This window comes from Coenobita brevimanus, chromosome 26 (genome assembly GCF_032717465.1).
Source record: "Coenobita brevimanus isolate Jiangsu-jjx chromosome 26, ASM3271746v2, whole genome shotgun sequence".
Lineage (NCBI taxonomy): Eukaryota > Metazoa > Arthropoda > Malacostraca > Decapoda > Coenobitidae > Coenobita > Coenobita brevimanus.
The window spans coordinates 714,002-786,090 of NC_136979.1; the positions used below are offsets into that span (position 1 = coordinate 714,002).

General features: G+C 40.5%; 1 protein-coding gene across 1 annotated transcript; it reads left to right on the forward strand.

Annotated features, from left to right (window-relative positions):
- The first annotated feature begins 3,161 nt into the window (after nt 1-3,161).
- Nucleotides 3,162-57,190, forward strand: LOC145394121 (obscurin-like). Its single transcript, XM_080268101.1, has 10 exons — nt 3,162-3,301; nt 4,116-4,218; nt 5,170-5,254; nt 43,164-43,285; nt 48,345-48,422; nt 49,573-49,705; nt 52,268-52,321; nt 53,058-53,230; nt 55,134-55,263; nt 56,756-57,190. Exons 1-10 carry the CDS (start codon nt 3,162-3,164, stop codon nt 56,896-56,898), a joined length of 1,161 nt encoding a protein of 386 aa, XP_080124227.1. The 3' UTR covers nt 56,899-57,190.
- Nucleotides 57,191-72,089: the final 14,899 nt, after the last annotated feature.

Sequence of the window (72,089 nt, forward strand, 5' to 3'; positions counted from 1 at the left end):
GTGTTTGTTTATATTTTATTAGATGGACGTCTTTAAGAAGACATGATAAGGAATCTGAGTAATTAAGAGATTACTGAACAAATTCTCCAGATATAAAGGTACTGCTTGGAACTACAGAAGGTGGGCTACTTATAAAATGTGAACCGTGCATGTAGGGGAGGATGTGCCAGCCTGTTCATAGTGTGAATCTACAACATATGAATTTTACACTTGCTCCTGCAGTATCCTATAATTCATGCTCCCCCTCCGGCTCAAACACACACACACACACACACACACACACACACACACACACACACACACACACACAATCTCTCATCTCTCATCCGTATCGAATTCTGTCGTTCGGATTTTGTGGAAATGTGTGCAGCAAAGTGTGCCGTGTTGGATCAGAGGATATTATTATTATTATTATTATTATTATTATTATTATTATTATTATTATGTGCTTTTAAAGACCTGTTTCATCCACATGTCTCGGTGATGTTGGATTAAAGTGAGGTTACACACATGGGTTCACTATTAGCCTGAGGAAAAAAAAAAAAAACATTCTTGGGTCTCTCCTGTCTCCTGGCTTCTCTAATGGACATAGTTTTGCGTCACAACATAATTATGGTCAATTAGCCTTTATCTATATATTTTTGGTACATGTTTTATAATGCCTATAACCCACTCAACTTACGCACCCCATATGCATTCCTTATTCATGTGTCTACCATACTTGCTCATGATTTTTTATTCTCACTGCATACCAATCTCACACCAGGAAGACTTGATTGACGATTACCATTCAGGGGCGTGGTGGGACAAAAGCTGCTTCAAATTTAGTACATATCGACCAAAAACTTTTCAAGGATATTAAAAAAAAAAAAAAAACACTCTGCTCTTGCCAAACCTGATGCGAATGTCTGGATACATAAAACTGAAGTGCCACGTTCATATGTCTAATTCAGAATGTGTTAATCCCTTCAATGCAAAGACGTATATTTTTTTCCAGTTCTGTCTTCATACTTAGGCGTTTTTAATAAACTTTGGGTATATTTATGGTGAAGAGGTAAAGGAATGCTACATCTGATCTATCCAGTTCAAAAAGCCTCTCCTAAAATCAAATCATCAAGTAATAACAAAATTAGTATTAAAAATAACAAGAATGAAGACATTTAGTTATCGGAAGTCACAGAAAAAACAATATCTAGTGTATCACAGGTCAAGCTCTCTCTCAGCTGTATATTATGTGGTCGGGGAGGCGCTGTTTATCACTTCCTGGCAACTCCTGGCTCGCAAAGTTTATCCCTCTCCCTCCCCCATCTTCCCCTCCCTTCACCTCCTCTTCCCCTCCCTCCATCCCGCCTGGCAGTTTCTCATAACTTGGACTTTTATCGCCTCGCTCCCTCAACTTTACTCTTCCCTTTATTGAGCACATTATATCGCCCCCTCACATGATTGCCTCCTGTCCCCCTGCTTTACTGCCTGATAACACGACCCACCCTGTAATTCAGTGATGCGATTACAATATCAAAACAGCTTTAAAATTCAAGGTAATTACTTATCCTGGGAGGCATACCTGCCTAATACACTTAAAACGCACGATTTGTACCAGTATTTCAACGTTTTCAACTACCATAGACTCTTATTACCAGTAAACAAAATATGCACTAAGGGTGATACACGTTACAGCACCAAGGGTAAAATTCACTTAGCTGGCTTCCTTCTATTACAACAAATATTTAGACTTAAGAACATTACCTTATTATCAAACATATTTTTTAAAGGCAAAATGGAAGATCCAATGGCTGACAGCCTGTAAATGTTGTAATTTCCAGAAAGAACTTTATCAAACGAGCTAAACTCGATACCAATTCATTTCGAGAAAACTGGACACACTATAGTTAAGAGACCGTGGTCGTAGGCAGGCGGAGATACCTGAGGAACACATATCGAGAGCTGACCAGCTAAGGGCATGAAAGAGCAAAAATATCAATTAACTCTTGCACTAGGAAAGCTGAATGAAAATGGGTGTGTGGCTACACGTGTATCTCATGCCCTGTGTAACTGGAGGGGGAAACAAACAGTTAGTTCCAAAGAGTAATGGCCGCCAAAAGGTCTGACCTCTCTAATATGACTGTGCCTTTAATATTTTAATATTTTGTGCATGCTAACAAAAGACTATCTTACTTAGCCTACGGAGACCACTGGTAGTAAACGGGGTGTAAACAAGTTGCATTAACTGCGGTACCTATTAATGCTGAAGAAGGAACTTCTTCACTTGGTGGCATCAAAATAATCAGACGGCTCAACTGTGAGGCTGTACAACATCCCATGAACTACTTTCCTGTTCCCCAAAAGGAGGATGGTGGACTGCAGGGGAATGGCAACTTAAGCCTGCACTCCACTGGGTTCACGTTTCAGATGAGCCTGGGGCCACTATGATAGGCCTCTCCTATAATAAATAAAACTGCATAGGCTACCAAAAAGCAACTGTAAGATATAAAAATGTAATCATACTGAGGGATTTTAAAAAGCTGAAAATGCCAGTAACTGCGAAGCCATATTGTCACTAAACATGTAATATATTGGTCCCTTGGTATATTAGGTCTTACAAAAGTTCTGCACCTGAGTGTGCGAGTTGGTAAGAAACTTAGTGCCTTTAGAGACCGCTTCTCAGGTAACTCAATCTCGTAATCTTCTCCGCCAGCTAAAAGTGTGTATCTCAAATAGGCTGTGCACGGAGTAATGTTACCCAACCGTGATTATCTTAACTAGTAAAATGTAATCTCTCTCTCTCTCTCTCTCACTATCAGCAAGGATTTTTCAAGTCTCCAACACATCGCCTAAAGCTGTAATCAAGAAAGCAAGTTAACGCTTACAGAAACAGAGAGTAAGGTGTGTGTGTGTGTGTGTGTGTGTGTGTGTGTGTGTGTGTGTGTGTGTGTGTGTGTGTGTGTGTGTGTGTGTGTGTGTGTGTGTGTGTGTGTGTGTGTGTGTGTGTGTGTGTGCAGTTCACTAAATAATAGAAAAAACATTCACAACTGTTCCTGGAAAGATTAAAAAAAAAACGCACACAAAAATGTATACTTGAAAAAGGTTGGAAATGCTAAAAAAAATGCTATTAAAGGAAAAGGATATATGGATTACAAGGAAAGAAAAGAACACAGAGTACAATGAATAAGAATGACAAGAAAAGAGAGGAGGCAAACATGATTGGATCTGGTGCTACACAAAAGGAGTGCTGTGCTCGAGGATGTGGCAATGGCGACAGTGAAGAGACCTGTGAAGAGACTAAAGACAGGAGAGACAGCAGGTACTGATGAGGTCTCTGCATCATAATACAAGCAATTGAAAGGTGCAGTGAAGTCTTAATGTGCCAAACCTTGAGTAAGTAAAGCTGTGCTGATTGCCAGACGGCTACTGTTATAATCCAGTAGTCATAAAGGTGAGACTGAGGGAAGAAAGTTTGATGTATCTATAGAAAAGCGACAGAGTTCATTTAATCTGAGACGGATGTCACAGCCTGGACATGAGCATCGCGTCTATGAGCCGGTTAGCGAAGGGTAGTACGCTGACCTGTGGATTACCATGCCCTGTAAATTCAAGGCGTACAAAGCTACCCTGGCAGAGGACGGAATGGTTATACTCCAAACGTGTTCCGAGAGAGACTTAATCAGATGAAATACATTAATGTGGATGGCTTTTGCATGTAAGTGAAGCCGTGAATTTCGTAGAACTTGGTGAAAAGCGAATGTAAGTTTGATAATTTTTATAGAGTGCTGAGTTGAAAGCTCTTCTAGTCTCGTGGATTCCTTTTTCTGTTACTGATCCACTTAGTCATCTCATATTAGTGAAACGTAAGGTTGGGATTAAAACTATTACTACTACTACTACTGATAGTAAGAAATAATAGCAATAATAATATCAACGCCACCACCACCATCATCATCCTTCTTCTTCTTCATTATTATTATTATTATTATTATTATTATCATTATTATTATTATTATTATTATCATCAATATCATCATCATCATTATTAGCTCAGCTGATGATCTTGTTGATAAAGGTGGCGAGGCTGCTGCTGCTGCTGATTAGACTAAACAACTTATATTATACAACCCAAGCCTTCAAGGCATTGTATATTTCCACTACAAGATCACTGCTGCACTGGGAGAGAGGGAGATGCAACTGCTTAAAGAAGATGAGGGAGAGGAGGACCAAGTTGGGGTAAGGAGGACAGACTTATGCAGCAACTCACTCACCAGGGATGGGTTGGTTAGCATACTTGGGTTCGCATTCGTGTGTCCCCTTCCTCGGCGATTTGTTTTCCGTATTTAGACCTGCTTTATCTCCTTGCAGTCTATGTGGCATCTGCATCTTCGTGTTTCCTCTTCCTCGCCGATTTACTTTGCGTATTTAGACCTCATTTATCCTTTACGTAATCACATCTAGGCTAGCATTCTAAGTAGTCTAAGGGGATTCGTGTTTCCTCTTCCTCGGCAATTTATTTCACATATATTTTTTTATCTTCTTGCACGAAATTACACTTAGCTATCCTAAATGGCATCTTGGATTTCGTGTTTTCTTTTTCTCGGCGATTAATTTTTCATATTACACCTTCATCGTCTTCGACGTTTCTGAGGTAAACTGTGCTGGTACCAAAAGTGTGTATACTAAAGAGACTGAGAAGGTGCAATATCCACAATAAATCGCCAAGAAAAAGTTGCTACGAAGCCTCCAGTGTCCAAGAAAGTGTGACTTAATTCTGCAAATATTTTAGAAAAGTGAATACAACACCTTCCCTTCAATCGGATGTCGTATTTTTGTTTTAGGCATGTCTTATTCGAATTATTTATATTTTTTTGGAGAGACTTTTCGAAATGAACAGGTTGAATATAGCCATCATATTAGCCGTCCACCTCGAGATGTTTTCCTAAATAAAAAAAAATAAAAAATCTATCAGTGGAAGGAGAAAAGTACAAAAAAAAAAAAAAAAAAAAAAAGTCCTTGGATTGACGGAAATAATTCAGTGTTTTGTCTTTAATAAAATTTTCTTGCTAACTCTAGACAGGTATATTCAGCTTCAGGAGGCCCTCTCGTATTGAAGGGGTTATTAGCTGTACCAGTCTCTTAATCACTTCAGCATATGGTGTCTTTGTAATAATATTATTCCTTCAGCCAGACGATTTACTGAACTCCGCGGAAACTTCTGGCAGAGCTAAGGACTTCCCTCTGACTTACAAGCGACACCTCCAGCCAGGAAGTAGGAGACAAACTACCAAATACGTCTAGTTTCCCCACGCCCTTCCCCTGATAAAGGGACAAATTTCGTGGCTGTTATGAGGCTTATTATACGTCATTTCCGCAGAGGCTCAAGTCGTCATTATCATCATCATCACCAACTTGTGTCAGTTCCCTGTAGAATAAAGGGCTCTCCGACTCTTCTAATTACTTCTTGGCTATATAGTTTTCCAGCCCAGAGCACAGAGTCACAGACTTGCGATCATTTCACTGAACTTAAAAGTTCTCTGACGGTGAAAGAGTTAAAGAAGGCTGTACATAAACTCCCTGGAGAAGTTTATCCTAAGTTTTTCTTTACATATTCAATTATTTTATCAGGTGTGTCCGACTGTGGGCATAGGCTTACCCCGTTCTCTTAGGCCCGGGAGTCCTAAGTCTCAGCAAGCTGCACATATCACCACTTCGGCACGAACACCCACCGTCCATACTGAATACATTCTAGGGCTGCCTCAGAACATAAGCCTCTGGAAACAGCAAAAATGTAAGACAAATGACGTGCCAGTACTAAAGAGATTAAACATTACTTTGGTCTTATTTACATTCTTCTTTACTGTTTACTTTTAATCTTCATGTTTAACATACTTCCCCTTTGTTTTGGTTCCTCCTTTGTTTCATCAGCAAACCGACGATTATTGAATTGCTCATTATTTATGCTAATTCCATTGTCGTCCTTTGTCCTTCATTTGTCAGTCAAGCATTTTTATCTAACTCTAGGAAAATATTTAGGTCAGTCTCTCCTGCGCTAAAGGTAATAAAATCGTCTGAAGGTAGTAGTAGTAGTAGTAGTAGTAGTAGTAGTAGTAGCAGTAGTAGTAGTAGTAGTGGTAGTAGTGGTTGTTGTTGTTGTTGGTGTTGTTGTAGTGGTAGTTTTGTTGTTGTTGTTTACCTGAATGTGAACCCAGCAAAAAAAACAGGCTGAAACTGCCCCTCTCCGGCAACCCACCATCGTCCTTTTGGGGGACAGGGAGGGAACTGAGGGATGTATAACCAGGCAGCTCCACCACCCAGTTATAACGGTGCCACCACATGAAGGCATCCTTCTCCAACACCTGTGAACTGTATTTTTTTTTTCTACTTTCACAGAGAAACGTCACATATTAGAGAACTTCGTCTTCATATTATTACTGTCAGGCCTCTAGTCTAAAGGGATGTTGGTACACAAATTTTGTTCCTTAAAACCTCAAGAGGTGACAGTTGTTTGGCCATGGTTCACATCCAGGAGTGGAATTCTCCAACATATTAACGACCGGTTTCCTGACGTAACCACGATATGTTTTTGCAGGAAAGACAAGGATTGGAAAGCGCAGAGTCTTACAATGTTTCCTGTTCCTACTATTTTAAACAAATCTTAATTACGAGAGGAAAATTATCATAGTTCTTAGCAGTTTTCTGCAGGAAGAATACGGAAAGTAGAATGCAGAATCTTCCCGTGTGTCTGGCACTTACTGGAACCAAATCTAACTTACGACAGGAGATTGAGCGTAAATATTTCTTTTGAGAACCCTTCACCAGGCAGACCCCCTTGGTAGGAAGGCACCCTGGTCAGTTTCTGGATTGGTTACATGTGCCTGTCTCAGTGGCATATGACACAGCGACGGTCCCCTCCCTATTGTGGTGGTTGTCAGGTCCCCAGCCACCCACTGACTGAATATACCAGGCTCTGAGACGCTCGCCATCGACATCTCTCCAAATATTGGCAGGAGACGGATCTTACTCTGCTTATCGAGGCAGTGTGTGTGTCAGGGAGGGTGACATCTCCTTTGTTGAGCACGCTCGCTCCTTCAATCACGTGTGGCTTTTTATGCGTGTGTGACTTTTCGTTGTCTTTAAAATTTATTGCTCCTCAGTGACAGTGATATTTGCTGTTACATCATGATCTTTTTCTCCAGTCAGTCAATTAACCTGTGTATCAGTGGCCACAGGAAAGAAGGCGTTAAATGAGTACGCGTATCATTTTCTGTCACCAAAACTCCGATATAGGAAGTGTAGTTCATCTGACCTGCCTATGTCATACAAGGTGGTGTGATGTGTTCCAGTGTGATGATGATGATGATGATGATGATGACGATGATGATGATAATGAGGAGGAGAAGTGGCTCATGTTGTGTACTGGTGACAATGCTAATGAGATAACAAGGTGCATTCCTTCCCATTCCAGTAATCCATTCACTGTGTGTGTGTGTGTGTGTGTGTGTGTGTGTGTGTGTGTGACGCTGCAATGATAAAGCTGCCCCGCTCTTGTGTCCTGCCTCCGTCCACTACTATACTCGATTCGTTTTTACTTGATGGAATTGCGTCACTCTGAATACAAAATCTTCGTAGCAGAAAATTCAGTGAGCCTTGGTTATGAGATACGAATGCGTCTCCTTGGTTACTAGACAAATCCATCCTCTAGTCTGATTACAAATTATACATAAGCGCTCTACAATACCTCCTCTACTTTCACCAAATATGCTTCTTTTTTTCACTCCTTTAATTTAGTGATATGGATCTTACTTTTATTCTTGCTGGTAATGCTAGACTATTTTTTTTTTTCAGGCGAGGGTGAGTATTAAAATCCCCTAGTATTATCTTCATCATCAATAATCAAAACTACAACCACCTTCATGTATTGTCTCCTGCCATCATCACCAGCATCATCACCATCATTAATCACGACTGCACCTAACATTCATCTACTTCCTGGCGTCGCATCCCATCATCATCACCATTACTACCATCATTTTCATCATCATCACCATCATCATCACTACCATCATCATCATCATCATCATCATCATCACTACCATCATTATCACCATCACTTACAACTGCATTTACCATTCTCCTATTGCCTGACGCCGCCTCCCACCATCCAGGTCATGCCATTATCCTCATGATCATCCGGCCACAATCACCATGCACCCACCTTGCCCATAACAACTTCACCATTACTACCCCAGCGCCACACCACCATCATAACAGTCCCGCCAGATGAGTTCTCAGTGTGCCACGAAAACAAAAATGTATTTGTTCATGAATTTACATCAGCCTATAGGAATAATCTATGGAAGAAGGGAGTTTTAAATGTAATTCAGGTGTTATTCAGTAAAAGGTATAAAAGAGAGTTTTAGTGTAATATTATTTTTAGGTCTTCTAGTATCTCTTTCTGAACGACTTGTTTTGCATATTAAAACATTATTTTCGTTGTTTATCTATCTACCTATCTATTAATCTATATATCTGTCTGTCTGTCTGTCTGTCTACCTGTTTATTTTTAATCATTTATATATTTATTTTTCGGCATAGCGTGCATACATGACATACTTCGTACAAAAAAATATAAACGTGCCATAAGCCGAGAAATGCCAGCTGAATGGTGTTTGGAAGTCTTTTTAACCGCCGAGAATCCGACTTTACGATGATTTTATGGGAACTGCCAGCACGAAGTCATGTATAGTCTCTTGCATCTGAAAATACTATAGTAACGACTAGTGATATCCCTGTAAGTGTGGAAAAGAGACAAGGAGGAAGAAAGTAAGAGGAAGACAGTGGCACAAGTTTATGGACAGTTTGTTGTGGGACGCTGAAGATGGATGGAGGACGTGTGATTTACTCAGACTGGCTGCTGACGTCAAGAGAGGCACTGCGGTGAGGTGAGGTGACGTGAGAGGCGAGGGAGGTTGCGGACAATTAACCTAACAATGTCTCGTTACGTTATGGCACATTTTATAGGCAAAATACGGATGCCCGGACAAGATTTATACTTTCCTCCGCGCCAACTAACATGTCCACAGAACCTCATGATCTCTCTCCGCCATCATGTGAGACTCTCGGATGGTTAATGTGAAAACTGAGGAGTATATGCGAACATACCGCGTAACTGATCAGAATTTTACCAACGGGAAGAAAATTACCTTAGTCAATTAGAGGCGACTGTTAGGTGGGAATTCACAGACAGGTTGGCAGGTGCGGAGTATAGTGTTAAGGGCTTGTACTTGTATTCTCGTAGGCTAAGGACCCTAACATCTTTTTTTTAGGCGAATTATTTAGCTTATTACGTCTTACTGCCCTCGCCTGTTATATAAATCCTTCTGATGTCGCTATGCTTGCCTAAATAACGCACAAAACCAAAGAAAGCAGCCATAGCCAAAAATAAATCGCTAAGGACGAAGTGCTAGGGAGCGTCCTTACCCGAACACACTACGGACTAAGGTGTGGAGGGCAAGATGGGGTTAAGTCTGTATTCCCAGCTATGATACCGGGTGTGAGACCATTCAACTTTATGTTCCTATGACTCACTCTCAGCTGAATATATAAAGTCTGATGTAAGTCTGATTAGTGGTGACAGTATTACTACTCTCAGTTTCCTCAGATTCTTAGGCATTTTCATATCGCGTGACGTTACCTGGAATGGAAGACTAGAGTTATCCAGATCATGAAAAGGTGAATGTATGTGTGCGAGAATAAGATGTTGTGGGGCTGTCTTTCCAACTACAATACTAGGGTTCATATTCGCGACGGGAAGCTCCCTGACACCTCTTTCTTACCGATTTATTTTTGGATATGGCTAGCTAGTATCGCTTTGTACGTTATTTATGCAGCGTATGGTGATATTAGAATGATTTAAGTAACACAGAAGAGGACGGCAAGGTGTAATAAGCAAAATATATCGCTGAGAAAAAGGTGGTAGGGAGCTTCCTTATAAGCGAATACAAGCCTTGGTGCTAAGCCTTACTGATGGCCGGACATCCTGTATTACGATATGTGACTCTATATTATGTGCTTATCTCACACGAAAGCATAAGCTGGTAAAATTCTGGGTACCTCCATGTAAAGCTTTATTATGGCGTGCGACACCAAGTAGAGACAGGGGAAAACTTCGTCTAATATTTCACCACTTCTGCTTTTTATTTTCCTCTCCTGGCTAACATTTCTAAGCTGAGAATCCGTCTATCTATCTCCCTGTCCATCTATCTATCTATCTATCCATCTAACAATCTATCTACTATCTATCTGTGTCCATCTGTCTATCTAGCTACGGTAACAAAACAGCAACACTCTTTCAGGAATTTAATAACAAAGATCCACACACAAAAGAACTCCCCATATTTTATACAGACTTTTTACAGCTTCAATCGAGCGAGAAGGTACGTCATCCCATTTTTTCATCATATTCAAAGCCTTTCTGAATGAACAATTGCTTATTCGTTACATCCCACGTACCGACACATATAATTGGCCTGCTCGTTCACTTGGCCTCTCCCGACTTGTATTTTTCTTTCGGGAGTTCATAAAAATATAATAATAAAAATGATTCTTTGTTCATGCACTGCACTAACTTTTAAACCTTTCAGGATACTATCATGTGAAGTTGTGGGAAAATTTCAGTTTGATATGCTTGAAAAAGGAATGAGGATGTACTGGTGAGTGTGTATTATTATTATTATTATTAGTAGTAGTAGTAGTAGTAGTAATAGTAGTAGCAGTAGTAATAGTAGTAGTAGTAGTAGTAGTAGTAGTAATAGTAGTAGTAGTAGTAGTGGTAGTAGTAGCTGTAGTAGTAGTAGTAGTAGCAGTAGCAGTAGTAGCAGTAGTAGTAGTAGTAGTGGTAGTCGTCGTAGTAGTAGTAGTAGTAGTGGTATACTATGTTCACTTTAATTACGCGAAAAATTGCCGTCTCTCCATTTTGAATACTAAGCTATAGCAAAAAATTAACACTAGATTATGGTACTACTCAAGATGAAGTGCCATGGGATGGCTGTAGGGTTGTAGTGTTGTCGTGTTCTGCCACTGCTCTACATGAAATATGCTACATAAAGGACGAAATCTGAGTCAGTTTAAACGAATTATAGTAGCTGCAACCCCAGGCTCATCTGAACCCACTGGACTGCAGGCTGTAGTTCACCATGTTTCTTTTGGGGGACAGGGAGGGATATGAGGGAAGTTTGTACAACCAGGCAGTGCAGTCATCGGGTCATATCGGCGCCACCACGTGAAGGCGCCCCTCTCCAGCATTGGGGTGAAGCGTGATTTGGTGTAATTCCAACACTGTCATGTCCTTCCACACCGCGGCAGTCCACTCAGCCCTCATTCACACTAATGATGTGGGGGCGGCGGCTGGGTGTGGAGGAAATGTACAGAGGAAGGTGCCCTGCTTTACTCGGCCTGTGTACTCTTCTCTTGGTTTTCATGTAGCGCTGTACGGAGCTCGATGGATGTGCATGGCAAGGATACAAACCCGCTGACACTTCCCTACAGCTTAGTATGCTCATCTGTCGGCAGCCGGGGTTAGATAGGCTGCTTCGGGCGTCCTGTGAATCGAACTGTGTTTTTTCCAGAAAAGTTCTCTGTCCTGTAAGATCTGAGGGTAATCTACACTAAGTGTTATCGTCTGGCTGTAATCACGCTAAACTACAAACATACATGCATACATACTACTGTAAGTATTTTAACCCCTGCATTTATCCATTTCTAATTCAATCCAGGTTTCCGCCAAAAAAAAAAAAAAAAAAAAAAAAAAAAAAGATTGTAGATGACTAATAAACAAACAAACAAACAAAAGCACCTGCTGGGAGTGAAGGTGTTAACTGTGAGCGGCGGGCGGCGCCATGATTTACGGTGGGGTCTATTTCTGGGTTAGGGGGAGGAAAAAGTACTATCCTCTTATTTGCGCGGGTGGTGGTGGCAGGGGAGCCGCCAGTACCTCATTCGCGTGGAAATTGCAGAATAAGGAAGCAGGGAATTGTGGACACCACGCAGGAAGATGAGTGTAGTTTGTAAATCATCCATATTAACTTTCTCATGACAGGGACAGCTCTGGTGTTACATAAGGAATTCTGGGCTGGACGTAGGAAGAAAAGATTAGTTTGTACACCTTTCATAAAAACTTTCTCACACGGATAGCTCTAGCATTACATTAAAGCTAACGCCAGGCGAATGTATTATGCTCTGGGTGAATTATAGGAGCCTGAGTGTTACTGCAGTCACTATAACTCACTTCAGGTCGGGACAACTCTAGTATTCTATTCCTGGTAACAACAGGAGATTTTACCCAGCTGAGAGTGAGTTTTTTAGTTCTAGTGCTAAATAATGTTGTCCAAGTTTTCGTCAAATTAGTAACAAAACAATAAAATGAATACACAGGGATATCTTTTAACTTCACAGAGAGAGAGAGAGAGAGAGAGAGAGAGAGAGAGAGAGAAGACCTATTAGGGTACACCCAGTAGTGTAGATTGCATAGGGGATAAAGTAAGGTAAATTATCAGGTAAGGGGAAGTTAGTAGAGCCGAGAACAAGCTTTAACTCTACTCCTTCAACACACGCACACACCCTCACCCTGCTGTTTTCTGCCACACACACATTTTTAGCAACAAAACTCATACCGTTGCACGCGCGTTTCTTGCCTCCGTGAGAAATGGTCTGGACTCATTCTACTTTCCGTGTATCTTACCCGGAGCAATACTCGTGCGGTGGATATTCCTCCTGTCGACAATGACCCTTCCTGTCTCATAACTCGTCGGAAATGACGTGAATGATATTTGTATTATTTTTTCTGCCACAACGGACACGATGCTGTTAAATTAAGAGAAATGTAACTGAAAAATCATTGGTTCTTTTCTGTAGCGTATACACTTTTTAAAATGTGTGACTTCAAATCGGAAAATCACTTGAATGGCTTTATATTATCATCCCTCTCCATATGAGCAAATCTGAATATAGTGGAGGTAACGGAGCTCTACATGGAGAATTCAGTCCTAATTTTCCGCAGTATACATCCAGTCCTAAAACAAAAAAAGTTATGTCAGGTAATTTTCTCTCCAAGTGGACAGTATATAGCAAAGTCTTGTACAGAAATGACGATAACAATCTTTTTTTCCTTTCTAGACAGACGGGATTTATCAAAGTTAATATCACTAAAAGAAAATTAAATCCTCAGTAATTTTTGATAGTAAATGCATATCCTTCTGCCTAAAAAGGAAAAGAAAATAATGTTTCACAAATATAATGTCAGAACTCTTGGGATTTTTTTTTTATAATTTTTCTCTCCAAATGGGCAGGATTTATAAAAGGCTATATTCTCGCCGGATTAGAAGATTTTGTAACATTTATTCCACACCTAATGAGCTTGTAATTTATATCTTACGTTCTTTTTGTATACTATTTATATCTTTCCATTATGGCCACAGCTTATGCCTGTAATATTTTAAAGGATAATAGAGACTAAACCGCAAAACAGGTCGATGAGAAAGAGGTGTTGGGATATCTAAAGGAAACGAGAACGCAGAGCAGTCAGGGGCAATATAAATATATAAACAAATAAGAATCTACAAAAGTACTATTCTGAGTTCTGTGTAACCAACCTACTCTCCTCTGCTGACGGGGTTCTGCCATTTAATCAAAGGCGCGACAACGTGAACCACTGCCACCAGCTCAGTACTTTTCCCACTTGTGTCGCTAATACCACCTATATCACTATGTTTACCTTTTACCCTTGTATTTACCCTCAGTGTAGTACATTCGTGGCACTATTACTAAAACCGCCATAATTCTTATAAACTCTATGGATAAAATACTTCCACGACCATCATTCCAGTGATACAGGGTTGCCAGTAATTCCACCACGCTTTCTCCTTTATTACTCTCACCACAACTCCTACATTTATCTTCCTGACGCAATAGCTAGAACCAAAACTACTATACGTTATATAAAAATCAAAGCATGAAATATTTGCCCCTGCTATTGTTGCCAGCATTATGGAGTTGCCAATAATTGTAGCGCCATAACACTGATATTACCCCCACCAGGACCCCGCCAGATACACCAATATGTCCAAATCTTTTCCTGCCTCGCTGCTACTACCGCTGCTATTGTCCAAGGATGACCACGTTATTGTATCCCCCTCCCTGTTCATTCCCTCTCCTCATATCTCTTTCTTCCTCTATGTATCTTTGTCTCCGTCTGTCTGTCCGTCTGTCTATCTGTCTGTCTCCTCTCTCTCTCTCTCTCTCTCTCTCCATGAAGCATATCTAGACTCGAGATGACACTCCTATGCATCCCTGAATACAAACTAGATGAAACACGCCCAGATAACACAACAACTTGGTGGACGAACTCTGACCCTGACCCTTGACCTTGACCTCAGTCTGATCTACACCAGTACCACATTACTTCTTCCAGTTCCCATTCTCAATGTGTGTATGAGTTTTCATCCTGGTCGGGGCAGATATTCATGAAATTTTTTTGTTAACAGTCACATACATATATAAATATATACATATATACATAAGTACATAAATACATACATAAATAAAGACATACATACAAATAAACATATACATTTAATTATACATACATAAAATATCCTTACATACATACATACATAAATACATACATAAAATATACTTACATACATACATACATATATATATACATACATACATAAAATATACTTACATACATACATACATATATAAATACATACATACACATATAAATACATACATAATTACATACGTACATACATACATGAAAAGGATTCGTTCCCAATGGCTACGCTGCTGGTCTGGCTAATGAATGGTAGTGTCCAACTGAGATACTAATTGTGCCAAGTGCTGTATTTTGCTGTTTTATTACTTGGCCATGTATTTTTAACCCCTTCACTACGATGGCACCTCAGCTAATTTATTGTTTTCTAATTTTCGAGGTAGGAAAACTTGATATATTCCAATTAACCCCTTCAGTATAAAAACCCTCCCGTTAAACTGAATTATATGGTCTAGCAGCAGCAAAAATAAATAAATAAATAAAGAAGGAATGAAAGAAAAAGTGAAAATAACGTTCTTAGGCTACAGGGATTAATAGACTCTTCTTATCATGCAAATTAAGTAGATAAACATAAATAAGGTTGAAGCAGCTGATGCAGGGGTAAGGATCAATCATACTTTGAGTTGGTGAGTTGGAGCATTTTGTAGCAGTGGTATTATAAAAAAAAAAAAAATCCATTTAATGCTGATAGGGTGACAGAGTCTTCCTTTCACCCTAATCAACTGAATAAACCAGCAGAAATTGACACAGCTGATGGAGGGACTAAAGGTTTATCCCCATTAGAGTTACACCCTACTACCACACCTCCAACAACAGCAACAGCCCTCTTTGTTGGCTCTACACCCATTAACACTTATCTATGACACGCATCTTCTCGCTCACAACCTACGTGACCAATTATCGTTGCCGTTTATCACAGGGATTATGTTTAACTATTCCCACATCGCATATTAAGCCGAGAGTAGCTGGTACGTATATCATCGTCATCATACCATTTTTCTTCACCAAAGGGTGACATGAGGCGGCCATAGGCTAAAAATTATATACTGTATATATATATATATATATATATATATATATATATATATATATATATATATATATATATATATATATATATATATTCAGAGACATCCAATATCTACAGTTTTTAACTGTGGAGGTCGGCAGAAAAATAAAAAAACTTACATGTCCAATGTGTGTGCTAATACAATGTGCAGTATGATATCACACTGTTCGCCCAATGATATAATTATGTGAATTAACTACAGTTCTTTATATTAGTTATCATTAGGGTGATTCGCCTCTGCCACCAACGCATTCAAGGTCCATAGTCAGTCTTGTGAAGTTCCTCGGAAGACAAACACACTGCTCTATATATGGTGTAAATTATCCAAGGAAAAAGCTATGACGAAGAAAAAAGAAGAAAAAAAATGACAGTATCAGGTCGCATGCTCACCACTCAAGCTAAATATAAAGGTTGGGGGAGTATTTATTCTTCCCACTTCAACATGAGTTGGGTACGGGGTCGTAAGGCAGGTAAAGAGGCGATGAAAGTTATATAGATCCGACCCGTGTGCCTGACCTGATCGCATTTGTCTCGTGTTCTGAATGGTGACAGGAAAGAATGAGTATTTTTAGCCCCGTCTAAGGATAGGGTAATATTAACAGGCGCGCAACACGGCGCTATTGATCTCTTGAGAGCCCAGGGGGGACCACACACACATACACACTGCTTCTGGCCACTACACACACACACACACACACACACACACACACACACACACACACACACACACAAGCTAGGGTTGGACCACATCCATACACACACATTCTCATTCTCTCCTCTACAGACACACACACACACACACACACACACACACACACACTGCTTTTTTTCTCTAAACACACACATACACACACACACACACACACACACACACACACACACACACACACACACACACACACACACACAATGCACTGACTAATCACACGCACAGCAAGAGATGGAATGAGGAAAGTGTAAGTCATATATAATTGCAATTTACGTCAGCGCTCATGCACTAAAAGCAGCACAAAAATACCCTTACCTCCTGGAGAGAGAGAGAGAGAGAGAGAGAGAGAGAGAGAGAGAGAGAGAGAGAGAGATGAGAGCGGGTGGGAAGGAAATGGTACCCAAGAATGAGATGAAAAGAATAAACGGTGGCAGGTAGTGGGTTACTGTGTGTGTGTGTGTGTGTGTGTGTGTGTGTGTGTGTGTGTGTGTGTGAGAGAGAGAGAGAGAGAGAGAGAGAGAGAGAGAGAGAGAGACCCGACTGCATGAAGGGGGAAAGGAAATTTCATTTAAAGCTGCAGATAGTAGTACTGATCCAATTTTTGGCTGGGCACTTCAGAAACTTATAATGCAAAAATTTGACAAGTCTGTTGGCTTCAAAAGTAAGCGCTCACTGTCTTGTAATCAATCATAATAATGTTAACTAGTATTTATGCAAGTAACTATAGGCTACTGCACATATGCTCAAAATGTAGTGTACCTTCAGTTTTTCCGTCTCAGCATTGTAAATCAGTCGACAAGATCCACTCATTTATTTGTATGCTTAGTATTATCAATATAGTGTAGACTAGAAACTTCACATAACTAAACAATATCTAATCCATTCATAAATACTGTATATTACAGTCTGAGAAACAATATCTTTCCAGTTCCGTTCTAAAGAAAAAATTCAGCTTGCAATATACAATAAAAACCATGTCTATACTAGTGAGTGTTTCAGATATATAGATTTTTCCGCAATGTATTCGTTAAACTCTGAGAAGATTTTTTTCTCTCTGTAACTGACGGTCATCAGTTAGTTTACATCATTACACTATCACGAAACAGTGTCAAGACCTCGTGAAGATCTTGCTATATTATCCGTTAGCGGTCACGCGAGTTGGAAAGATCGAATTTTCGCTTAGCCAGTTCGAAGCCTTAGACGTGTAAAGGAAGTGCTGTTGACAACCTAAGTGAACTGAATGCTATTGGATAGGAAGGCAAGAAACAGCGTCCTCCTTGTCCAAAGCCAGCGAGAATAGGCACAAAGTAAAGGAATCATAGACTATAAACTGAACACAGATAGAGGTGTTCTTTGAGCATTTACGCCTGAGAGAGCAGATGGGTGGCAGAGTGTAAAGAAAAGAGTAGGAACTGATTGATGTTAAATGAAGCACGGCTGAAAGTTAGGGGGAGTCAGAGACGGGGAGACTGAACTACCTAAGTAAGTCATCTTTATCTTTCCCATACCAATTTATTCAGTTGAAGGCAGATCCATCTTACTGATGAGGATGGCGACTATCTACATTAAATTTTCAGTATGATGACGGGCTGTATAATACATCCTTGCTAACTCCAGTTTTTTTCGGTGCTAGGTTAGGTTTGGTTAGATTAGCCAAGATCAGGTTCGGTTGAGTTATACCAGGTTGGGTTAGGTTAAGTTAGGAATGAGTCAGAAAATAAGGGTGCTTGATTAGGTAATGTTAGGTTGGGTCGGCTAAGGTTTGGTTAGGTTAGATTAGGCTGAGCTGGGTTGTGCTGGGAAAGGAGGCAAGAAGGGTACACCTGGGAGGGAGAAAGGGTTCCGGGGAGGTAAGAATGGAGAAAGGGAGGGGTCAGACTGAAAGGGGGAGCGGCAGATCGGGAAAAATAGATAAAGCAAGGCAGAAGGGGGGAAAGCCAGGCAAGGAGGGAGTTGAAGCAGAGATATGGAAAGGATGGGGCCAAGGAAGCAGTGAGGGGGTGCTCTGGCAGGGAGGGAGAGGGACCATGTAGGAGTGGATTAGGCTTGAAGGAGGTCCACGCTGGGAGGGTGTGAGTCAGGAAGGAAGGAAGCAAGATGTGGAGGAAGCCTGGTAGGGTGAGGAGGGGAGTGAGGGAAGGGGGACTGGCACGCAGGAAAGGGGTCAGGAAGGAAGTGGGAGGGAGAGGGCTAAGTAGGACATAAAAGGAACAGACAGGGAAGGATGAAGGGAGACGCCTGACAGGGGGGAAGGACGTAAGGTGAGAAGAGCAAGACAGGGAAGGAGAGGACCAAACTGGCATGGAAACTTGTAGGCTTAAGGCAGGGAAGGATGAGGAAGGCAGGTAGGGGGCAACTTGGCAGGGAGAGGCCTGACAGGGAGGCAAGGAAAATGGTAGACAGGGAGGCAGGGGAGGCATGGAGGAAGGAAAGGGTTGAGGGGGCGAGACAGGGAGGCAGGGGGTGAGGTAGGGAGGAAGGCAGAGTGACTCAGTGCGGCACCAACCCTCTAACGCTGTGGACGCTGTGCCTGGCTCTAACTCTCTCGGCTGCCCGGCACAGCTGCGGCCACAACGCGATACACTTTCTCTGGAACCACTATCGCAGCACCGAGAGATAACTTGGGGTTGTTTTTTGTGAGATTACTAGTTGACTAACAACATAAACAAACTTTTTATGTGTTGTTAGGGAAGCACAAACGAATTGATAAAAGAGTTCAGTTTACGCAGAAAATGTACGGCCAATGTTCTTGTTATCCAGTTACCAATTCATTGACTACATACACAAAACTTGTGTGTGATTGTGTGTGCTGATAAGGAAGCACTGACGTACAGAATACAAAAATCATAATCCAGGCTGGAGAAAAAAAAAAGTTTGATTTACACTGTAATCGCTCGACCAGGTGGTATTCTTAGTGAATGTCTGTGACCCCGTATTTTGCACTGAAAAGAGGGCGTAAATGATAAGATTAAGCCATTAAAACTTTAAAAAAAAATCTCTTGCTTATCAAGAATATTGAATATTGGTAAATAGCCTCATAAACTGGGACATGAAACTTCTGACAAGTTTTCCCTTTTTAGCGGCTCTGTTGTTTTCAAGGGCAGTACCCCAGTGATGTGAGACCGTATCTGCTGCTCTTCTATATTTTGACACTTTATGCTGCCATGAAAAATTGCTCCCGCGTTCAATACTTTTCTTCTACTTGTTCCTAACGAGTCTGACAAAGAATATTAAAAAGCTGACGACTTATGGATGGAAAGTAAGAATTAGGGTGCCGACTGAAAGCGGCACAAGGCTTTTATTTCAAGACAGTAGTTTGTGTGGTCTGGTACCCAAACTAAGGAACTGCTACACTAATGCGCTTAGGCTTGGGTCAGCAAGGCACAAACTTCTGATGGCTGTGCTAGTGACGGAGAGACAGTAACTGGCACCTGGGTAGTTCGCTGAGTGGCAAGGAGTGACAGAGGCAGGATGTGGTCTACCATATACATCGCTCTCATCTTTACATTAATTTCCACGAGTAAGTATCATACAGGATTCTGGGGCTTGAATGGTGAGTAAATGGGAGTGCGACTCATTCAAGTGGGCAAACTTTGGTTAGTGTCCAAGTCAATTTTTTGCTGGCTCTCAGGACCCTACCTCTCCCCGCACTGGGTTAGGAAAAGAGGTATGGACCATGATGATGATGATGATGATGTAGACACTAAGATATATGTTTGTCGCAGATGGGGGTGCACATGACCCACTCATTTGATGTTGTGATACCTGCACTGAGTAACATGATCAGTGACTTCATGTGGCTCAAGGAATCATTTACTGCGTTGGGTGGTAGCCATATAACCAAGTGGATGCCTGGTGGTCTAGTGTTCTAAGGCTCTCCGAAGGCTGATAGGGGTTTACTGATTACATGATTAAATAATGCCACTAACGGAAGGCTGACGGTTAATGTAATGAATATGCGGATAAAGTACTCGTAGTTATAATTGGTTTGTTTTCATCTGGCAAAGATTCGTAACTTCATTTTTCGGCTTAGATGATTGTTAGGTGTAGTCATAAAGGAGGATACATTTTTCTAGTAACCAAACAGAGTCGTTCCTACCCCATAACTAAGAAGAGTCGAATTCCACGCAATCACGACTTATTATTCAAGTTATGAGTGGCCCAATTCCGTCAGATAAAAACAAACTAGTCAGAGTACCTGGTTCCTACGTTTATACTGGGAAAATAAATAACTAGACGACAGATATATTCATGACATACAACCCCATCTGCTGCATTACTATATTTCTTTCACCTTAACTTGGCCCAGATATTCGCTCTTTTGCAGCTATTTCATGTAACTCACTGTCAGGAAAAGACATTGCTACGACTCTACATACTCTCCATAGCATTTTTCGTGACTTGCAACACATTCTAGTGCTAATCTCTTGTTACATCTTGGCACTCATGAAAAGAAGACAATTTTTGGTCAAGTTAAAGAGAGTGGGCTACTATAAAGAAAGAATTATGCGGACTTAAGGCGATATCGTTCACTCGGAGGATATAAACGTTTTGGCATTAGATATAAAGTTTTGGCTCGATATAAATGATTTGACTCAAGAAATAAACGTTTTGGCACAAGATATAAAATTCTGGCACAAGATGAAAACGTTCTGGCACAAGGAACAAACGTTTTGGCACGACTGGTTGGCACTTGAACAGGATACGAAGTAAGGCCATAACGTTACACTCGCGCCTGAATGGTATTACCGGTATGTGGGCAATAAACCCCAACCACCCGTCAGATGGATGCCCTTACAGACTCCATCAGGTTGCAGCGCCGTAACCCACTAGACCACCAAGCGTCAGTAAGTTATATAGTTACTAGCGTTGTAGATGGTTTCCTGAATTACATGAAACTATCTGGCTAGTCATTCAGTGTAGGGTCATTGGAAGTCAGCACTAAATCGAGTGAGTAGATGATGGGCATGCCACCCCCTACCACAAAACTGGCATACCATTCCAATGGACAACGTTTCCTCATGTGGGTACAATTCTTGCATTCGAACAGTTATCAAGGTACATCACAGACATCACGAAGCCCTGCATTATCAATCATGAAAATGTTTGTTAGTAACTGCAAACTTTTACTCACAATAATTTAACTAAGAAAACCTAAAACCATTTCTTTTAATCTCACAAACTAAAATATTTACCCTGAAATTTATTGATAAGCAAACATGTCGTAAAGAAGAAAACATTTGCACTCAGATGTAAGATTATTTCCATGGTCATGATCTATGAAACTTATCGTCATTTAAAACTCTTTCATTTACTTGTTAATTTATTTTTACTATCTTCGGACGATTCTGTTCAGCTTAGGGAGAAAAATTAGGCAGTGAAGAGGTTCATGAAAAGTGTTTCAACCACATCACTACAAATGGTATCTCGTGAGTTAACAAAATTATCTAGATACAGCAGGTACAAAATACAAAAATACATCATCTGAGTCACAGGGTTAAACAATTAAACAGAAAATTTGCTCGAAAGGAGAAAATCATGATATAATAAGTTAAGCAGAAAAGATCAATAATTTTTTCCGTATGAGTGTTTTGTTAAGTAGGGTACGTTTTAAATACTATACTCATTTCTCTTTAATATGGCCCAGATTCCCGACCTTTTGCAGCTTATCTCACGTACCTCAGTGGCTGAACAAGACAACACTATGGCTCTACATCCTTTTCATAGGATTTCTTCGTGACTAGCAGCATTATCCAGTATAAATCTACTGGTACAACTAGGCATTCAAGTTGGAGATGGTAGTTTTAGGCCAAATTAGAGTAAAAACAACGAGTATAGTCCCTTCGCCTCCCTGCCTCTCTCATCGCTGGAGTCCTGGATGCTTCAGTAACACGTAATGGACAAAGATGCATATTATCACTCACGGATGGACGATGATATGAGCTTCAGTCCACCATGTCATACTCAAGCGTCTGTGAAACCAACGATGAAGAGAGACAGAAGGGACAAACTGTACATTGGCATCTCATGAGTGGTTGGGCTGGGTGCTCGTCTGTGCGCTGTCAATGTGTTACTGTGTCGACCACCGCTAGATTCAACTTCCTTTCCTTCCAAGATGGGTCAGAAAATATGGATCACTTGTGCAGGGAGAAACTTCTAAAGTTCTTGTATAATCCAACCTACGAGGAACACGACTTGCTTTGCTGACTGTGTATACTGAAAACTGTAACTAATATGTGTGTGTGTGTGTGTGTGTGTGTGTGTGTGTGTGTTTTATGCGATCAAAAAATAATTCATCAAGTTACATGTTGAGTTGTGGTGTCGTTTCATTATCATGTAACAGCTACAGTATGCACTGAGAGAAACTGTTTGATTAATACATTGCACGGAAAACTCATGTACGACTATGTAAAATTCTGTTATAATACGCAATACGTGTCATATGTCTAAATTGACGTTTCTGTTTTGCCTTTATAATGAATGCGCCAAACACAAAAAATTGCACAGTTATCCAAATGTAATTGTTGCTACCACTCACTGATGGGAACTTTTGTCGGGAAAATGGATTCTGTCAAATGGTGCTCGCTTTGTTGTTTTCACTTTATGTATTTCGTTGAGTTTCTTGTTTCAAACTGTTGGCTGAATTTTCTGTGTTAAATGAGACGTTGTGTGTATCGAATTTTGTGAAGAGATGAGTCATGTGTGTTTTTGTGACGCTTTAGGTCTGTTTGTGCCTGTGTGTTTTTGGTTACGGTTGCTGTTAACTGGTATATTTTAATATCTCTAATGTTGGTGGATCGTATTTAGTCCTATGTGAATTTATGTCTGTGATTAGCGTTTACTAGCCAGCCAAAGCAGATTAACACTCAGGCACATATGACTCATTCTCAGCTGCATAAAATCGTTTGGCGTTATCTGAAGCTGATCAGAATTAGGGGTAGTTCCGATCGCAGATTTCCCGACAGCGCTAAGCTAAATTTTCGCAGAATGATCACTGTTCCAGTTTTTTTCCTTGCTCCCCTTTTCTAACACTAACCTAACTTTACCAATCTTCACCTAACAGATTAGCTAACAGATTAACCTAACCTGACACAAAGATTAACCTAACATATAAACTTTCCTGATACTGAGAAAACAATGTGTGTGTGTGTGTGTGTGTGTGTGTGTGTGTGTGTGTGTGTGTGTGTGTGTGTGTGTGTGTGTGTGTGTGTGTGTCCTCTTGTTTTCAGGGCATAAAAAAAAAATATAACTGCCGTAATTTTTTCTATACTTCATATATGACGTAACACCGTACTATAAAACTGGTAATTTTGGATTACTTTTCACAGTCAGATTTGGGTGCAACTCGAAAATCCATTTTGAAAATTTGAAGGATGTCTCGAAATTCTTTAAGACTGACGAATTCATTTTTTTTTTTTTTTCAATAAATCGTTCACGTAGGTTAAAAGTATAGAAAAATCTGCTTAATAATTTCATGGGAATTAGGGAAGTTTGGCTGATACACAAAAACATTTTCTTTGGTGTATCGCCATCGAGCTACATACTGTGATATAAAACTAGAAAGATTATATTCCTTCCTACTCTTGTTGTCTTAAGTACCCATGCAAGAACCAGGAGTTACTGCAGTAGTTGTAGTAGTAGTCGTAGTAGTAGCAGCAGTAGTAGTAGTGGAGTAGAGTAGTAGTAGTTGTAGTTGTAGTAGTAGTAGTAGTATAGATGTCGTTGTTCCTGTAGCTCCAGGTTCATCTGAACGCGATCTTAGTGGTGTGCAGGCTGAAACTCCCCTCATCCTGCTCTCCCCCATCCTCCTTTCGGGGAATAGAGAGGGAGCTGAGGGACTTTTGTAGGGCCGAATAGTCCAGCTGCCTAATGATATCGCTGCCACCACGTGAAGGCGGCCCTCTCACGCACCAAGGATACCGTAATAATGACCATACGTTGCTGAAAGCCCTTTTGTGCTTGGATATGATACGCCATTACCCTGAAAGAGACTGCTAATTAAACAACATTTTCTGAATACCGGCTTTTCAGCGTTATATTAGCCAGCAGCGTTGTTAGAAATTTGTCAGCCTACGAGGAGAATCATAATGCGTATAGTGATTACCAGCAGCCATGGCTCTATCAAGACAAAGCAGATGTTTGTCACTGAGTTTCATTCTAATATTTCCTGCTGTTTCGTCCTCTCCAGTAACCAAAAGCTTGAGAAGTCTTAATGTACAGCCGGATACCAAGCAGTTAAAGTGACAGAGGATCCAAGTCTGGCCGAAATTGTTGTACCTCCTCGATATAAAAATAAATAAATAAAACAATCCAAAAGGGAGAATAATTTTCTTCTATAATAATTCATAATTCTTTCGGCGCTTCGCCATTATACATTCCTATTTCATTACAGTAACGTGGCATTTCAACAGCGAATGGCATAGTTCTTCTTCACGTTATTTCACACCACCAGGCAGCAGCATCACAAGAGGCGAGCCACACAGCTGTATACACTCCCTCCAGGTTCCGAAAATGCAGTACTTTAGAGTCTAGACGCTCCGGGAAAACAATTCTCGATGGTTCTGTCCGTTCCTCTCACCTTCAAGAATGCAGTAAAAAACGTGCAACAGAATTTTCACTTTTTCCCTGGGCTTACAGAAGAATGTAAAGCACTCTTAAAATCTTACACGCTGGTGAACACAGGAGGAATGATGTAACACATTTTAAAAAGGAGCTTACAGAGGCAAACACAGTAAATATATAGCAAAACAATACAAAATTCTCACTAAAACTTGTCAAAGCAGTGACTGCTACTTACAATAATAATAATAATAATAATAATAATAACAGTAATAATGCATACATAAAAACAGAGCCCAAGAATTGAAATATTGGTTAAAAATTGCAAAGAAGTATCAGGAAAGCAAAATAACCCGAGCAGTTTTTCGCCATAGTTGACACGGGCAAAAGTGGACCCAGCATAAAAATCCCGACTCCCCTTCACTCTCCCCTCCTACTGTGTAGGGGAAAAACTGAAAATGAGTTGTACAGCCTGCAAACTCTTATCACGTATATTGTCCAGAAGATAAGTGCAACTGTATAACTGGCCAAACCTACACACATACACACACACACACACACACACACACACACACACACACACACACACACCAAAGTTGAAGGCATAACTATATACCTATACACATACACAAACAATGATGAGTATTTCCATGCAGACATACACATTAACATGCCTTCCACTGTAATATAGAAAGCATATTATTTTTCTGGCATCTTATTATGCTTGACACTGACAGAACTCATAAACCTTACCTAATCCGTTGTTTATTATCGTTATTTAGGCGCAGAAGAGAGACATGATTAATGCTAAGCAACTTTTCTTCTTTTGCTTTATTGGCTAATTAGTGAACTCATTTATTCGGTTAACTGCATCGTGTCAAAGCAACTATTCATATATGCCATGCCTCCACCAGTGATAAAGATCGCAGAGGAGAAATATAATCTTGCTATGGAATACTTTGGAAAACAGGAAAGGCTGTGTAATGGTCTGTGGTTAAAATATTGTATGGTGTGGACAGCTGTGAAAAGTCTTTAAGTATTAAGCCGTTTCCACAATACAATGACAATAGAGGCGTGACTAATGAAGAAAGCACGACCCTCATACAGTGGCTACCAATATGTGTATGTGTGTGTGTGTGTGTGTGTGTGTGTGTGTGTGTGTGAAAATTGAGAGAGAGAGAGAGAGAGAGAGAGAGAGTTATCAACTGAGTGCTTCTAAATTCTCCAGTTCCACCCACAAGCAATACCATCCAGATGCATGCCTCTGTGGGGTAGGAATATTCCGTCGAGTGTCTAGTAAAAAAAAAAAAAAAAGAATAAAGGGTGCTAGAATCCTTGTCATCTCTCTCTCTCTCTCTCTCTCTCTCTCTCTCTCTCTCATCTATCCTTCGTCATTTCTAGGTTGTCCAGCATCCACTCCTATTACCATGAATTCATTTTATCATATTAATATCTTATCAATGGACGCCGCTCCGTATTCACAGTACTACAAATCGATTTATATCCATCTGACAGAAACACACGTGATCAAACGGTGATATCAGCAGTTATGTGTGCAATATTATTACGCAAATCATCCCTATTCAGAGCCGAATTCTGGTTGACAAAGAGGCCTTTGAAGCCCGAGTTTTAAAGCGATGTGTCTGAATAATAGGACTTAATATTCTCCCGTGAATTATGCAGGTCTTATAATGTCAAAGATTGTATCCATCTATCCATCAGCCAATTCTTTTCAACTCCACAGAAGACGAGAGTGCCCCTGAAGATTTATACCAATATGCTAGTAAGATAATTCGCTGACGAAGAGGCGTTACGAAAGCCATCGAGAATATGGATTGGTGTGTGTGTGTGTGTGTGTGTGTGTGTGTGTGTGTGTGTGTGTGTGTGTGTGTGTGTGTGTGTGTGTGTGTGTGTGTGACTGTTTATTTGTTTGTCTGCTGACTGTGTGTTAGGTTTGTTGGTGTACTTTTGCAGGTGTGTGTTTTTTGTGTCCTATGATTTATAATTTTGGTGTTATATATGCATGTATGTCTGTTTGTCTTATATTTATTTAACTGCCAGTGCGTGCGTGCAAGTGTGCGTGCGTGCGAGTGTGCATGCGTGTGTATATCTGCAACTACCAGCAGGACGGGGCAATCCTCACCCCAGTACCACCAGACTCGGGGCGCTGCAGCAGTAACGATGTCGGGGATTTGGAATTTTGCACTTACACCTCCCTCGTTAGCCGACAATGGCCCCAGTTTGCTTTTCTTTCTTATCGCTGGAAACTCAGCACTTCGGGGAGGGGAACATTTATGAGGTGCCGTTATTTGTCTTCGTGTTTTTTCATTAGAAGGGAGGAGGAAATAACAGGAATTCTTTGGCATCATTATTCACTAGTGGAGACGAGGAAAACTGGAATTCTCTTGTACTGTAATTCATAAAAACAGACGAAGAAAGCAGGAACTCATTTGTATTGCAATCCCTTAAGAAAGTCAAACAAAAACAGGAGTTCTTTTATACCACTGGTCATTAGAGGAGACGAAGAAAAACATGAATTATTGTTTATTATAATTATCACGAACACCGAATTCATTTTGCTTAACATCGGATCATACTTTTGCTTGAGATATAAAATTAATAAATAAAAAGTATATATCTGGAAAAAAGATATCCATGTTGAAGTGCACAGCAATTTGCAACGCGTCTGAAGGGTTTTACTCAAGGTATCGATGCAATACCTCAGTGAAATATTGGTGTGCTTTTGACTTCGAAGGTGCAAATAGTTTCTCTCTCTCTCTCTCTCTCTCTCTCTCTCCCTCCACCAGCACATCACACTGGGTCACCTTCTTTCTCTACAACCATCACATTATTCGTCAGCACTTATTCTTCCATGCCACCTCTCACAGACATTCGCAAACCTATGAAGCAAATCTGGAAATATGCCTTCCTCTACAGGCATGCAGCACAGTATCATCAGCATACATCATTAACGAAATATTCCATCCTTTCCCATAAAATTCCCTGTCCTTCACCATTTCATCACCAGCTGCCCTCCTCTTCTATTACTCTTTGGCCTGACCTTTCTCGTACCCAAACCCATTTACGCGTAAATGATAAAATGGAGTGGAGAGAGTGGGACGGAGTTCATGGGGACTCTGCTGCTGAGTGTGTAGGGGTGGAATCGCAGCAATGGAGTCAATGAGAGCTTTGATTCTGCCATGGTAAAGCATAAAGTTCTAATTACCTTTTTATCTGGAGTCAATCGTCTTAATCCCATATGGGGTGACCACATACAACTTGCCTCCATGTCGCCCTGCCCTCTACCGTTCGAATGTCCTCCCTCCAACTCATACCCTCTCCCCTTGTTTTATACTTCTCTCCACTCTATTCCTCCATCTCATCCTCCGTATACCTGTATTCTATGTCCGATTAGTACTGGCTGTAGGTGGGGGCGCTCCCTATGCACACACTCTATGTAATGCAACGTTCAGGTGACTTAACACTTCGTTATAAACCATGTGGTGTCCTGTAGTCTAGAAGCCCATTTGGTACGCTGGGTGGTAACCATACTGCTAAATGGACTTTGTTGATTTAATGGGTTAAGATGCTCTCGATGCGGCCTGTAGGGGTTTCCATCTGAGGTGTAGTTGATCTTACTGCCTACATAACGCCACGCAGGGAAAAAATGAAGCTGGTCATCTTTGCCTTAAATGCTGGGAATGAATAACCTTTCCCAGGGCCCTTACGCTCTTTCGATGGTGCAAAAGGAGACTGGGTGATAGACAGAACAGATAGACGGCATTGTAAGAAAAGTCTATAGAGAATAATGCCTATGAAGGTAGGGCAGATATCATCGTCTGGTGGGTGGTAAATCGATGGGGAACGTGTGGATCAAATATTTGCTATGAGCTACTTAGCAAGTATGTGAGCAGAACCGTGAAACATTCAAAGCATTTATAGATCTAGAAGAACTGTATGACATGATTAATGGAAGCTATAAAAAATGCTGCACTAGGTATAAATTAATGCAGTGCATTGAAAACTGCTGAATGTTTCGTAGTACAGTATTGTGATGGTACTGCGGCATGTTTAAGGGTTAAGGACATTTTGAATGGATTATTCTTTATCACAGCCGTGTGAAGACAAACACAGCAAATCTGCGCTGTCCCACTCCATAGGAGAGTCTATGACAACCAGAAGCTCACATCAAACACAAACTTTATCATAATTACCCCCCCCCCAAAAAAAAAAAAAAAAGATTTTCATACCATTACGATGCTTAGCTATAAATCATTATCTATAATGGTCACTAGGTAACTCCTTCTCCTCCTCCTCCTCCTCCTCCTCCATGATTAAGTCTGTACCTTGTCCTTAGCGCAAGCTGTGGTGTGGGAGAAAAGATGTAAGATGTACTGTTCCAATGGTTGTTATTTACATTAAGTATTCTCATCAGGACGTTTGCTGTGGAAGTTACTTGGCATGACTATGAAATTTTCTATAAGGAAGCTGCATCAAGATCCGTGACAGATATATATATATATATATATATATATATATATATATATATATATATATATATATATATATATATATATATATATATATATATATATATATATATATATATATATATATATATATATGTATACACGTGTCCTTATATGTGTGACTTTTCCACCTGATAAGTAACAGGTATCATTCGTGTTCATCTTGGAGTACTGATGTTAACCTGACGCCAACAAAATATCCTAAAATCTTTGGGGAAGACAGTTCTCCGCATCTGATACTGAACCCCAGGATGACCTAGATCCTGACCTTGGTTCGTACTGTCCTTTTACATAGCTTCATACCAGCCTCCATCGACACTAAGTTTTAGGTCTCTCTCTCTCTCTCTCTCTCTCTCTCTCTCTCTCTCTCTCTCTTTCTCTCTCTCTTTCTCTCTCTCTCTCTCTCTCTCTCTCTCTCTCTCAGAGATGTGGGAAACTTGCACGTTTAGCAGATATTTTTTTTCCACTGCGAAAATGAAGGGACTGAACAGTATTTTTTCCCCAAATTCAGTAGGAATTATGACTGTTCATGAGGCTGACTAGAGCAGATGTACCAAGGACTACTTGGCGATAGTGGTGTTGTGGGCGGTATGAGAACGAACACACACACACACACACACACACACACACACACACACACACACACACACACACACACACACACACACACACTGGGAGGACGGGGAATGGGGGACGAACCTCATTTTAAGTGCTGCTGCCTCCTAAGTATCACATATAATTCGCGGCGGTGCTTTCTCGACTCGGGCTGGTGTTTGGCAAAGCCCAAGACGGCAGCAAGTGGGGCTCTTACCGTGGCCCATAAACTGTATTGTAAAGGGAAGCGGGCGGGAGGGTTGGGGCGCCGCCTGGGAGTTTCGCTCTAATATTTACTTAATTTCTTGAGCGTGATCGCCTTTTACTTACTCCTATTTAGCTCTTGAACAAGTTAGCGTCTAATTTACTCTTGGGGTTCATTGATACTTGAGAAGTACACACACACACTTAGGCTACTTAAACGTCTAAATATGTGACATTACGTCCGGTGAAATAGAGAGCATGCGTAATGGAAGCCACGGTGGTACTGAATAATTTGCTAATCCTAATGGGTTCACTTAACACTTGTCTCCCTCGCCAGACGTCAGTACAGTGCGTTATCGTTTATACATACAGGAGCAAAGGAAAAGGTCCGTGTAACGTAGGAAACAACTTTATAGGTAGGTGTCAAGTAGAGCACCTGATATCGCCGTAAGGGTTATAACTGAATTTACTGGCATGTCTTCGTCTCTTCGGGGGTAACAAGGCACTGGGGGCAGCTTGCTTCCCTCCAAAACTCAGTGCTGGGTCAACGAAAAAGAAATCGTCCCATGCATTATTAAAACTACAGGTGATGCTGTGTCATTTGAGAGGTGATACTGCCTGATCGTGCCTCTTAGAACAGATGAGCAGGTAACACTAAGGTGAGTTTGGATAAGAGTGTGAAACCTGTTTGGTACTGAAAAAATGGGTAGCACACAAGCGAACCATGACTTTTATGAAAACTCTGATTCCTAACTAAAGTATTCTTGCCACCAGAGACGTTTTTACTCAAATTAGGAGTGGCGGCCAGTTGTATAAAAGTTAAATGACTACTACTTCGCTAACAGTACACTATTTCACGATTCAGCATATCGTGAACAATTTAAATCAGTAAGATGACATTTTCTACATTAATCTTGTGATCCTAAGACGAATTTAGTCACTTCAGGAGCCGCCGTATTTACTCTTTTTACTTTAACTTCGCCTAAAATTGCCACCTCTCAATCATGAATGCTGAGTTGCAACAGTAGCTTAACACTAGAATATGATGCTAGTCATGACGAAGTGCTATGAAAAGGATACACAGCCAAAATATTGTCTTATCTTGCCACTAAGCTACGTGAAATAAAGTGCAAAAGGCCAAAATTGTGGGCAGAAAATATGGAGGAAAGAATATAGCAATGGCCTCATTTAAACTCTTCAATACTGTACGAGAGGTCCATCCCAAGCTATAAAAAAAAGAAAAAGAACATGGCTGCACGAATATAATAAAGACGTCATCATGCTGAAGAGGATAAGTTCATTGTCTGGAGCTGGATACTTTACCTAAGGTTAGACTATTTCATTCAGCTGAGGGAGAGCCTGATTTTTAACGACTTGGATTATTGATTTTGCAATCATGACTCTGCAACCTGTAGGACTTCGCAGAGCACACACACACACACACACACACACACACACACACACACACACACACACACACACACACACACAGTGAACAATTTCTGCATAATGTTTATCAACAAAGAAAGCTGACACTGCATACAGAGAAATAATATAGCTGAATTTAATGAAGTTACTGTCCCCGTGCATTTATAAGTTCATCAAGAAACCATTTCCAGGTACGTATATTCAGATAAGGAAAGTCTGGTGCGGATAAATCGTAGAACTGAAGGTAATGTCACTCCTCCGTCTGAAATCATAATTCACAGCTCGTGCCAGGGATGCAAACCTTGACTATATATGTCCAAGGAAGAAAAGCAAATACCACAATTATCCTAGTTCTGTGTTAGTATACAGGGACGTTTACACTGACCTGACAAAGATCCTTCATTCCTTTTAGCTAAGTTGATAGCTATGTGTAATCTGAGAGTCGACTTGAGTAGTGATCAAGGAGACTCATTCCTGTCTCGTAAGATTAATCCAGTTTCATGCAATCACCACTTAGTATTAGGGTTGTGTGAGTGGACCAGTTCCATCAAACAGAAACAAAGTGGTAAGTGTGTGTGTGTGTGTGTGTGTGTGTGTGTGTGTGTGTGTGTGTGTGTGTGTGTGTGTGTGTGTGTGTGTGTGTGTGTGTGTGTGTGTGTGTGTGTGTGTGTGTGTTTATATGTATATATGTATGTGTCTGTCTGTCTGTGTCTGTGTCTGCACGAGGGGAGGGGACGATAAAGGAGGGCACAGCGGGCGGGCAGGTCATGCAACCTTGCCTGAAAATATGACCTCCAAGTTTTGCCGGCAATAGAAGGAGTCGCAAGTCTTCCTCTCCAACTGCTGGGAAGTTTTTGCGCTTCTCGAGACACACAAATAACGAGGGATAAGAATGGGATCTCCTTCGCTTTACCAAACTGTTTACTCTTTAACTCGCCAGGGATAAAAATAAGGTCTTCTTCTTTACCATACTCTTTTCACTTCAAACTGAACTAAAATTGTCGTCTCTCAATCTTGAATGTTCAGTAGTAGTAGTAGTAGTAGAAGTCGTATTAGTATTAGTAGTAGTAGTTTCAACTCCAGGCTCAACTTCACGTGAACCTGATGGACTGCAGGTATCAGATGCCCTTCTCCTGCAGACCATCCCCCTCCTTTCGAGGCACAGGGAAGTAACTAAGGGACGTTTGTATAACCGGGCAGTGGAGTCCCCCAGTTATATCAGCACCACCACATGAAGGCCTATCTCTCCAACACCTCCTCAGCTTCACCAACAGAGAAGCAGTAAAATATGATGCTAGCCACGAAAAAGTGCTATGGAGATGATGTTCAACCCTAGCACTGTCTTATTATGCCACTGAGCTACCTGAAACAAGCTGCAAAATGTGAACAGTCTGGGCCAATTTAAGGTGTACAGGGTATGGAAGAGTATGCTAAGTGTGTAGATGTCTTTTTCCCAGTTTACCCTCTACCTGCAGACAGTTTCACTCAAGTTTCGAAAGATTTTTAGGACTGATGGCGTTAATAAGGGTATATAATCCTTCCTAAATGGCCTCCCCTAAACAAGACAAAATCTCATGGAGGTAAAAGTATAAGAAAAAAATACGTTACCGGACTGAAAAGGGTTATGAAGAAATATGTACAGTATATTGGTGCCTTGAAGAGTGCTACATGGAGGATGGAATTTAATTTTCACTCTCCACATAGTAACTGTTAAGGACCAAACAATTCCCTAAGCTGTTTACAGACTGTTATTAAAGTAACCTCATGAGAACAATATATTATGCTTTTAAGGCCGTAGGATGAAATTATAAAGCGCTGACATGTAAACAAGCTCTTAATCTTGAGGAACATTTAACTTTAATTGTGAGATGTTGTCAGCCTGTAACCCAGTTACAGAGTGTTGTCAGCAAACGATAAACAAAGTCAGACATGTTCTATCGTCGTCACATAGTCCAGATATTACCGTATTAAGCTGGAACTTCTCCACACACGTGTGCTCTCAGTTTTACTGTTACTGACCCTAGTGCAGTACTAATCCTTTCACTTTAATGATGGATTTTTATATGTCATTCATGTTATCTCTATGCTTTTTTATTCACCTCAGAAATGCCCTCGTGAATTGGAGAGGTTAATGAAGGCAATACCTAAGCCTTAAGTTAAATAAAGTCTCTCCAGATCTACATAAAATGGTCTGGAGATGGCAAGAATACACTAACAAATACACCATTGGAGTACAGAGGCCGAATATTATAATAACGCAGGAGAAACCTGGTTCCTTACGCTGTGATGTAAATACGCCGTTATGCAAATTGGGGTAAGAGTGACAGGTAACTGATGCAGAATATTTTGCATGCACGCAAAAAATTATTAAGGAAAGGGAAAAAAATGGAGGACATGCCACTTTTTTCCAGGCAAAACTTTTTACTTTAACAAACTAAAAATCTTTTATGTCTAACTTTTTTACTTGATAGATGTCCCCGTAAAAAATTCTGTCGCCATCCCTTGCCTAATCAACGCCCCTCGCAACAGTGGCCAAGTAACGCTTTATTTTTTAACCCCTTCAGCCTGAGGACGACATAGGCTGACTACTTTTCTTACCATTAGAGAGAGAGAAAGAGAGAGAGAGAGAGAGAGAGTAAAGAAGACAGTTTTATCGTCATCCACATTAGAAGAAGTGCGAGAGAATGAATATGGCTTCACCATGAAATTTATGAAAGAGAGAGAGAGAGAGAGAGAGAGAGAGAGAGAGAGATTAATGGTAGGTATGTCTTTCATGGGGAGGAATGCAAAAGGTGATTGTCCTTTTTACCCAGTACTCAGTGACAGTGACTGATTAGGGTGTGGAGCTATGACTAGGGGAGCAGAGACGGATGAAAATGACTGCCTGGGGCTTGCGCTGGGGGTGACAGTGACTGGCTGGAAAGAGACTGGGGTGAAAGTGACAGGAAGGTGGATCTCTGAAGGAATGTAACTGGAGGGTGAAGGGACGAATGAAAGTGATCAGTTAAAAAATGGGGCTCTAAGTGAAAATGATTAGCTGGGTCTCGGTAAGAATGACTGGTTGGAAAGTGGAGCAGTGGATGCGAGTGACTGGGAGGAGAAGCGACGGATGAAAGTGACTGTAGAGTAAAAAGGGGCTTTAGGTGAAAACAGTTAGTAGGGAATGGATTGGTGAAACTGACTGGACGGGAGGGGATCAGTAAAAGCGATTGACTGAGGATGGACGGATGAAAGTGACTGGGACTGGCGAAAGTGACTGGAAGGAGACCCCCGAAAGTGGCTGATGAGGAAGGGGGGTGAATGTGGCAGGTAAGCGAAAGGATCAGTCGGAGAGCTTTAAACTTAAGTACCTGCTGGATTAAAGTATCTGGTGGAGGAAGGGACCAACGAAAGTGATTATGCTCTTTTCATTTTAACTTGGGCCGGATTTTCGTCCTGGCTTAGCTCATTTCACGTCGCCCTATGGCAGAATAAGGCAATGCTACGGCTCTACATATCTTCCAAAGCACTTTTTCATGAGTGGCATCAAATTCCAGTGTTAATCTCTCGTAACATGTCAGCATTCAAGATGAGAGATGGCAGTTTTGGCCAAGTTAAAGTGAAAAGAGAATAGATGAAGAAGGGGGTGATGAGTGACTGCTAGGGGAAAGGAAGGAGAAGGGTGCTGTGGGTGAGTGACTGATATGGTAAAAATGACTGGTTGAAGAGGGTACAATGTTGTTTTTGTTGTTGAAACCCCAGGCTCATCTCGTTGTGAACCCAGTGTACCGCAAGAAATCGGCAACTTCGGCTGGTCGCTCCCAGAGGTCTTTTGTTGAGGAGGTCGTTTGTTGAGGCGATGCTGAAGGACTGTCAGTGTTGTGATAGTGCGGTGCATGTGCTGAGTGAGATGTAGTTTTGTACCAGTGAACGGCGGTGAAAAAGACAGTTAGAGAAGGAGGGATCTGTGACGGTGACTGTTTGAGAGGTGACTGATGAAAGTGACTGGTGCGGAAGGGGGCCTGTGAGTGTAAAAGATGAAGGGATGGAGGGGGTCGGGGGGAGAGGGATAGAGGGGGGGGGGGTGTATAAAGGCTGGGACTGACTGACTGAAAAATGGTTGCCCTGGACGAAGATCTATTGGCAAATTTCTCACTCTTTACACACAAACTCCAGCCAAGGGGAAAACTGACGCGATTACCCTCGTAGTTGCAATCACGTCTTATATATATGTTAATATTATTTTCTCCGATTACTTTATTCAGGTTAGGAAAGTCATCATTCTACACACCCACACTCACACACACACAAACACACACACACACACACCCACACCCACACACACACACACACACACACACACAGACGAACAGAGAGACAGACAGACAGAAGAGACACACACATACACAATTTCTTTTAGCCTTAGGAAGAGAACTCCTCACGGTGAATGGGTACACATGGCAGTCAAGTGTAAAATCTCTGAGTGTGGGAATTACAAGCAGTTCTGGCGCCACGAACGGCATTTATCAGGAAACAGAAATTCGTTTTGTGTGAAAGGAAAGCAAATCATCAAAGTTAAATTATCTTGGAGAAGTTTCAATGCTCAGTTGCAAGTGGCCGTCTCTCTCTCTCTCTCTCTCTCTCTCTCTCTCTCTCTCTCTCACACACACACACACACACACACACACACACACACACAATAAAAATCTGACAATATACCATTGGAAAGGAAACAGGGGACGGATCACTTAGTCTATGTACCCCCCCTGCAGGCAAAGGGCTTCTCCAACTTTCTCCACTTTGACTAAATCTTGTAAGACAGTTCAGTTCCACACCAGGGAGTTCGTCTTGTCACCTTGTTCTCTGTCTGTGTCATCCTCTCACTCCATCTCTGGGCTGTCACTCTGTTACTAATTTTCGATCTGTCCTACGAAAAAATTGACCTGCCTATGTTGATTTATTTTTCAATGTGTGTGTGTGTGTCTGTGTGTGTGTGTGTGTGTGTGTGTATTCCCTTACCTAAGGAACGCCCTTTTAACTCTCTCACTTAAACCAAAAACTTACGTATTACTCGTATAAACTTCTACGATCACCCCCAAAAATCCTTTCTAATGACTTCGGTTACAGAACCATAGTTCATTGATTAAAAAGTATATATATCACTGCACAACTATGTACACTTGTGATCAATACTACTTATAAAAAACGGGGAAAAAAGTGAAATTCGAATGAGCTCTTACTTAACCACAATTCATTCACTTTATCAGCTTATTTAACGCTGCGCAGTGGCAAAGAATACTTCGGCTCTACTTCCTTTGGTTCACACTTCTTCGTGACTGGCATCATATTCCAGTGTTATTATATTGCTACAAACTCAGCATTCCTGATGGAGTGATCGCAATTTTACGCCCAGTTGAAGTGAACAGAGTAAAACAAGTTGTAGTTAAGCGTGTTAGAAGGGTTGCAGTCTCGTCCCATTAACTGTGAGCCTCAGACGTGTAAAAGGATTTCTGACCACCCTTTGCTCTTGTTCACTTTCATATGTTTTCCTGATTAAACGTTGTAACGAGAATTCACCTGAATTTTACGTCCTCTTCAACAAATTTTACTCCTCTCTCGAATATGTTTCCTTGAATCCCTCTACACGATTGCTTTCTACATGATCTAATAAAAATTCGACCTTGGCTTTCTACACCATTACTCTACACTGTCAGACACCTAATAAATCAAACGCTTTTCGGGTTTCTATAAGGTCATGCAGAGGTGTACTGAATACTCTTGCATGCCCATTTACTTGATGAATAATTAAAGATTGATTTTGTGTTGTATAAGCGCTGCGAGAACCTGCTTGCCATCTTGTCTGGTGTACATATACCTCATAGCTACTTCTGTGTGTAATTACTTTCTACATGAATATGTAATCAAAGAGAAGATTATGGCACGGTAATTTCTATCTCTCCAATATTAGAAGATTCTGATATCATAAGAAGCGGTTTTAGCTTCAAGATAAAAAGTTCCTCATAATCCTGAAGGAAGTAATGTCACCTAAATTCTACTAATTGGCTGGTCTTCAGTTTCTGCCTCGCTTAAGAAGGCGGAATAAACAGTGAACTACAAAAACACGAAGCTCCAGATGACAGTGGCTTCTTGGTTCCTCTCCTCTTGCAAAAACACTCGAGCCAAGTAAACGATTAAGTCAGTGGCGCTGTGAGTAAAAAAGAAAATCTTACAAAAACTTTTTAAGACGCAGATTACCCAAGCAGCCGGCGCGGATGGCAATGACGCAGCCCGGCCCAGTTAATTACGGCAATAAAAGCACAGCTGCATAATTGTTAGTGGGTAAATGAGCCTCGGTGCTTGGATGTAAAGGAGGCAGAGATTAATGTTTTAAGCGCGGATATTGGCGGTAATTACGGACAAGAAGGAGGAGAAGGGTAGAAGTAATACCTGTTGACTGCACAAAGGGCCATTAAGACAATAAGTTTTTGCTGAGGTTAAATATTCCCCTAGAATATGACACAAAACAGTCGATGTATTTCCAGATCCCAAAGTTTATTGCTGGATGAAGAAGGACAAGGGGGTAACAGATTCAGTCCAAGACTCTGACCGGGAAGAGAATCGAAATGGAGCTCTTCCATTTGTATGTTACCACTACACCACAGGTTACCCCTAAATCGCCGATGGAATACTACATTTGTCAGTGCTTTAAGAGTACAGGGAGAGGGGAGAAACTGCTGTAAAATTTATAGAGGAGGTCATGTTAATCAAGTTCTTTGGTCAATGGTATAAAGACTCTGATCTATAAGGCTGAGTATGGTGGCTGCATGAATGAGTGTAAGTGCTCACATTACCACAGGGCTTCGCAAACGCGGGTGTAACAACGAATTATCATGTGATGAAGCCTAAAGACTAAAACAATTAAGAGAGAGAAAAAAATAATGCACTCATACCCTTTCGTACGTCTTATATTTTGCTTAAAAATGGAAAGGAAAATTATGAATTGCTTGCGCTTCCCAACTTTGAAAAAAAATAAAAATAAAATAAAACTGCCAGGAAGTTTTTGTGGGAAGTACCTTATCATTCCAGACACGAGCGCTCTACTCTGATTCTTAAATTAATTTCTTATCTCAAACAATGGCGCTAATTAAGACAGAGGACTCCACGCAACTGTGCTATTTTCTCCCCAGACACGACATTCACCCAGCCCAGCCTTACTGACCAGACGATGTTATTTTTACCTTATTCTGGCCACTACCAGACGATTTTATTCAGGTTAGGAGAGTTCTCTATTAGTGATGGGGTTAATGAAAGCTTTAACTAACCCCTCCAGTTTGAAAAGGTATCTGAAAGTGAATAAAATCGCCTGGAGATAGTATGGGTTTTTTATAAAGATTTAATATATTGAAGGTATTAATAAGGCAAGTTGTATTCTAACCACATGTCTTTCTCTTCTTTTAAAAACATTCACTGTATGTTACGATAATGGTTTTCTTTTGATTAATTCAGAATATTTTTATAAAGACTATATTTTCTCTATTCCGTATCAACAGTTTCAAAGAACTACTAATATTGTGATGTTTACCTTAGAGATCAAAATAAATCACCATCTTAAATTAAATGAGAGTGAATGACCAGAACGTGCTAGGCGGTGCACCCGGAATGTTAGTCCGCAGTTAGTCACGGCTGTTAATTCTCTGACTGCCGTGGGATTCTCTGAGCTGATTTAACTCTGTCAGTACGATGGCGCCTCTCTGTGGGTGACTCCTCCAATTTTACCTATTTTAAAACAGCTCTAAATTGCTCTATTGCTCTATATCAGGGTGTCTAGTATCTGAAAGCCCTACAGTGGAGTATAATTCACGACAGCCTATAACATACACCGCCAAATAGATTTCATGAAGGCAGGAGCTTACCCTCTTATTCTAAACACTATAGTTAATTAATAAGACTGTCCACGAAGGCAGGAAAAGGGCTAAAAAAAAAAGATGCAGGGATTTATCTATTCAGCACGATGGGATACTTTTCACGGATATTCTTCTTATCTCCAGACAATTTTCTTCACTTTCACTCTTTTAACTGAATAGTCGAATAATTTAATTGAATAATCTAATAATTTAACTGAATAATCTAAGGCCTTCATTACTCCCTTCACTGTCAGGTTTCTCACTTGATCTGAATAACATCATTTAGCAGCAAAAAAAAAAAAAAAATGACTTCCTAGGGCTGAAAGGATTAAGTTATCTGGCATTAGTCTGAATAAAATGCAACTATCTTAATTCTTGACCAAAACGTTCAGGATTTCTTATAATTGTTTCAGAAATTTCTCTCTTCAGGAGTGCATTATTCTTCTTTTGTCTCCTTGTTCTTGTTCTTATTCTTGTTCTTCTTCTTTTTAAATCAAGAGAGAGAAATAAAGCAAGGCAGAGAGGCGTTGTGTATTCCGGAAAGAATAAATTTAGGTAAAGTAAAAGGAAGGTGGAACAACATCGAATTTGTGACACACCACTTTGATGCATTTCTTGTGTTTACCTTGCTCACATTTTTCTGTTGTCCGTGTTTCGCAGAGTTTTTGAACTGTATTATAGTGTGTGTGTGTGTGTGTGTGTGTGTGTGTGTGTGTGTGTGTGTGTGTGTGTGTGTGTGTGTGTGTGTGTGTGTGTGTGTGTGTGTGTGTGTGTGTGTTTTGGGTAGTCATGCATGGCAGAAGGAAAACTCAGGTGAAAGCTATCTTCATTTCGATTGGAAAGCTGGTAAACCTGAACATTTAGGTTGGGGCAAGTATTGTTTTAAGATTACGTTCATTTGAATTAACTACATTATCCACATATCCACTTTAATTTGGTTCTTATATCTGATAATTTCAGATAATATTTTCTTGTTACTTAATTACTGTTCATTCTTGATCAATGCAGGATAATTCAAAGTATATTCATTTTCCACTGTACTTCCAAAATACTACCTTGTTCTACTCTTCTTTTTTATGTTATTATTTGTTATTACTTTTCTTCAGAGTTGGGTATGCATAAGGTATCTAAATAGCTGGTGTTTTATGCTTTTACGTGGAACAAGTTGCGGTATTTCTTTGTTGTACAGGACATTCTGTTGGGGACAGGACAATTTCCCGGCAGACATTAAATTCTAGTCGGAAACTATTATAAAAATTAGTCGATACTGCAATCTCACTGCCTTACACTTTACAGTTGTGTTCCAGATTAGTATCTCTACTTTGATTGGAGTTTCTTCACAGATACGCCCTTATTCCATAGTAAAATAAAGAACGAAATTTCATCTGCAATTCTTCTTTATCATGATTACTTCAAATGACATAAGTTTACCGATCGCCTTTGATTAAATCCAGGAGCGGGTTAAGAATCTCGCATGATTGGTTATGTTAATTCGAAATCGGCCTGATTTCTAATCAGAGAACTATTAAGTCTTATTACCGATACTAAAATATAGCCTACCTGAATTTACGGTCTGACAGCCGCCCGTCAAAGTGGCTTCCGGCTGCTTTTACCATTACCGAATTATTAGTATTACTGGTGGTAAATTTCCTCCATAAGCTCCCACAATTGTTTCTTGATTACCTGCTTTTGAGATTAGTTACTAAATGCGTAGTAACTGCCACACATAAAGAATACCTACCTTGGGGTTAAGCTAAAATACAATAAGATTTAAATTACTGCAGAACAGTTTAGTTTATCAACAACAGTTTAGAATTTGCATAAACCTGAAAAATGTAACTACAATACACACGACATAATTCAGCTTCACTATACTAATGCACTGTTTATATTTCAATTACATCCAGCACATAAGCAAAAGTAAACAAGATATCTTACCTTCTCGACTCCTGGTAGACAACGTTCCACCATACTCAGGTTGCAGTAGGACAGCCGACCATTGACGCCTTAGGAACTCGGTGATGTATGGAGGGTGCCTGGAAGTGTGAGAAAGTGTAAGGCCAGTGTGAGGAAGGAGTCGGGGTGGGTGATGTCGTTTCCTGGTACTGCCTTTTACACTCTGACGTCCCGCTGCTCCTGAATGGCAAAGACTTACATTACGGTGCTTTTATGGTCTTGACAGGACACACACACACACACACACACACACACACACACACACACACACACACACACACACACTACTGACTGAAAAAAAAGTACTTTCTATAATCCGAGGCTACACACACACACACACACACACACACACACACACACACACACACACACCATAAAAAATAAAATTCAAAAATCCTAGTGTGTTCAACTGCACATTATTCATGCCACCGGCCTAAAAATTTCTTATAAATGAAATCCTCCAATCACGAAGCGAAGTAAATAAATTCAATAAGAAAAACTATAACACAGAACATTATATAAGTTATCCTTCTACCCATAATACGGAAATACACTTTTTTTGTGCCATAGAAGGTGATAACTTAGACCGATGAGCCCCATTTTTTTCTCTGCCACCCTACCATAAATCCCACGAAGAAATCCCTCCATCTTACCCCCTGGTGCACCACGGCCCCTTAATGGCTTTATTTCCTGTCTATTGTTTTTTCTTGATGCCTTCTTCCATTTTCCTACTAAGTTTTCTATTTCCTTGCATCTTGCCATTTACATTTTTCTCCTTGATATCTTTAATTTTCTTGCTAACATCTCTATTTTCCTTCTTATCTTCTAAAAATTCTCTCCTCTCTACTGTTTCTTCTAGATGTCTTCTTCCTTTTTCCAGCTAAGTTTTCTATTTCCTTGCTATCTTCTCAGACTTTTCTTGCCATCTAGTGTTGTTTCTTTATGTCTTCTTCATTTTTCTTGCTAACTTCTCAATATTCCTTGTTATCTTCTCAAAATTATCTTGCTATCTATTGTTTATTTCTTGATATCGTTATTTCTTTTGCTAACTTCCAAATTTTCCTTGTTATATTCTCAAACTTTTCTTGCTATCTTTTGTTTTTCTTGATATCTTCTTCCTTTACCTTGCTAAGTTCTCTACTTACCTTGCTACCTTATCAAAATTTTCTCATTATGTTTTCAGATTTATCAAATACATCCCCAGTTTTGGAAACGACCTCCCCCCCCCTCACAGCCAAACAGATAATGAGTCGGGCCCGTCCAAAATTAAACACGAGTTGGATTTACATAATTACATTTGCATCTCTGATCTGCTCTGGATTTAATGCATGATGCGACGATGAATAGCACTGGAAGTTTCCATAGGGTACGTCCTTTGTTTTTAATTCACTCCTGATGGGATTAACCTTGGTATTTGTAATTCAGAAGTACACGATTTTATTCAACAGAGAGAGAGAGAGAGAGAGAGAGAGAGAGAGAGAGAGAGAGAGTCCGTTCATCTGTTTAATCTTACGTTACTGCCCACCACTGACGAGAGACATGGTACACTTAAGCCAAATTAATGTGAACGGAGTATAGTGTTGCAGGCTTTTTCTCGAGCAATTTTCAAGCCATATTTCTTTGCCCTCTTCAGCTTGGTGCACATGGATGGCCGGCCCTCACTTCCTGGACGCCCCTGTGAACATGACTGTGACTGTGAGTGAGGGAGCACACGCCTTCCTACCCTGCAGAGTGGCTAACCTAGGCGACAGATCCGTGAGTACTCAGTGTGTGTGTGTGTGTGTGTGTGTGTGTGTGTGTGTGTGTGTGTGTGTGTGTGTGTGTGTGTGTGTGTAACACTTAGTAAAATTGCATCTATTAGGAGTTGAAGAAAATCTTAGTCTTCACTCTTATGGGATGAGGAGACATGGATTCATGCTTCAGTCATACACTTTTACTTTTTATATTACATACTTTAAATTTATATAATATTAACATTAAAATTTGCGAGATTGAGCTGCAGTATACCAGCAAACACAAGAAAAATCGATATATAACTTTTAATAAAAAAAAAAAAAAAACTGAATTTTATTTATCTAAGAAAAACTTTCCAACCGTCGAAACGAAGTCTGAGATTCCGCCATGAATCGAGTTTATTGCCGAGTATAAAAATTTTATGGTGAAAAGAATGCTGGGGAAACGTGATGAGAATAACTGTATCCAACGGCATGATGGGAAAATGTAAGTTTGCTGCACATACTCGTAAGCTCTAAACCCATTTTGTTTGACGGGTTTTGGAGAAAGATGTTGACATCGATATTCGTTATGGATCTTGACATGGATAAGAGTATTATTATTAGAAATGAGGCGTACTTATTACTTCATTCAATGGATTCCCTGATTTGCAAGAAACGGATATAGGTCAATATTTCTTCCAGCTACCAATAGTTATGCCAACAACAGGAAATTCATTAATTATGAAACTAAAGAAATTCATTTTACACTCTGACGTTCGAATCTTTTATTATGGCCAACACAGGACCATTTTGTTCGCTGGTGAAAAATGTTAACAGTTTTATAGTTGCAGACTATGTTGATAATCTGTGTAGCTGCATTACCCCCACCCCTTCTTTTTTAATGGTTAAAAACAAATCTTTTCTCTCCAGATATATATCCTAGCAGTCTCGCAGTATGCTACGAGAGGTCTGTCCTCAGTTGTGTTAAAAGATATAGGGGTAGCAAGACTAGAATGAAACATAATCGTGTTGAAACTGACTATAATACACGTAAATTAATGCGGTATTTTTCTAGAATAAGTAACTTTCAATTTAAAGTGTGATAAATGGAGAAAGTATCGATATGGCAGTACCCAAGTCTCTCCTTGTAATCGCCGTTGCCAGTAATCCATCGGGCTATTACTCAAGTCTTGGTTCTCAGAGTCAGGGGTATGGAGGTTCGATTCCAGGGCTGACCATAAGATCTTTAAACTTTTACCTCAGCTTATTTGTATCTGAATTGAATAATGACAGAATGTTTGTTTGACGGGTCGTGTCGTGTTCCGAGGAAAAACTAGGAATGAGCACTAATTGTGTCAGGACTCCATATTATAATTACAAATCATAATAGATAGCATGATGGATAGATAGATAGACAGACAGATAGAAGCAGCAAGTCAGGGGATGAGATAGGTAGTGTGTCAGCGAGAATCGGGCAATGGTAAACATGCTTACACACTCTAACTCAAGGAATGCTTGATAGGCACACGAGCAGTGCCTCGTGACCATACACACACATACACACATACTCACACACAGGCTTCTAGAAGCTTCACATCAGAATATTCCACGTGACACGAACCCTGCTAAAATAGGAATTTAGGAAGCAGAGCTCAGAGGGAGGTTAGCCTTAGAATCGACAGGTAGTAGGGAGAAGGAGGCTAGCAACATGGGCGAGAGGGTGGAAGAGAGATAGAGAGAGCGAGAGCGAGACTGGAGGTAGCTCGCGGGACTCTATACTTCACTCGTGTGTGAGAGACTTTGTTAATATTTCCAAGACAAATAAAAATAGTCCCATCCTAATCTTAACATCTCCTGTCACTGTAGTCGATAGCATTCATTTAAACCTGCCTGAATATTCTTTTTGAGGGAGGTGATGGTGGTGAGAGCTGTAGAGTAACATATTGTGTAAAACGTAGTCAATGGTTCGATTTTAGGTGTTGCTGTGAAAAAGCCGCGAATTCTGAATCCATTATCATCATGTTGGCTGCTTCTCTCATCATGTTCGCTGCTTTTCCCACCATGTTTGATGCTCATCCATACGGCCTGACCGACACGTCAGAACACTCCATCACCATTATATCATTAAATTTCAATGTGGTGTGCCAAGCAATTCAGAACCGAGGAGGTGGGGATTAATGTCCAAATATCTGGTGGCACGTGAGGGATGCAGTAACGAGCGCTCTCTTGGTGTGCCGTAGATCGATTACTAGATCTTGGACACGGTTTTCTAAATCTCAGATTCAAGTCAAATGCAGATATATATATAAAGAAATGAAATAAATATACGTGCAATAAATCACTGTACCCTAATGTTAAGCTTATTAAAATCCTGGGAAAGGCAAAACGAACATCAGTTAAAAAAGTGAAAAATGGAAACATTAAAGCACACACTCATTTTATTAACGTAGCAAAACTGGATGGATCCTGATCTCTACACAATTATCCGTCAGTACAACGAATGAACTGAAAAAATGTAAAATGTATAAGATGTACCTGACCGCGTGCCTTTTGTGAGGTGGGCTCCACAAAGATCCTGGAGCAATTTCTTTCCCAAGTCAATAATGACCCTTCCACCCACGACACACCACATTCGTTTCTCGTATTCTTCCACATTGCTCTTTCCTCTCCTTCTACATTTACTACTCTAGCCTTTCAACCATTCACTGACAACCTCTTTATCACCATGGGGACTTGTCTACCTTCCTTTAGTTAATACCAGACAATATTATTTAATTTAGGGAGGTTTTCTATTAGAAAAACGGATAATGAAAACTTTAACTCATCTCCTCCAGTTCGGAACGCGTCTCGTGAGCTGAATATAATCGTCTGGCAGCAGGAACAAAAATGTACAAAGATCTTCTCGCATTAAACCCCTTGAGGATAAAGATGACATTTTTATTTTATTCTTGCTGTAACCAGAAAGCTTTATTTAGTCGATGATAGCCCTGTAAAAAAAAAAGTCATATCTAACCTATGCAGTAAGAAAAATTTCTCTAAAGCTACGCGTAATGGTCTGGTGACAGCTAGACGAAATGGTATACTGTCATGTTAAAGTGGTTAGTATGTCGCTCTCCCTTCGTACCATAAAGCTACACCATCGTAAAATCCGCATCCACTCACCTTTCTTGTAGCATGCCGTCTTTATGCTTTACTCTTACTGCAGCCAAACATTATACCATTTAGGAATAGCTATCGTCTCCATAGTACAGTCCTCCACACACCCATCTATTTCTCCACATGCCATTGTAACTGCCTCAGTAAGCTCTAGTAAAATTATTTACGATCAGTAATACAGTGCCACATAACTCCTCACTCTTCATATACTTTACTGCTCTGCTTATTATGGTGCGCACTCCCTACACAATGTTTATTTTTGTTTTCATTTAGTGAGATCATCCTTCATGCTGGATTCTTTGGACATTGTAATAGCTTCTGACAACTTTCATATTCTCCATTTCCATACTCATAAATAAAGAGCCAAAGTCCGTCTCCACGTCTCTTTCAAACAATAATCACTGTCTTCCTGCTGCAGAAAAATGGTTTCCCCTAACTTCTCATTTTAACCTCTCCCAGTGCCACATTTCTATTTAAAAAATGAACTGCCGCAGTGACCTGTCAGACTTGTTTCACTCCATATTTCTCTCTCAAGACTTTGGCTTTTCTTCTTGCCGCTTATTATATCTCTTTATCTGATAAGTTAATGTTTTCACTCATCCATCCACCCATCCAAGCCAGGACCGTAGAGGACTGGGGACGGGCTATTCAGTCTCGATATTTAAGGTGTGGGTGACCTGCCTCACTGGCCCTTGAGTGGCATTATATGAACAATAAACACTAACCATGCTTTGGACATAAACTCTTACATAGTTCGTGTGGAGCACCGCAGTCCTCTAAACCACCAGGCGCCACACCCAACGCAGTAAATGGTTTTCTGTTTTTTCTGTTATAATAAGATAAACAGAGTATGCCGATTAAAATGGTTTACGTAACATGATGTATATATACAGTACTATGTAGAATATATAAGAAATACAGAAAGCTTCCTAAACCTACGAGATACTTTCCACACACACACACACACACAAACACACACACACACTGATAGACTGACGGGCTATATGGAGAAGATTGCGTTATTAGAGAAATGCAATAAGATGAAGCAAAGAATTATTTGAGAGGGAGGTGAGAGAATATATGTTATAAGTTAGTGGAAATGAAGTAGTTGGAGGATATATGACACGTTAATAGTGAGTGGACAAGAGAGAGTGAAGGAATGTGATGGCTTGGAATGAGAAAGGGGAGGGAAGTAAGATGTACAGTGTGTGTGTGTGTGTGTGTGTGTGTGTGTGTGTGTGTGTGTGTGTGTGTGTGTGTGTGTGTGTGTGTGTGTGTGTGTGTGTGTGTGTGTGTGTTTGAGAGAGAGAGAGAGAGAGAGAGAGAGAGAGAGAGAGAGAGAGAGAGAGAAGCCTGCTATACCACTTCACACAATGGTTCGTAGCGTAATTTCCCTTATGCTCTTCGTGGTGCCATATTATGTGTCACAGAGAAGTAATTTATCCAGATGCCGGAAAGAAGCAGTATTTATTAACTCTACCAAACATACGTAGTGAATAAAACTGTTTAAATAAATATACCTCTATTTTTCACTCGTTAAGCTACCAGTTACTTCATAATATAATCACAGTTATATAGCAGTGACAATGCAAATAATAATAATAATAATAATAATAATAATAATCTACTATCTATCTATTTATTGCCAGACACATAATAATAATAAAATAATAATAATAATAATAATAATAATAATAATAATAAAATAATAATAATAATAATAATAGTAATAATAATAATAATCTCTGATACTTGTTGGCTATTATGGATACCTGTAATTAACGTTAGGAGCCTTCATTAATACTTCTCCAGGTGTTCTCCATCCCACAGGTGAAGTAAAATGCGAAGAAAATGTATTAACGTAACTGTGTTGGAGACCTATTTATTCCCTAACCTGGCTAGGATTCTCATTAATTACTTCAGGTGTTGTTCATCTCCCCCAGGTAACGTGGCTGAGACGTCGCAACCTGCACATCATCTCAGCCGGTCTCCTTACCTACTCTCCAGACGACCGATACAGGGTGAGTCAGGGCCTGGAGTGGGATTTTCATATTTACGATCGATTTCTCTCGTAACTTAGATATATTTTGTACAGGAAGACCTAGAGACACGGATAATTCTGCATTCTTCTCTCCTTGATCCTCCTGCAGAAAAAAAGTTATAACCTAAGATAATTTTCCTCTCGTAACTAAGACTTTTTTTTTTTGCAGGCGTAACGGGAGACTTGGGAAAACCAGACACTCTCCTTTTCTTGTCCATACTGCAGACAAAATTTTCTGGGTGGCATAGGAGGCTTGGTATCACATTTTTCTCGCGATAGTTCTTTCATTGCAACTTGGTCTAGATTTTCGTCGTCCTTGTGTAGCTTATTTCACGTAGCTCAGTGGTAAAAAGGACAATGTTGCGGCTCTACATCCTTGTCACTGCACTTCTTCGTGACTACCACCATATTCTAATGATAATCTGTTGCTACAAGTCATGATTTCAAGATGCAGAGATGAGAACTGCGGGCCAAGTTAGAGTAAAAAAAGAATAATTTATTTTCCATGTTATCTCTCTTCCTTTGCGATTTGTTTCAGATATTACAACTTAATAATTATCTTTAAAAATAGTTCAATATTATAGATATTTGTACAGCTGAAGTCACAAGTCTGTGTAACAGTATATGGTACAGTACGCTGTAAAGAATTTTAAAGCAGTGTGTTTTTTTAGGTCATTTTGTATCTACACTCTTTTCACTTTAACCTGGCTTAAAACTGCCATCTCTCTATCTTGAATGCTAAGCTGCAACAACAGATTAACATCAGAAGATGATGTTAGTCCCACGGAAGAGCTATGAAAAGTGTAACTTAACACTGTCTTTTCCTGGAACTCTGGTACATGAACCAAGCTGCAAAAGGACAAAAATGAGAACGAAAATAAGGTGAAAAGAGAATAGCTAAATGACGCATAACCATTGTTTAACAGACGTCTGGCTAATGTGAAGTCATTATGCATCTAACTTAATGGCTTCAGTTAACTTCTAAATAGCAGCGAACTTCAATATTTTTTAACCATTTCCTCTGTATCTACATGGACTGATAGTTTGCCCCTCCATACCAAGGAAAATTTAGCCGAGTGTTAGACTACCCAGTAAAAACTGCTTAGAGTCCTTCATGAATTCTTGGCCAGGTACTGCATCCCGCTGACTCAGAGGAATGGACGCTGCACATCAAGTTCACTCAGCCAGGGGACGGAGGCTGGTACGAGTGTCAAGTTAACTCTGACCCCAAGATAACAAAACCTATCCTTCTCGTCGTGCAAGGTGGGTTAAATATCTGTTCTGTATTGTTATGCAAGTGATCCTGACTACTAAGCTGTTCTGTTATACACTGGAAAATATTATTCATACTAAGGTATATGTGACAAAATAAAAGAGCATAAACAAGTGAACGCACCCTGGATATATTTCGCCTTAAGCTCAAACGGTTTTTGTAATTTACTGAAGCACACACACACGCACACACACACACACACACACACACACACACACACACACACACACACACACACACACACACACACACACACACACACACACACACACACACACACACACACACACAGAAATACATGATTAAATGTGTAGGTTTCGCATTCCAACCAGCACTTTGCGGAATTCGAGGCGAGTGGTCTGACCAAATCCTCTTAAATCAGCCCACTCACGCCTCCTAGTTTTTCTCCTGCCATGTTGTTAAGTAAACCTCTCCTGCTGGCCAGTGACCGCGAGCTTAAATTATCAGCTTCAGCCTACCACAAGCTTGCAGTCAAAAAGAATTAGTTGCTTTGTTTTAGGGATAAATGCTCGGACTAGTGTTTCTGTGCGACGTACGTTCCTTGTTCATGTTCTCCTTTCTATTTCCACATGTCAGAATTGTGTACGAGGTAAACTGTGACCAATCCAGGTTATGCAGCCAACTTCACTACATTTTCTTGTTCTCTTTGGCTATTATACTTCGATACATACTGTATGTGGCACAATTTTATCATGTGTCTGTGTCAGAGAGGTCCCTTAGCTGTACAAGGCTCGTGAAACTCTTAGAGAAAAGTTAGGTATGAGGGTGCACTGTATTTAATGAGGTGATGCATCATTATCCCGGGTGTGAACGTATGCTTGGATTACCATGAAAAGGACATGTACGTCTTCCAAACAGTCGTACGTGTACTATGGGCAGCACTGGTAGTCATCACCGGTGTGAGTTACAGTTGCCAAAAGGTTGCCAGGGTGAAAAGTGTACATAACAATGTTTCTAAAATACCTTTGCTGGTACCGACATCAGCTGTGTAGGAAGCACTGTCGCCAACATGTCAAGACGGTTTACAACAATGTCCTTATCAATGTTTCGTTGGTGTGAACTTGACTTTCTATTTCGATGGTAACCTTGTCGCCAACTGACGTTCCTAATAATGTTTTTGTCTGATGTGGATACGACCACAGGAAGGGACATTTTATACCACGCTGCCTCTCCTTTGTGAGGCAGTGCATGAGTGAGGCTGGTGAGTGAGGCCGCAGACTTGGATGCAGGTAGTGTTGTGGCGGGAGGATGAGTCAGCACTAAATCCAGGTCTCTTATCTTTACGTGATGGGAGAGCTCAGTTTTTGGCACATCAGCAACGACCAAAGTTAAAGGTGCAGAATGATGTAAAAAGACAAGTGAAGCATTTTTTACTATTCAGAAAGAAAGTATGAGAGACTAGCGGACTTTTTCTCTCAGTTGATCAAAGGAAAGTAAGAATTAAGTTCAGTTAATTTCATGCTGCCTGAACATATTCCATTTAAAGATCGCAAATCATAGGCAAAAAAAGGGCAGACTAACAAAGACAGTTTCTTATAAACAGTAGTGCACATGAAGGACTGAGAATAGTGATTGAAGTAGCCTTGCATTACAAAACTAAAAAAAAAAAAAGGTACTACTGATTTGCAACACGGATGAGACATGAAAACTGCATTCTTAGGCAAAATACATGGGTAAGACGAAGTATGGAAATGACATAATGCGAGGGGAAATAGGACAGCAACTGAAGTTTGGTTTACGAGACACAGTGATTCGCAAATTTTGACTTCATTTAGCCGAAAGCCATCTAGTACATCAGTAATTACCCTACTGAAAAAAGCAATATACACAAATAAATAAATAAATAAATAAATAAAAGCCAAGGAATCATTTATAACAACAACCACCGAAAAATCGCTCACTAATCTACACGACGTTAAGGTACCGCTGTGTGCAAAGGACGCCATAATTTTCTGAGTCTGCATTTTAATTCAACTTAAGATCGTAAAGTCAGCAACATTAGGGCCAATGCAAATATAATGCAGCATAAAACAGTGATAGAGACGGATGGTGCGGCAGTATAATCGAAAGTGGCCCTTGAGAGAAACGGCCGACTACTTAACCCATTCAATCCGTTGATATCATTTTCTCCTTCAGTCTTGCTAGCTGGGAACCGCCTGTCGTATGAAGGGTTAATGACGGCTATATCTAACACTTACTGGTCGAAAGTTCTCTCCTAAGGCGAATAAAAGCGTCTAAAATTAGTAGAGCGAAAGAGAGAGAGAGAAAAAAAAAACGTTACTGTACTGAGGGGGTTAAGAATTCAATCACGAAGAGAAGCCCTAATTTATGACGACAATTTCTGAAGCAGGTAGGAAGACAGAGCGTGGCCTCTCTGCATCACTGCTAGATGCACTCTGTAGCGTTGGATGCTAACTTAACATAATCAAATAACCATGCAGTGAAATGATTATATGCAGCATTTCTAATTCACAGTATTTATGAATGTATATTTTGTTCTAATGGACACAATACTGTACTTTCATTTTCAGATAAAAGTTTGGACGATCCATTTTACAAGCATGAACTGGAGTTGCCACAAAACGGTAAGTTAAGACTACGGTTCACCTTCCTAGAGTTTCCCTTGTCAAACCTAATAATTGCCTCATGCTAACCAAATGAATAACTAAGTGCGACAATTTTTTTTCAATGTGTTTATCACCTTAAATTTTAATTTCAATCACCATAAGGCACACTGAACTATCTACCTGGTTAAGTACTGCCATAAACTATTAGTAGTATGTTTTACGAAAGTCGGCATTACTTAACTACTCCGACTTTCTTTTTATGAGTTATGCTATGGTCAGGCATACCGTGTGCGTGTAATGCAATAGTAAGGCCACACCAAAACATACAGCCGTAGGAATTCCAATACATTTATATTTATCACGCTTTCTTAATGATTAAGGCAAATCCAGTAACATGCAATACATCCTTTCATCCTTTAATAAAATCACATGCTGGTACAGTGAAAAACGTAACTGGACTGGAACAATTTACGACAGTGTGTGTGTCGCTGGATAGGGACACCTCGGGGTGGCGCCGATGCACCCAAACAAAGGACTTGTCTGGATGCACAAACTTCCCTTAACTTCCCTCAACCCCCCACCCTCTCCCTCTCCCTCTCTCTCTCTCTCTCTCTCTCTCTCAGGATGGTGTCTGCAGCATTAGTTTCCTGCAGTCCACTTGGTTCACATCCGGATGACCCTGGAGGTGTAACTACAACTAAATTACTCTTACAAGGCACAGCGACCTCAAGCCACGAATCTACACTTCCCGCAGGTACGTCGGTGTACATCGAAGGAGCGAGTGAGGTGCACATCCAGCAGGGCAGCGTGTTGGCCATGACGTGTCGGGTGGAACACAGGCACCAGCCGGGACCCCAACACGTAGCATGGTACAAGGGCGCTACCAGGCTCCACTACGATAATCCACGCGGGGGTATTGCGCTCAGGGTGGGTTCGATTATAGTCTATCTACTTATTTATCTATCTATCTACCTACAACAAGACGCCGTAATCCCGCAAGGGGTTATGGTAATTCATTTTAGTGGTTCATATAATCATTACCTTTCTGTTTTACCTGTCTCTCTATTGCCTCATTAATACGCTTCTCCTATTCTCTTCAGTCTATCTGTATGTCTATCTACCTACCTACCTGACCAGCTATCTATCTATCTATCTGTTTGGTACGGCTATCTGTTCCCTGACACCGAATCCTGTGATGGGGTAACCTCGGGCGTTTCTGTTCATATTCACTATGGACCCCTCTCCCCACGACACAGCACTTTTCCTTACATACCCCCACACTGCATCTCTCATTCCTGTTCTGTGTTTCCTTTTCTATTTCCTCCCATTCACATCACTCATTTATACTCTTCTGGTAAATAATTCTCCCTCTTCATTCACTTCATTTTACCAAACCACCTTACAGTGTTTCTCTCCTTTTCTCACAACATCAGCCTCTACACCACACTTTTCACAAATTATTTCATTTGTCCTTCTATCCCTCCATGTTACTCCACAGGAACTTCTGAAATAACTGGGTTCAACAGTTCTCAGTCTTGATTTACGTCCATCAGTCATTGTTTACGTTTCACTGCTGTACGTTTGTGCTGGAACTAATGTCTTTCAATGTTTCTTTACTCGTATGTTTACATATCTGTTTCTCGTCTCTTAATCGAAAAGGATAATATCATCAGTAGTACGGTAAATGTAGTCTGTGTGTGTGTGTGTGTGTGTGTGTGTGTGTGTGTGTGTGTGTGTAATATGCTGAACTACATATTCTAGTCGCCTCCTTCACGGGCAAATAGGATATGAAAAATTTAATACGTAAAAAGGGAGAGACTTTGTTCCCAGCCTCTGCAATGACATACCGTGACACCTGATTGACAGCTGCCCAAATGAAAAATGTGTGCCCAGTTGCCTGGCCCACCAATCCTGACTGGGCACTGGTCGATAGCTGTGATCTATAATTCACCTGGTAAGATATATAAGCACACAGTAGAGCCCCAGACACACAGCGCCGAGACAGGCAACGCATCCCCGTCTCTGGCTGTACAAGCAAGGCGCTATTCACAAGCAAAGGCCGTATTCTGCTTCTCGATAAAGCAAGACGTCAACTCCTTGAATCCTGGGGAGTTATTTTCATCATATTCTTGTATCTTCAGACCATTTATTTCAGCACTGGAGAGACTTCTCGACCTGCCAGGGTTATATAGTCTCTGATACCCTTTTCGCTGCTGCTTGGGCTCTCCTAATCTGACTAAAATCGATTATCAGATGCAAAGGCAAAACAAAAACAGGCATCACGGCATTGCAGAGGCTAATACAGTGACATTATTTCTCCCGCAACTGGCACAACAAAGTATTCTCCACAAACCGATGATCATTTACCTCTAGCTGACTGCGTAAGTCATTCTGCATCCCAAACATTGTTATTTCAGCCCAAAATTGTAGGAGCCTTCTGCAGCAGAGGACACAAATGTCACCAGTCACTCTACATGTTGTTGAGGGGGTCACGTTATAATATAATTCAAATATTAATGTAACAGTCTGATTATTCCATAAATATAATGCATTTCCTTAATCCACTGCCACACCTGCCGCACCTGGTAAAACTAGAGAATATGAACATTACCAATATAGTGCAGTTTCACGTCTGATGTTGAGGTAAGAAGGATAAGTGGATATGTTCTGTAAAAGTCTATTGTATCATGAGCGAGGGTGTAATATAAGACCAAAATGAATGTGTGGCGAATCAATGAATGTACCGTAAGTGAATGTGAGGTGAGATCAGTGAATGTGCGGCGAGACTAGTGAATGTGGTGAAGTAACAGTGGGTTGTGTTGTTAGCCAGACTGAGAAGACGGGCAGGCGGACGGTGAGTCGACTACTGTTATCTGGTGTGACGCCCAGTGACTCCGGCCGCTACACCTGCCGTCCAGACACAGGGGGCACAGCAGCAGCCACCGTGCACGTACAGGCAGGTGGGTGCACTGTACTCAAGCTTCAGATTCACACGCACACTAACAAGAAATTCCCTGTCGTAACTGTCATCTATTTTTTTCCAGGAAGTATTGGGAAAGGAGAGCGCAGAATCTCCCCATATATCTTGTTCTTCCTGGAATAAACATCTTAGTTACAATGGGGAATTTATTGCAAATATGTTCGAGAATTCCACCTCAGGTCAGGTCTAATCTAGGCAGGGGAGTGGCAAGGCAGATGGGAATTGGCCAGGTGGGCAAGGAGAAGGCCATGTGGGCAAAGAGGTGGCCAGGTGGGCAAGGAGATGACCAGGTGGGCAAGGAGGTGACCAAGTGGGCAAGGAGGTGGTCAGGTGGACAAGGAGGTAGCCAAGGTAGGAGAGAAAGTGGTCATGTAGAAAAGGAGGCGGTCAGGCCAGTGAAGAGATTGTCAGACAAAGCTGCAGCCATTTTCCTCAATATAAAAATCAGATACATGAATCACACTCCCCATCCCATTCCGAAACCCACCCTGTTCTTCTGTAGGCATCCTCTCGGTAATCCTTTCTCACAATATCAGGCATGGTTTATCCTACCTCACCTGAGTCTAATATCACTAATGTTCCCATACTAACTTGTATAATTCACGCTCAGGCTGAATAATTTAATACATGATGAACTGGTGTGTGAGAACTAGACATACATAATCTACAAACAGACTGTAATGCGTAGAGTTCGATGTTCTAAAGAAGGAGACTGGAATTTGTATGGCCTAATATCAAATTAGATTTTATGGATTTCCATTCCAAGATCAATACATCTTGGCATATAACACTGTCTTCCTTCTCGTGGTCAATTTTATGCTTATTATAATTCCTAGGGATATGTGTAACCAATATTTTACTTGTCAGTTCCGTGTCTTAAGAGGTAAAGCTGTCCGCCCTTAAAGCTGCACGTGGGATTTGGCGCTGCTCTCAAAGTGGGGAAAAAAAAAAATAGTATCGGTGGATATCTAGCTTGAAACAATCCGATACCACAAACGATGGGTATTACAAAACTCCTGATGACTCCACTCCACGTTTCTAAACTTGCCTTCATCATGATGCACAGTGCTATATGCTAGTGACATTTGATAGCCAGTATTGTTATCACGAAGCATTTAGATGATAAAATATTAATCTTCTTGTAACATCCAGAGCTGTTTTGGTCATTTCGGACAATATCGGAACACTCCTGCGCTATAGTTTTCTTTTTTAATCAATTGTAAGCTTGAATAACTTAACACCCTTTCATGTGACAATGATATGGTATTCTTAAGCTCTACTACCTACATGCAAAATTTTAGAATGAGAGGTCAACATTTTTATTTTTTTGCTAAACTTTTGCCTAACCCCTATGTAAAAAATATGGATACTCTGACTAGATTATCGATGGGATTCTGCACTCTCCATGCCGAATCCCATCTACACTGGTTATGCTGGTGAGGCTTGTGTGTTACTTATACCTTGTCCCCCAGGCGAGCAACAACAGGCGGCAGTCCAGCAGAGTGGCCACACCGCCGCCTTCACGCCCTCACCCACACTGCTACTCACCGCCTTCCTCATGGCCGCCTCCACACTCTCTTATCACCATATTACCCTCCTCTATAACCTTACTTAACCGCTTCAGCTCCGTGACTTATTTTTGTGGTTTATTCTTGCTATTTCCAGACGATTTCTCGCAGCATAGGAAACCCTCTGGTGATAAATGGGTTAATGAAGTCTATATGTAACATCCTCATTTCGAAAAGTATACCTTACGCTGAATATAATCGTCTGGGGATAGTAAGGTCTATATATATATATATATATATATAAATCCTCTGGCTGAAGAGGTTAAGCACTTCTCATCATCATTAGAGTTGCATATGATATTTTTGTATTTGTTTTTTAACATAAAAATGCATATCTATCATTACCTCTCATGTAAATATATTGTACAGTACATGTAACTTGTTGCTAATTTGCATCAAATGTCGTGCAATAAATCTTAAATCATGTACTCCTAGTATTGCATTTTTCACCTTATCAAACTCTGTGCTTATGGCGGCAGAGTTCATTACACTGATTCAATGTTTATGGTACAGTAAGAGGGTATCACAGTACAGAGAGACATTACAATACTAAAGAGATGAAAAGAATAATAAAGGGATGCTGATGGAAGGAGGAGACATGGCAGCAAGAATGTGGCCTTTTTCAGTTAAAGTTAGGGTGATAAGTCTAATGTATGATTCAGGAGTGGCTGACCATTGGCAAACATGGCAATGGTTATTTTTAATTCTGCATACTGTACAGCTCCAAGTCAAACAACAGGAGAGTAAATGAGACGGCTGAGATACACGTGAGGCGTGGAGAGACCTAAAGGAGAAGAGGTGAGTCATATAATCCCTGGCCAATTTGATACAGTACCTATAACTAGAACGTAAGGTAGCCACACGTTCCTCTGTGACAAGACGTGAGGACGGAGGTCTTAGAGGTGTTACAGATATCTGATATGTGCAACGGATATACAGTATGACATATGATAGTCTTTAGATTAGGCAAGAACTTACGCACTAATAATAACTTAGTATCAATAATTATTTGAACGCTATTACAGAAAAATACTTACTCTACTTACATATATACATACACTAATAAAAAAATATTTTCAAGTAAGAGAATATACAAATATTTACCACTCAGTAAAGATATCCTTTAAATAGCTTACTGTATTGACCAAGACTCATTAATAACGCTACGTCACTCCAGTAATATATGAAAGGGCTTTGTTGGCAATGAATAGAAGCGGCATAAATCTTCTGACGGGCCTGTAAAAACTCCCAAATTATTACAGTAATTTACTATTCTCAGTGTTTACAGTAGCAAGTGCAGGGCAGAAGAGTGTTTCTTTGGAACATGAACATTTCTGGTACGTGGGTGGAAGGATGGAAGATAAGGAATTATTTGTCTTTAATTACTCTCTATGTGGAAGTATGTGACTAAACCAATGTAGATAGGTGATTTAATACAGGTACAGTTCTACCCTAAATATATGTCTGTCTGCACTTGGCTTGGGACACGACGGGCAAGGCGCGAAGTAACTGGAGACTTATTCGCATCCCGATACAGTCATTACGTTAGCACACGTCCAGATGCACAGCAGCAAAGCAACGCCGTAAGAAAACATAACGACAGGTATCACAACTGACTGAAGGCAACAGGTTGGTAAGAAGGCATGATCTGATTTCGTGGATTTGCAATGGAATGACAAACGCGGAAGCTATTCACAGCATGGCAGATTGAGGACCTATCTGAGAATGATAGAGACCTCTCAAAAGTGATTGGATTCCTGCAAAGAACGATCACTGAATGCCAGACACCGATCAGTTTTAAATGTAATTAGATGCAAGTTTTCTGGCATAAAAAATACTAACATATCTTCTGTTTTCCTGCATGTTAGTGGAACATTACTGCGACGAAAATCTGCTCAGTACATTCAACTTTCTCCGAGTATTTACCGCCTCCTCAGGGAACTAAGCCACCTGAGACAAGCATTAAAAGATTCTGCTTATGTTTCACGTGTTTATCCTCTTTGTAGTGGTCTTTTGAGATTTGTTGTTGCTCCTTCCAAGCAATTTTTATTCAGTTTTGGAAAAGCATCACATACTGAAGGAGTCAATGAAGGCTAAAGCTAACCCATCCATTTCGAGAAGTCTATCCTAGCAAGTAAAAACAAAAAACAGAAAAAAGGAAATGTGTAATCGGAGTCGAGGTAAAAAAAAAAAAAAAATCTTGAGCCAGAACAGGGAAGATAGTCGATTCCTTGACCGTGCTATCTCTAAGTCTGCCTGACCCCCCGCTATGACCCTAGGCGCCCCACAAAACCGACATTCTCGCTGACTTGTAATGGCTTCTAAAAACTTGTGGAGCATCGGGGTCACTCGCTCACTTCCACACCATTCTTGCTAAAAAGTTTGGCCTCTCTACCTTTTCTTTTTTCTTCTTCCTCCTCCTCCTTCTCTTCCTCTTATTATTATTATTATTATTATTATTATTATTATTATTATTACTGTGATGATGATGATGATGATGATGATTATTATTATTATATTATTACTATTATTATTAAGGTGGTAGCATTAAGGAAATAATACAAGACACCATCGCACTGAAGGGGTTGATGTTAACAGTTCTTTTAATTTATTATGACAAAGCCAGAACCCTTGGAACTCCGTATACAACAAAAACATAGCAGGGTTAATATGATTTTTTTTTGTTACTTTATTTACACCAAACTTTGTGGAACGGTTCAGGGTAAAGCAAGGGAAAAGAAATTCGATTCAGAGAACAGTTTGCCAATGCTGAAGTTCACAGGGAAAGGTCAAAGGTCAAGGTGAAAGGGAAAGGTCAACTCACTTTTGTTCCGATTTAGACCAAAGTTGGTGGAAGGGCTGAAGGTCGCGCAAGATGGAGGTAATACGATTTTCAGATCCATTGCTAGAAAGTCAGCGTCACAGGACAAGGACAAATAATCGGACTTTTGACCAACTGGGGGGAGCAAGTAGATCAGTCAGGATAGTCGTTGTTGGTATTTCATTTTATCCCTACGTATTCCGCTATGTTGTGGAATTTGCTGGGAGAGTGAGAGGGATTAATTCTACATGTCTTTTAAAAGTGGTGTTCGAGACTCAAAAAAAATATATATATGTATTAGTAGAATATTTTATAAGCTAAAAATCCAAACCACTCGTGCGTCTCTCTTCGGTGATGGTGCACTTCTATGTAAATGAATTGTGTGTGTGTGTGTGTGTGTGTGTGTGTGTGTGTGTGTGTGTGTGTGTGTGTGTGTGTGTGTGTGTGTGTGTGTGTTTGTCGCTGTTTCTGCCATAAATAAATCATTGTGCATTGTTTCTCTTCTCTTTGTCTTGGAAGGTCCATTAATCTCACTATTTTGACTGTGTGTGTGTGTGTGTGTGTGTGTGTGTGTGTGTGTGTATGTGTGTGTGTGTGTGTGTATGTGTGTGTGTGTGTGTGTGTGTGTGTGTGTGTGTGTGTGTGTGTGTGTGTGTGTGTGTGTGTGTGTGTGTGCGCAATAAATTCTAGAAGCGGTATAAGGCCCCAGCGAACTGTTTCCAGGCTTATGGTACTGACAAAGGATCAGACCCCCTTAAACGAGTGAGAACAGTTGTATGGCAGAGCAAGAGAGGTATTGAGTCCCCTAAGTTTAATAAATGGATCTGGGAGAATCTAACACAAGCGATAATACTTCTTTTGCTTCGATATGTTTGGCAATTCAGTGTAACAAAAATTTATTTCAAATTGTCTAATAATTTCACAGGTTTATATTAATTTCTTGCTGCTCACCGAAATTTTTGATGACTTAGTGGAAGATGTAAGTTAGTAAAGAGGTCAGGACAGTCCAATGCAGCATCATTTAACTAATACTGTCAATCGATAGCCAGAATACGTTTAAAAGATGATGGTAAGTAACAACAGAAAATACTAAAAGGTAACTGAAACACAGGAGATGCAGTAGAGTGTTTCAAACCCTTCGTTATGTGTTTCACAAGTAAAGCACACGGCGATTCCGATTATGTATAATGCTCATTATACAGGAAGACACAAAAGGATGCCTACTCTTCCACTGCAACCTCAAATTTATTCCATGTCTGTCACTTTTAAACGATGCTATTCACTATAAGAAAGATCTGTAGTAGTGGAGGTATTAATGGAGAGTGTGTACATAACCCTTCCTGACACCTTATCTTTTTCTTCAAGGTGAATAATATCGTCTGGACACAGCAAGAATAAAACAAACTAATTCATCCTCTACTTATCGGGGAAATGGCCCTTGTAAAATCAATAAGCATAAGTATATTTTAATTGATTAAACTCTCGCATGGCAATACACGTTGCCGTATGTACTCTACGACTGATCGGCAATTTCTATAAGTGGTAGGCCGTTAGAGACATGGCGACATGGAGTTGAATAGTTTGCGGCCACCTCTTACGGGATTACGGCGTCAGGCTACAGATAAATCGGCAGATGGGACGACCGCCATTCAATCACCTGACGTAGGATTACATTCAGGTGACTCTTGTTATCAGCAGTAGTTACATCTCAAAGCCCAGGATATTTTACTGCCAATTGTCCGTCCTTCATCGTTTTGCTGGATGGTCACTGGTGGTCCCATCGTCTATGGTGTGACTCTAGATTTACAGGACGGATCTGGTTGCCCTGGCCTGGTCGCATCTGCCCTTCAATTATCCGCAAAAGTGGATCCAGTACAGGACATCGAGGAAGTTTTTGGTGTAAATTTTTTCGAGCATGTAGGTAGGACTGAGGCAGGTTTTCTTGCGTATTGAGGTATGTCTCCTGTGTCTTCCAGGCCACACTGACTCGCCCTTATAGTCACTCCTTCTGATTAATTTCTGTGCCCCACATACCTTGCGCTAATCCTCTTACTGTCATAAGAAGATGAGACCAGATTTTTTTCCTGACTCCTCCTCAATTTGCTCACCCTTACATCAGTTAAAGTATTTGAAATTACAGTTTTTACCAATTTAAATATATATTAGTAAACTATTCATCGAAAAATAGGCTACAACAGGAAAAATCTGGGCCCAATTTAAAGTGAAGTTAGTGGTAGGTGTGTGTCAGTGCCCTCATCTTTAAGTAATAATGAAGGTTAGTAGTGCACGGTTTCATGACTGCCGCTCAGTTTAAGCCAGCTCCATCACAGCTTAAGCCAGCCCTATCACAGCTTAAGCCCAATACAAATTAATACCATCCAACTTCCCTTGTGCTGGAGATAATTGCCTTCAAGACTAATGCCGCAGATTCCGCGTAATACTGCCAGTCGACCTTCGTAATACGTGTACCTCCGGCCTGTGATTACCTCCGCCGCCATCTTCTTACGCCTCGCACTGTCTACTACGATCAGGTATTCTCAGGCTCGAGTTTAGGCGGAGTAACTCTGAGGAATATTTACTGTGGGGGAATATCTATCTGGTGAGTGTGTGTGTCTACTAAAGGGGATGTCTCCTGCGGTGAATATCCACTGTAGTGAATATCTGATACGGTGAATATCTGCTGTGGTGAATATCCATTACGTTTAATATCTACTACGGGGAATATAATCTTCTACAGGTACTACGGAGAATAAATCTACTACGGCCACAGATTATCTACTGCTGCTAATATCTACTGCGGTGAATATCTACTGCGGCGAATATCTACTGCGGCGAATATCTACTGCGGTGAATAGCTACCACGGCGCTCCATTATTAGCCAAGAGTTTTGCTGCAGCAACTTCGGCGAATACAGTTGAGTTTGGTCGTTACTTTAAGAGCCATTATACTACACTCATTGACCCGTCCTTGCGTTGTCTGAGGACGTTCTGAACACTTCTTCTTCAGCGATTTATCCTGCCTATTACACCTCAATATTCCTTTGTATGGCGCTGGTTATGGACGCCTTCACGTGGTGTCACCTATATAACCTGGGGAATGAGCTGCCTGGTTTACAAGTGTCCCTCAGTTCCCTCCTAATCCCCCCAAAAGAGAACGGCGGCCTGTATAAGAGTATCAATATCAGCCTGCAGTCCACAGGGTTCACGTTTAGATAAGCCTGTGATTGCAACTATTAACACCACTACTTTTCTTTTGTACAAGGAGGTTGTACCCTAAGACACATATGAGGCCTTGTAGCACCTCTTCTTTAGCGATTTATTTTGCAGAGTACATAATTTCATTCTTTATATATTTATGTACCGTATACCCTTTTCATATCGACATACAGGTGATTTACTTTAACTAGGTAGGGATTTTCGACATCTTGCAGTTTTTATCCTGTAGCCGATTTTCAGAATAAGACAATGCCATGACTCTACGTCCTTTCCATTGCACTTTTTCGTGACTAAGATCCTATTGAATTTTAATCTCTTGTTACAGCTAATAATTTAAAATGTAGAAATGTCAGTTTTATGCCGTGTTAAAATGACCAGAGTACAGTTTTTATTAGTAACAAGAGGATACTTATTTTACCTAATTATTTCAATATGATGTCTTGTTTTTTTTTTTTTTTTAAACAGAAAAAGAACAGAGAAAGGATTAATAAAGTAATTTTTAAAATCCATACGCCAGGTTACAGGGGTCCATTAATAAAAAATCTGTAATAGACTTAAACTGCTATTGGATTAAGTCTGGGGGGAAACTAATCTAGGAAGCGTTCCAGTGAGAAGCAGTTCGGGGAATAAATGAATTCTGATAAGCTATCAGGAGACGAAATCCCTTATTTAACTTATGAGAGACCGGGCCTGCGTGTTGAATTATTGTTAACCGGGGGTGAGCTTGATGTGAACTGATTACAAGAATATTAGACTGCATGGGGACAGAGAAGGCTGGACGGTGACCTCGATAAAAGTATTAATTATTTACCTATATGCGAGGGGAAGGAAGCCTGGCAGATCTGAGGAATGTTTTACTAATTGGGTCAAGTGTTACGGGGAACACTTACGGCAGAACAGTATTACCTCCACACCCTAAAAAAAACACACACATAAAATCCCATCCTGATCCACCTCTCACACTCTTCTGCAAAACTCACATGTGCTATAAATATCTTACAGTTCTTGCCACACGCCTTCGTCCCTATTTGTCTTCTTTTCTGCCTTATTACTTACCTTGATCAATGTATCCCACACCACTGATGAAGCTCCCATGTCCATCACTCAACAGAAACGTTTATAACAGTCCTGCCTTCTCAATCACTATTCTTCCATATAAGTTTCCACAACTTTCACCAAACTTATTCCACGTTAGTCTTTTCCATTTCCACCCTTATACTCAGTCATTTTCGCATTTTTCTCAGCAGTCCGCCATACCTCACTTGCTCCACTTCGTTTTGCACGGCGTAATAAATCTCATCAACACTTGCTGGCTTCCCATTATTCAAGTTTTACCGGGATTTTTATCTTCTTTCATTGCATTCGCAGGCAATATACTCTTTCTATCTGCAATCTCCATCATGATATTTTTTCTCGCTCTTCCATTCAACTGTCTCTTATAATAATCTTTCCTTCTCTCCTTTATGCCTCTATCCATTAGGCAGCCAATATATTTCTTCTTCCAGCATCGCCATCATAATAACCAGTGTTCTTCTTTTGCTATGATTGTCCAGCCGTTCTTCTAAGCAATCTTTCCTTCTTTCTCTTATACCTCTATTACTTGTAAGCACTTCCATTTTCATCCATCATATATAAATCCACTTTTTCCCTCATTCATCATTTTCACACCTCTTTCCACACGAGTTCCCCGTTCTCGGATAATTTAGTACGCATGTTCCTCACCAACTCTTCATCACTGCTTTCTTTCTTTCACTTTAGAGCGAAATATATTCTCTAGTCTCCCCTAAAAACGACAAAAGATAAAAAGTTGCACCTCCTCCCTCAGTTTTCTTGGGGTACGTAATTAATGGTGCCATAAAAGAGCTTAATAGTGGCGCCTCTCACAAGTCTTCTCATAAAAGGTTACAATTTCCGGTTCGTCCAGCTCTCTACCAACCAAAGGCCGTTACGTCGCACCTTACGAGACCCGTTTCAATTTTAGTGCTATTTTTGGCACTCTGATTTCGTACAGGTGACGAGAGGGAAGCGACGAAGTTAAAGATGGGGAGATCTCGTATTCTCGTAGGTTAAGGAAGCTGTCTAACACTTCTTCCTTAACGATTTGTTTTTGGATAAAACTAGTTAATATCCATTTGTACGTTATATGCAGAGTATGGCGACACTGGAAGGATTATGTAACACAGACGAGGATAGTAAGGTGTAATAAAATAACTCGCTTAGGAAATGTTAGGGAATTTTCTCAATTGACGAGAATATGGGCATAAATCTACGGATATTGCAGCAATGAATCACTCAATGAAAGCCACAAGAAGGGCAGGGTATATTCGGAGACAGGTCTGGTCATATTCCACCGTTTCTCCATTATGATTATGTATATCCATCACTTTCCTCCCTGACACATCATTTCAATGCGTTAACTATGGACTGAAAAATATACTAAGCCTCTCTCCGTTTACGAATATCAATAAACTGTGAGAACTGAGAAGCAAAAGCGGCAAAATATTGAACGCAGCAAAACAATTATCGTGCTTCTGGGCTCCGACAGACATCAACAGAGGTAAATACTTCAGGTAAAGATGGATCTATTAACATTAGTTCAATGACGCATAGTGCTTTTAAGGCTTGCTATTTACAGGCGATTTTATTCAGATTATGGGATTTTTCTTTTTAAATTGAAGGGGTTTGAAATAGCCTTTAAGAGCTCCTTCCACACCAGGGGCTCTCCCAAAATTACAAAAATAATATGAAAGCAGAGAGAAGAAACTATAAACGACATCACCTGAGCCAAAGGGGTAAGGTTCAGATTACATAACACATTTCACTCTACTGCTCTGTTAAATTTCGAGTACCAAAAACAAAGCATCAAGAATAATATTTCCAGTTTTACCACAGGATAATCCATGCAGCATAATGTCTCATCGTATGTTTCAGAATTTTCAGTGCGGCAAGGGGCAAGGGGCATTTTTTCCTTGTTTTTTTCTTTTTTCTTTCTTTCTTTTTTTAGGTTGTATAATCAGACACAAAAGTCGACCTGCTTTATCCACTGCGGCTGCTTCATGCTTCACTCACTGCTTTACAATTCACTACTTACATTACATCTTTCTGTTTCTCTACTTTTTATTCATTATTCTTATTCTTTCGCTTTTATACAGAGGTTTGAGTTGCACTACATTTCACCATTATCATTATATACATTTACTGGCATCACTCTTCACTTTTTCTCTGCATTTAGTACTGTTCATCCCACAGTTGTTACTTCCTCTACACTTCATACAGACGCTTTAAGTTGTATTACATGTCACAATTTATATTACTTATATTTCTTGTTTTCACCATTCACTGTTTTTTTTTCTGCTTCCAGTAAAGTTTATTCCATACTTTCCATTTCTTTTCCGCTTTTAATACAGACGCTCAAGCTATATTCGTATTTTTCACTCGGTCGCACCCGTCCCTTCCTCACCCATATCACGTCCCACACTCCTGCCACCATATTCGTAAAAACTCTCTGGAGCCAGGGTGGGGTGGGGCAGGGTGGGGCGGGGTGGGGTGGGGTGAGAGGGTGGGTGGGTAGTGGGAAAATAGGCCCCTGGAGGGAATGGGTCAATGATAGGAATAGGTTCAGGTGAGAAAATAAGTCCAAGGGGAATACGTGCCTGGGGAAATCAAGCCCAAGAAGGAACATAGGTCTGACAGGTGAAAATTAGTCCACAGGTGAAATAGGTCAGTGGGAGAAAACAGGTGCAAGTGTGGCTTTGGTGTTTAATCTTGTATGTTGGAATAATAACACTTGCGAAATTTTCTTTTAACTGAATGTGTCATAAGAACCTAAGTCAGTACTGGTCTCATTAACTTTTCTTTGGTCGGGGCCTCTTTATTGTTTATTACAGCTAACCCAAGATTATTTATTTATTTATTTATTTATTTTTTGCTGTGGGGTTCGCGCGAGCTTGGGAATACTGGAATTACAAATAAATTTGTCTGAGGGAAATTAATTACATCGGTACTTATTTCGTGATTGGGAGTTTCGGTTCCAGCTGTGTGTGTGTGATAACCTGACAAGCACAGCGTTTTCTAGACTACATATGGTAATACAGTTTTCACGTTAAATAAGAGCTGCCTATCAGGAACAGACGGGGTGGGCATGTTGGAGGCTCACTATGCCACACACGCACACACACACACACACACACACACACACACACACACACAAACTCGACCCCCAACACACATCCACACACTCATCCGCCCCCCACACACAGTTCCTTTCTCTGTTTGTCCTCCTTTCACCCAACTCGTCTTCAAGGTGGCAAGTCGAGTGAGGTTCCTGTTCACGCAACGCTGCCTGGCCGTCAAATAACACCAAATAATAGGTCCTATATATTCCCAGCGGCAAAGCGGATCCAGGTACATACTGCCACCTGGAACGCTGCCATTTCTGAGCCTGTTATTGAGGTCATGGTAAACGTGCGAGGTTATCATCTTTGTCAGCACTATCTCAACCCCACTTTTCACTTGAACATGAGTTACGAGGTTTTTAGAAGCAGGAGCAGGAAGGTACGAAAGTAAGAAAACTACCAACTAAAGTAATGCCTACTGAAATGGGTCGTGAATCAGTTCATTCCTCGTTTATGCCTTCTGGTTTCCTGCCCCATCCCACAGGCCTAATGATTACTACTAAAAACACTGTGCTTCATAATGTCTGTTAGGCAGGGATCATTCCATCGGCTGTCAGATGAAGAAACAGAAGCAACCATGGACATGTGGCACGTCTACGAGTATTCGTACCTTATTCACCTGCTTCTATCATTTGTTAGTTTCTTTCCTTCTTGAACTTCCATTCTATTCTTATTTACACATTTACTGGAACTGTCTTCTTCATTTAATATTTTCCCCTGCCTATAATGTCTTTTAAACGCAATGTGTCCAGACATCTCGAAATGGATTGATCTTAAATTTTGTCATCTTTGTTGTTTTTCTTGAAAGCAACAATTATACGGGCTCTAAGTCTTTAGTTATTTCTTCTCTGCATATATATATATATATATATATATATATATATATATATATTCATTCATCTTACTGAAATTTCACGTTTCCTGCTGCCTTGGAATCACAGGGTGCGGCTACAGTAGCCCCAAACAAGTGACTGACAAGAAGAAACGAGGCTCTGCGGTCTGTTCAACGTTCAGATTCAGATACTGCAGGGGATCTAATCCGGTGCTTCGTTTCCTTCTTCCCATCACATGTTTGAAGCAAGTGTGGCCGCACCCACACATGTAGGAAAACTCACTGTGCCCTATGATCAACAGAATCATATTTTTCTCCCTTCCAACCGTCGCATCTCAAAACTGAATTCAATCTTATGGTGGATGCAAAAAGGGAATACAAAAAGCTCCCTCGAGTTTATAGCGATAGGCCAAAGCGAAGGCCGCAATCTTCTTACCACTCGTATGATTCAGGACTCCTCCGTGGCCAGGAATACTGGCTTTAAGAGAGGGGCTGCGGCTGACAGGGTCGGTGGGGGAGTGACGGTGTGGGGAGTAAGAAGAGGGATATTGCGGGGTGGGGTGCAGGGAGAGGGGAGTGTCGGATTGTGGAGTAGGGAGAAGTGGCGGCCTGGGGAGATGGGAGGAGGGGGGGGAGTGACGAGGTGGGGAGTAGGGATGGCGATGTGGTAGGGTACGGAATAGGAGGGGTGTGTGGCGGGTTGGGGAGCAAGCAGGGGGGGATGCGGCAGGGCGGCGAGTAGGGGGGGGTAGTGGTGGGTTGGGGATTTGGGTAGGGGATGTGACTGGCTGGGGAGCAGGGAGGGGAGGGTGGAGGGCTGGGGTGTAGGGGGAGGGGGCAGCTGGCGAAGAAAAAGAGGGAAGAAGAATAGAACTGGATAATATCTTTCTCTTTACTTCACCCTTCATTTTTTTCCAATGTCAAGGAGGCGAAAAGGTTTTAAGAAAATATAAGAAGTGGATTTCTTCTCCTTATTCTTCCTTCGTCCCTTAAATCATTTTCTTCCTTCGTTTGCCTGGGGAGGAGGGTTGAGCTGGGAAAGAAAAAAAGGGTGAGGAATTGGACGAGATAATTCCTTTCTCTTTCTTCTGTCTTTACACATTTATCTCGATTTGAGTGATATTGTGAAGCTTAAAATACTCTAGAGTGTGTGTGTGTGTGTGTGTGTGTGTGTGTGTGTGTGTGTGTGTGTGTGTGTGTGTGTGTGTGTGTGTGTGTGTGTGTGGAGAGAGAGAGAGAGAGAGAGAGAGAAACCCCAAACGCCCCAGAAATTACAAAAATCTCTGTACATGAAATGGATTGTGGGGCAGACCAGGGCAAGGCTGAGGTAAAGTAGACTGGAATATTCATTTGAGCTGGAGATGCATAATGAGGACCAAAATTAGAGCAGGGACACGCGGTAACTGCAGAGGCCTTCAGGGGCTAGGTGAAAGGGTGATTGTCTTTTTTTTTTCTTTCACTTTCTATCTATGTATTTAGCTATCTATCTCTAGCTCAATCTTTCTCCATTTATCCACCTTCTTTCCATCTCCATCTCCACTTAACTCTCTCTCTCTCTCTCTCTCTCTCTCTCTCTCTCTCTCTATCACCAAGCGTCCCTGTAGCAGACAGAGGGGCAGCGAGAGAATTATTTTTATTGCAATAAGCGAAATATATTTGACTAATTTAATACCTATTGTGATGCCTGAATCCTTTTTAATTATACAGCAAATCCCTCTAGCTTACGTAAACTGGAAAATCAGCTATAATTCTCGTATTTTTGTTCAGTCAAGGGCAATAGGTGTCACATACTGGCGAGGTGAGTGCATTTTTATTTTTATCTGTATGTTGTTCACTAGTAAAGCAGGTGTGTACTTCTAGTTACATGAAATCAGATCAACACTGCATACCCACTCACTTGTTATTATAAATTTATATGAATCAATGTGTTTACGTTTCGATTATAAGTCATGAAACAGTGATATATTATCGTAAAAGGAGGTACAGTATATGCATAGATATTTAAGCACTTATAAAATTCTACTGGATTGTATAATTGCATCTGTTCATATTATCTTTTCTGTCTCTAAGCCGATGCATTATCCTTGTTCAATATTACGGTGAGTATGCAATTATTGTTTACTTAATCATTCCCTTTTACAACTTTTTTTAACAAGTATCAGTCAGAAGTCTTACTGTACTGTATTATTATTCTTTATTTATGGCATAATCAATTAAATAAGGCTTGAGGACCCCGTGTTTCTTACCATATTTGAGATTGCTTGTTCTAATTTTTTACTGGAGTACTGCGTAATAAATTTTTCCCGCTGAAAAATGTCCAAGAAGAAAACCAATATTAACTTAAGTACGGGGAGACAGAATACATTTTAAACGACATTAAATACATATTACGTGTCAAGTGGGGTTGGTGGAGGATTAGTGCCCCTCCCTGTAAAACAATTAACTCTAAGCCCTTGGCCACCCCGTTTGGGATACATGGCGTCTGGCAATGAATGAATGAATGAAAATACATATTATTCAGCTTCAAGAATTTATAAGACATAACCCCGATCAATCACCAGGAAATGTAACATATTTAATCTAATTCTCAACATCATTCTTAACTCCTTTACTACGCTGACGTAACCTATATGTATACTCTTGCTACCTCCAGACAATCTTCTTCAGCTTAGGAAAGGTAATTTTTCTTGGATGGTTTAGCTATAGCATTCGATAACCCCAAAGCTGAATAAATCGTATGAAAACATGAAAAATAAACCAAAATAATCCGCCATTTGTATTTATCCTGTTTTTTTTTTTCCTTTTCCTTTCGCTTTATCTTTCTTTCTTTCAAACACTTCTCAATTTGGTGCCGTTCCTTCCCTTCTTCACCAGGTATTTTTAAACCTGGCACAATTGATCCGTAGAATTAGTGCAAGGAAGTGTGGTTACCTCGTCGTATCAGACCAAAATCCCCCTCGTCCTGCCCCATTAACGCCTCCTGGTCTAACACCCTTGCCCTTCACGCTGCACGATGGCTTCATTTGTACCACGCCAGGATGGGACAATTACCTTGGAAAATTAAGTGGTCGAATTAAGTTCTTTTTTTTCTCATTAGTCCGACCTGCCTGAGGACTTTTTTTTTTTTCATTTCTTTTCGTCCTCTCTCTCTCTCTCTCTCTATCTATCTATCTATCTATCTATCTATCTATCTATCTCTTTCCAAAGGCCAACTTTAATTATTCGGGTTAAGTTAGATCACTCTGGCTTAAAAATAAAAACTTCAACAGACTTTGCTTCAGAAGTTATCAAATAATTACTTTGCTATTCAGGTAAGTCGGGTTGGATTAATTTGTGTCCCACCATCGGCTAAAAGAAAGAATTACAAAAGCAGTTTATGCATGTCATGTTGAACTGGCTTATGATTCGTATTTATATTGCATGAAAGTAATTTTGTAATGATAACTTAAACATATACGACTATAAGAACACTGAACACATACGACTTGTTTCGTGCCTCTGATCTTATACTTATCACTAGCAAGCCTTAACAGTTTTTCAGCACTCGCAAAATTTTAAGACCATCATCATCATCATCATCATCATCATTAACCCTGTTTCCACTAATATACGGGGAAGGGGGATCCAAGAACAGAAAAAAGGAAAGTACAAAAGCAGAGTAACTACAGCAATGCTCAGTAAAGTAAGACATTTATCTTTGCATTCATCTTTCAAGGCTTCGAAATTCTCAGCTCCACCACACAAGATTAACGATTAACACACATAAATTTGCTTTTATAATATCTCTGAATTAAAACTCTTCCGCTGACTGTCAAAATAAACCATGGTACAAACTCCGTCTTGCGCATGTCTTTACATCATTTATCCTTTAAGTTCTATCGCCAATCAGTATTTTTTATCTCTCCTCAGCTTCTATATATTGTCTAAATATTCGCACAATATAGCCATCCACTTTCTCCTTCATCACACCGCCATTTACCCTCACACTTACCCACCCAAGCCCTCAGCATAGCACCGAGTGTTTGGTTTCATTGAGTGTGCACTTACCAGTCCTCCTGATACTGGTTCAATCCCATCCGGGGGAACATTTAAGACGGCACTAGTAAATCCTGTCATGTATTCTCATACGCTTGCCCCTTATCGATGTTCACTAAATGACATAAACACTTTCAATCCCAAATACAGCTAAGCCAAC

What these genes read in the sequence shown, in the direction of transcription:
- LOC145394121 (XM_080268101.1), top strand. Translation starts at nt 3,162, where the DNA reads ATGAATAAGAATGACAAGAAAAGAGAGGAGGCAAACATGATTGGATCT. An exon ending in GAGAGGAGGACCAAGTTGGG is followed by an intron (nt 4,219 to 5,169) that starts GTAAGGAGGACA and finishes TTATTCCTTCAG; the next exon opens with CCAGACGATTTACTGAACTC. An exon ending in GCGACACCTCCAGCCAGGAA is followed by an intron (nt 5,255 to 43,163) that starts GTAGGAGACAAA and finishes TGCCCTCTTCAG; the next exon opens with CTTGGTGCACATGGATGGCC.